Below are 64,086 nucleotides of genomic sequence, written 5' to 3' on the forward strand. Positions count from 1 at the left end.
GGGGGGTGGGGAGGGGGCATGAGGAATATGTTTTAACAGTGTTTATTTTCACCAATCACCAAATCCACACTGAGGCCAGCTAATGCTGTTCCACATAATATGTTGTGTGGCATTCTAGTTTGTGATTTACTCCTGCAGGTTTCTTCTTCCTTTGTAATGACAGAACTAAAGGGCAGCAGCAGCTGCTGGAGTTACGGTTGTCAGACATTTTAGGTAGTTTTCTCCCTTGCGTGAAACAGTTTTGTTGAAAATACCAAGCTGTGTATATGTTGAGGTTGCCACCCGCTGGTGAATATAGAGAATTTCCATTTTAATGAGTAAGAAAATGTATTGTTTTCAGAGTAGAAAATTTACACAGTTAGGTTCTTTAAAAAATATATTTTGAGCCCTACTAGAAGAATAAAAAATTTCAGTATTACAAAACAATTTAAAGCTCCAGTAGAAGGCTAAAAAACATCATTATGAAACCATTCAGAAACCTTTATTTACATCTCTTGTAAGCCTCTACAAAAGGGGGAAAAAAAAACCAACTTGGAATTAAATATGCCAAAGTGTTATCGCTAGTTGCTGCTGAATACTGAGATTAAGAGCAAGTAGAATAATTTTTGTTTCTTCTTTACACTTTTATTTGGTTCCTTTTTTTCTACAAGAAGCTTGTATTGCTCAAAAGAGAATATCAATATGAAGAGGGAAAACAAGTATATATATGTATATGTCTATAAATCAATTGAAATGTAGGCCTTCAATAACAGCAATTTATGGAGTGTTAAAAAAAAAACCTAAAAACCCTAAATCACTGACACATTTAACTAAACAAATACAAAAGGAACAAAAACCCGAAGATTGAACTGCAACTTTTATCACCCCCCTAGCACAAACTTTAAATTCAGATGTATACATAGGAATTTATTATGTGATAAAGATGCCATTTCAAATCTGTGTGTAAGAATGCTTGGTTACCTCACATTATATACCAAACGTATTCCAGATGTGACAAATTAAAACTATAAAATAAAATCAAATTTAAAATATAGAAATGAATATTTAACCTAAGCAAAAAGGCAAAGAAAAAAATGATAAAGGAGTATGTTAAAAAAAGTCTGTGTATCAAAAATCACTCAAAAAGCATACGACAAACTGGGAAAAATATTTATAACACATGGACAAAATAAATAACATGATGTTTTAAAGGACCTATGAGCATTGGAAAAAAAAAGTTTAACCTCATGACTAATCAAAGGATTGCAAAGTTTAAAAACAATGAAAATTTTAGCTATAGAATGGGCCAAAACTTTAAAAAATTTGCTATTATCAATGTTGTGAAGGTATCGGTATTATAGACTTATTCTGCTATTTGAAATTATTCCTTAAGGTATTTAATAATATGGAAAAATGCTAATACCAAATTTAGATTAAAAATAGGGTCTAAATAATAATTCAGTTTTATCTATGTCTATCCTGAAGAATATTATTCCAAAGTTTTAATAGTGTTTCTTTGCATTACTAAGGTTATAGATGATAATTTGCTTCTTTATTCATTTCTGTATCTTTTAACTTTTTGAAAACAAAAAATTTCAAATATATAAAACGCTCATTACAAATCTCTTTAAAATAGGGTAAAAAATAATACATGCAGTTGGATCACTATTTTAATTAAAGTAAAAGCATGTTTGTATACATACTTATCTATATATTTTAATTCATATACGTAGATTAAAATATATTTTAGGGTTTAAATAGTGATTATTTGTAATACTATGATTATAGGCGATTATTTTCATTTGCGCAATTATTATGCTATTGATAAGAAAAAATGTGCATGATATATATGTATATATTAAGATCATCTTTAGGAAGATATTTAATGACTTGGAAAAGTGTTCATGAAAAATTTAGCTGAAAAGAGGAAAAAGTACAACGTAACATATGCAGTTTGTTCACTATTTGATAGAAATAAAAGCGCACATCTATTTTATTCATATATGTATAAAATAGATTAAAAAACTTGCAAGTACATGTCCTAATGTTTTAATTGTGATTATCTCTAATACTATGGATATTTGTTGTTGTTGTTAGGTGTTATCGAATCAGTTCCGACTCATAGTGACCCTATTGCAACAGAATGAAACACTGCCCGGTCCTGTGCCATCCTCACAATCATTGCTATGTTTGAGCCCACTGTTGCAGCCACTGTGTCAATCCATCTCTTTGAGGGTCTCTCTCTTTTTCGCTGACCCTCTACTTTACCAAGCATGATGCCCTTTTCCAGGGATGGGTCCCTCCTGAAAACATGTCCAAAGTACATGAGATGAAGTCTTGCCATCTTAGCTTCTAAGGAGCATTCTGGCTGAACTTCTTCCAGGACAGATTTGTCCATTTTTCTGGCAATCTATAGTATATTCAATATTCTTTGCCAACACCATAACTCAAAGGCATCAATTCTTTGGTCTTCCTTTTTCATTATCCAGCTTTCGAATGAATATGAGGCGATTGAAACCATGGCTTGGGTCAGGTGCCTATACCTTAGGCATAGTTGATAATTTTCTTCTTTTATTCATTTCTACCTTTTTAACTTGATATATAGATTTTTTTTCTCTTTTATACTTCTATATTTTACAAACACGTAGAATATTTCTCAGCATCTACGACAATTTTTTAATGGAGGAAGATATAAAATTATAAAAAAATCAAAAAGATATACAAAACAAAATCAATTTATCTTGGTTATAGTGATAGTTTCATAATGTCAAAACTTATCAAATTATATATTTTAAATATGTGCAGTTTATTTTGTAGCAATTATACATCAATAAAGCATTTAAAAATATATATAGTCTAAAACTATTGCCCAATTAAAAAAATAGAAAAAACTCTCACCTTTTCTTTCTAAAAGAGAAAAATACATACTTAAAAAATAGAGTGTTCACTTTTTGCTAGCTCAATGCTCATTTCATTTAAAGTATTATAAAACATTTCTTTGTTGGCATCTGGCACAGTAATGAATCTACATTATTTGGGGTTGAACATTCTTTGCAAGAGTAGGGTAGTGGGATAGTGGGATGGAATATTTCTACTTATTAAGATATGTTATTTCCTAACAGGAAATGGATATCATGCCCAAGGAGCTAACTACCTTTTGGAAACATTCAGCTATTTTTTTTTTTTTAAATCAAAAGAAGGTGATTTCTTATGATTAACAAATTTAAGCAAGCAAGCATGCATAATGTAAATTTTCAGAAGGAAACCACTTACTCAGATATTACAGTCTCTCATTAACACATTCTGTACTTCAGCAGTAATTTTATTGATTATGTGAACTGTTAAATAGTCCATCTGCAATGCAAATGTAACTTTAAAGTAAAAAACCTGACACCAATTTATTTTCCTCAAGGAATTTCAGAACTAAATGAAATAAAACACTTGATTTGAGACAGCCAGTCTTTTCTGATAAAGCTTTCAAATATCCGGCATGTTAAAAATGCGTCACTAGGTACATGAAAGATGATACCAGACAAAGAATGACACTGTCTCAATCATTTTTTAATAAAGGAAAATATACAGCTCTCCTGTATAGCTTCACACTGCTTGACTGGCAGGCAGTACTAATATGTGCTCAGAGATATGATGATGTATCTGCTAGTCTGAGCTGCGAGGAGACCTCTTGCACAGATGCTCCCATATGACAGCTGGCTGTGTAGTCCTTTCTGCCTCACTTACAAGGCTCACACTCTAAAATCCAAGAAGCTCATTTTTAAATAATAATGCATGGCACAGGCCTAAGGGTGAATGAAAATTCTCATCCCCGAGGCAGGTGATGAGCTGATTATAATAAAAAGTGCTTAATTATTTATTGGTAGTTGCTTTAAAAATTACTCAATCTTGTTTTGCTGGGGGGTATAAACTGAGATGGGAGAGAAGAGCTAGAGAGGTGAACTAGGGGACACTGGGGTTGAGGGTTTCATATGCCACACAGATACTTTTTGACTTTATCCTGTAAGCGCTGTGGAAACACAGAAATTTTTCAACAGGAGATTGAAAGAACAATTGGCTACTGTGTGGAAGACAGATTTGAGGGGTCCGGGAAAGGAGACAGGTAGTAGGTAAGATAAAAGACTATGAAGGCCTGAGTGAGAAGTGAAAGTACAGGTAGAAAACGGAGGGAAGTCCCAAAATATTTAGAAGGTAAAGCATATAGGAAAAACATTTAGGAGAATTTGGTAACTGATGGGATATGAGGGTCAAAAGTAAAGAATTGAGTTTTCTGCTTTGTATAACTAGGTGGACAGTAATGCTCTTCATGATAGAGAAATCACAGGTGCTGATGCAGGTTAGAAGGGGAGACATAAGTGGCTGACTGACCTACCTTCCTAATGGATATACGCAGTCCCAGAAATTTTACAAGAGGACATTGTATGGACAAACGTACAATAAACAATGGCAGTAAAATTACAGGCAAAGCTCTCCAACTAAATCACAAAGGGCCAGGAAAACATGAAAACCTTTCTGTGAAGCTGATGTCAGGGACATGGACAAAGACGGAATAATTAGATTGTATGAATTCTATTTGTTATGTTGCAAGGAGAATGGTTTTACTTGCTGTAATAATGAGCTCTGCTACAATGGGCATTCTCTTCGTACTTTACCTATTCGTTCATTAGATTAGGTTTTGTTTTTTCCTTTTACAAAGTAAATACACAATAAGATCAAATAAATTTTGATGATTGCCAACAGATGGTGAGGGGCTCAACCTCAGGACCATCTGATCTTTTGCTTTTCAGTCCTTTCCGGCTGCTCTTTCTACTTAATTACCTTCCCCTCACTTCCTAATCCCTTCCAAGTAATTCTACACCAAGATTGGGTTTAGCACTCTCTATTAATTTTCCACAGCCTACACTGCTTTCTGATAAGATATTCTTTCTTTGTAGCTGTGCTGCTAATGGATCTAAACAGTCTGGTTTTAGCAGAACATTTCAATCCTACTTGAACCATGTCTTTGCTCAATTTACTAATTCAGTTTAATGCTGAGGATTTAAAACTCACTCTTACAATTTAATCTCATTTCACATCTGACACAATGGATCAACCAACAGTGATTTTATATAATCAAAGAACTGTTTTAACTGACCTATGTTTTAAATCTTCTTATATGAAGCATCTATATTTTTCAATCATTAAAACAAACTTACTAAAGTAATATACATTTCACTAAGAAATTTCCTTTATCGCATGAATGCATGTACACGTTTTTATGAATAAAGTAGAGAAAGTATTGCTGTAATAGGTATTTTAGGGAAGCACAGAAAGGGTGGGAATTAAGGCAATTTTCTATAAACTTTATATGATACACACAGCATACACACACACACACACACACGACACAACCAGATGGAACTTATTTTTCTATCTACATATGTAGATAGAAACTTTTTTTCTTTTGACAAATACTTTTTAATGTCTAGTTCAATATGAGAAGACTGTTTGCATGTCCTGTTCAATAATCCCTAACAGCTCTGCTTTACGGAGGTAGACTAACAGAATTTTGTTGATTGAAAAATTCCATGTTATAGATGTGTTCTCATGTTTCTATTGCATTTAGCGGTAGTTTGTTTAGCCAAGTGCTTGTTCTTTTGACCCAGAAATTGTACACCAATAACTTTATGTTGTTAAGCATTTGTAATACAATAAGGTTTAGTCTTAAAAATAAATATCACCTATCTTTTGTGGGTGCCATTTAGAAAGAATCACTATATGTGCATCTTCTTACAGTAACTATGTTTCTAATGGCAAAAATACATATTTTTTTCCTTACAACATGGTCTAAACTCAAGCCAACTACAATCATGCTCAATCACAGAAACATCTACCTATTCTAATGCTAACAGAAAAACTGTGTTGAAGTTATGGTATTTGGTCTCCTACCTGAGGATTTTCAAGGGAACGTTGACTATAGCAGATTATTGCATCATGTGCTGATATAAAAACCTAACTCTTGTGTGGATGCAACTCCACTGTACCCCTCTTATTTATTTTAGTATATAGTGATCATTTCCCCCTACGATTAAGTATTCTTTGAGAACATGATTTTTAATAACTGGCTTGCTATCTATCATATGGATGTGCCATATCCATTGTAACCAACCTCTTATTATTAGACATTTGGTTAATTTCTCATGTTTTGTTATAAGTAAGGCAATGAATGATAGCTGTTGGACCTGAGCTATGACGTGAGGGTCAGGTGATGTTTGTTTTGCATATATATTTACTGCTGGTGTAATTTCTCCTTCACAGCTTTTACCATTCTTATGCTGATAAGGTATAGGAGGGAGAGGAAGGTAACTTCATAATAAATATTTAGGGGTTGCCTTCAATGGAAGAGAAGGCGGGACGGCATCATTTTTAAAACAACCTTTTGGTGTTCTCGCAGACTGCTTGCTATGGCACCTCCTGTTCAGAGGGTTGGATTGGCGCTCAGTCACGTGAGACAGTTTAAAGAGTGTATTTGCTGTGGCTTTTTTCAGAGCTGCGGCGTTCTGGTTCTTTCTGGTGGCATCCTGCTGCAAATAGCTATGGAATTTTCCGAAGTTAGAAGACTTCTGTGATCCATGTGTTTGTCCTTCGGACCTGCGTAGCTCTCCCTCCAAGCTTAGGTGGCCCTGGACAGCTGCACTGGAGGACAAATATGCACTGCTGTGACTTGGGCAGTGGAAGGAAAACCAGGGCTGCACAGTTTTATGAGAAACTAAACATGGATCCTCCTTGTTCAAAAGTGTTTAGAAAAATCAAGGATTCATTTCCTAGGATATGTTTCTAGATGTGAAATAACAACTTGTCAAAAGTATAAACATTTTTAAGGCCTTTGATATACTGATAAGTTGCTCTCCAGAAACATTGCACCAATTTATACTCTTATCAACTGTATAGAAGCCCTGGTGTTGCAGTGGTTAAGTGTTCAGCTGCTAACCAAAAGGTTGGCAGTTCGAATCCACCAGCCGCTCCTTGGAAACCTATGGGGCAGTTCTACTCTGTCCTATAGGGTCGCTATGATTCAGAATCGACTCTATGGCAACGGGTTTTTTGGTTTATCAACTGTATATGAGTGATCTTTTTCCTAAATCCTCATTGACACTAGATACTATTATTTTTAAAGAAGGCTAGCCATAGATGGGGTGAAGTTTTACTTTGTACTTCTTTAGTTACTAGTGGAGTTAAATATATTTTGCACGCTTAATGGTCCTTTGTCTTTTAATTTTTATTTGTATTTTTTGCCTCTCCCCACCCTTTTTGGTGCAAGCATCTTATTTGTCTATTTTGGTGTTTAAGAACTCTTTGTACTTTATATTTTGTGGCCTTATCTATAGACAAAATGCTCAAACCATATAAAGTAAGGTATGTATTTTTCAGCAGAAAAAAATGATGGGAAGAGTGTGAGAAGGATAAATAGGCAGCAGACATACAAGGCATTTGGATGGAATTAAGTTTCCATTTTATTCAGAAAATTATGGCTTTTGGGATGTAGGTTGTCATGGCTATGCTACTTACTGCCCTTCTTGCCCGTGTCCCCTTTTAAAGTTGCCCCATCCATAGCTTCTGGTGCCTAGGAGGCCATGTTTTATACCACATGACTCTTGTGACCACAGCTGAGGGGATGCTTTCTCTAAGGTCACCAGTTAATAGGCTGCCCAGGGATTTATGAACTGCACCGGAATCTCTCTCTTAGGAACCAGAACAGCAAGAAAAGAAAAAAATATTGCCTATTAATAGCAGACCTGAAAGAACAAGCATGCAGAATGAGAATGAATCAAACTCCTACTCCTGATATCACGGTCGTCACCTTAAAGAGAGTGCCACACTCTTGCTTTAGCAAGGCTTCGCCTGTTATCCTTCACGCTGTTATTACTCTATGTATGCCCCTGTCACTCGAGGTTGCTTGAGTGTATCCCTCTTATTTGCAACTAAAAGAAACAAGGTGGTTCTAACGAAAAGTACCTCTAATATAGATTTTTAAGTATTTTAGTTAATACGACTCTATACATCTCCCAGCAGAGCCATTTTTATAGTTAGTTCTTTCACTCAACCATTTGTTCAACATAAAATCATTGAGCATACAGTTCTGGGATAGGCAGCAAAGGAGATGCAAAGATGAATCAGAATATCTATCATCTAGAAGCATATAGCTCAGTCACACTTTCTTACATAGTGTGGTCTTCATTACTGCAGATTGCCAGATCAATGGTGACCAACTAGTTGCTAGGCAACGTGAAAGACAGGCACACATAGCTGTTGCAGCTTCATTCTGATAAGAATTCTTCTTTGAAATATTTGTCAAGAACTGTGAAGGATCGCAGAATTTTCCTACTTGGAAGTTCAGATGTTAACCTGCCACAGTTTCACATATGCTGGCAGAAGACACGTTACTCCTAGGTCAATGAAAAAGGACTTCTTTACTCATGGCACAGCAGCAGCATGAGCTTCAGCTTTGGTTTATTTCCCTTTGCCCCCAAATTCCATGGGAGCAATGCAGAGTGACCCCGGTGGAGATGTCACAGCTGAGGAACACTAAAAACGGGCTGCACGCAAACCTGCCTGACGTTTGACCTGGAGGGAGACATTACCATTAATATACCAACCAAACCCGCTGCCATTGAGTTGATTCCGACTCATAGTGACCCTATAGGACAGAGCAGAGTTGCCCCATAGAGTTCCCAAGGAGCGACTGGTGGATTTGAGCTGCCACCCTTTTGGTTAGCAGCCTAACTCTAAACCACTATTAGACTGGGCAGTAGAAAAATCTGCCCTATGCTCTGAGGGAAACGCTATCTTTCTCTTCCAAGGCTGTTCACTATCACTATACAAACATCCTTGAAAAGATAGTCCAGAACAAAGCCATCGGTGCCTCTGCTCACAACATAGGCAGAAATGCCAGAAACCTAATGACGTTCTTACTGGAAGTACTTTTTTAAAAAACTGTCAAATTTTTGGCTCTTATATCTATTTACTAAGTATCACTGATTATCTGGTATCTCTCCTTTCTGTCATATCCTGCTTGCTAGGTTTATTAAGTAAAAAAACAGAAAAAAAATATAATTTGTTTTTATTTTACATAAAATAAACCAAATTATTCTAGCTTTAGCAAAAAAGAAAGTTATTGGAAGGATAATGGATTATTTCATAAATTTAAGAACAATCGACAGTCTGGTACTGCCTGGGACGTCCTCTACAGAAGTTCATGGTTGTCTCTAGAGGGCTGTCATTAGCATGTCTCAACTTCGGTGGCTGCCAATCTCTGTTTCTCTCCACTCCGAGTTTCCAGTTCTCCAAAGAAGGAGTTGAATGAATGGCCCAGCTTGGCTAAGACATTTGCTCCAAGATTTTCACTTATTTCCAGGAGGGAAGGCCCACCAAAAAACAGATCTAGAAAATCGTAACTATTCTCAAAGATGGAGGGATAATTTCTTGGGAGCCTTAGGGACCTTCCCAATTGCTTTCTACTAAACCCAGGTTTGTTGTGATTGATATTTCACTGCTCATAAGAAAAATACAGTAATTATCTTGAGCACTATTTCATTTTAGCTTTTCTTTTATCAGTTAGGTACAGTTTTGCTTTGCGTGCCATTTTCTTGGCCATTTCTACTCATTACCCAAATTTGTGGAGTCATTTTGTGAACTTATCTGAGCTAATTTGGTGATTCAACAGTTTTTGGTATATGTGGTTGTTGAAGACAGATGGATTTATTCTTTTATGCTAATTAACACATCCTCTGGTGTAGATTTCAACAATGCTCTTTGAAATGCCCAAGTAGTTACCTCTAAAGCTGTCGATTTAGCTAATTAGGGTGTTTCCAAGGTTGCTTAATCAGCCCTAAAGTGTGAACTAAAGTTAACTTACTGCTCACATGCAGATACATACATGAGACCTCTTGTGGAAGTATTTTTAGAGTAAATTACCAGAGACAATATACTAGGTCAGAATTTAGGCATTTAGTCATGCACTCATGCTAATTCCCATACTTCTTTGTAATTAACATTCCTCCTGACTAGATTAATTGGGTTTGCAATAAGTAATCACATTTATAATACTGCAACTGTTCCCGAATTAATTGCTTATATGTTCAATGAGCCATTACATGTTCTCTTTTAAAGCAGTTTAGAGAGCCCACGATTTTAAAGCAGTGGTCCTAAACGTTTTGTTTAGAGGGGCATGGAATCCTCCAAAAATATGTCAAGAATATGATAAAAGCAATCAACTAGTGGTCCCAAACCTTGAAAGTAAATGAGCATCACCTTGGGTACTAATTAAAAATACAGATTTCAATTAGCAGTTCTGGTCAACAGCTATTATGTTGGGTGTGGAAAAACTTTGAGAAGTACTGCACAGCCCCCTAGAAAAATGTGCATGCCCATATATTTCCAACTTGGCCAATGATTTTAGGGGAGGTTTTCAAAACCCTGTTGCTTTAGTCTATTACAATTTTTCTCCAGACTGGCTGTATATTAGAATCACCAGGGGGAGTTTTTAAACAATATTTTAGATCAATTAAATCATAATGGAAGTGGCATAGGGCGACCAAACTATTTGTGTGTGTTTTTTTAACCCAAAATGGAGACTAGAGAGTTTCCTCATTGTATGAATCTGTTTTACTGAATTAGACTCACTTGATAGATACCTAGGAAAAGTGATAATAAAAAGAAGTCCAGTAACCCTATAAATCCTACAAAACACACAGTTTAATTTGTGTTTTGGTGAGAAGACACATCATTTTTGGCATTGATTGCTCTTTCTTTCTTCAAAGGTTCAAAGGATTTAGTGGACTTTGTACTGTGTTTGATAGATAGCCCTTCCAAGTTTGAAAGAAGAAAAGCAAGGCTGTTTTTATAATTTATGGTGGCAAGGTGACTGTGTATTGTGATAAGAAAGTCTAAGAAAACATGTGAAGGTTAAAACTGATCATAATACATTATGTTTTAATAGCATGCCCAGCAGTAACTAAAAGTGACTATTCATTATGAATAACCCAGAGAAATGGTTAAAGGGACAATTTTCTAGATGTTATCTGATGCAATTTCTTTTGATTAGGAACAAATTTTATCATGCGGAGCAAAGTAGTAGATAGAAACTTTAATTTAGTTGCATTGATAAAGTTTTAGAAATGATTTTATATTTCTACATTACAAAGGAAAGTAGACCTATAATCAATGATAGAAAAACCATTTTGGAAATAACTATAATCAAAGCGTCTCCTATGTTTCTTTGAAGTGGATCCACTTATAATATTACTCATATAGACATTCAAAGCACTGGCAATAATAGGTGATGTAATGATGTTTAATTTAAAACCCTTGAGTAAATTCATATAGGCCAAGAAATTTCCACAAGGACATGAATTTAATAATAATGATCATTTCTTGTGCTGATAACTCTTGAGTTAGGATTTCCACTGCCACAGACAAAGTTTTAGAAAATCGAACTTTAAAAATTAAGTGTTGAGCTTTGGCTGATTCAACATGTATGAGTTACAGTTGATTTCTGAAAAAGAACTGTCTTCCAAGAAAGCAAAATGGCCATTTCAAAGCTCAGAAAGCTTTCCCTCCCAAATTGGATGCACCTAATAGCGTAAGGGAGAGACCAGCTAGATGCAAATTTGTTCATTTTGTCGGCCACTTTACTTTATTCTACGGTTAATATGGAATTGTTAGTTTTCTTTTGTAAAAAATTGAAAATATTTTCAGACTTTTGATAAAAGCTGGATACTTTTTTATTGGGTCATGGAGAAAGACTCACCCAAATTATGAAAGTTTGGAAGTTTGCTGGGATCTATCTGCCGTAGGAGAAATTGGAAGTGTAATTGAATTGTAGATGTGCTCTCATTCCAGGCCACTGATAGCAGAAAAGACAGCACTTGTAAGAAGGTGGTTAGTTTCCTCGGCAGTGGAGTAGTAAAGGAGTTGAAATGTTTTTAGGGAGGATCTAAAAAGACCTGGTGGTGCAAAGGTTAACCTTACAGCCATTCTGTTCTGTCACCTGGGGTCACTATGAGTCATAATCTACTCCACGGCACACTACAACTGGGAGGATCTAGCTTTATGGGGATAAGGATTATAATGATTTTCATTTCTTGAGTGCCTACTGTCTACCAACCTTATAAATTGCTATACATTCCTATCCCTGATCCTAACGACAGTACTGTGGGTAATGTTATTATTATCCCCGTTTTACAGATGAGGAAGTGGTGGAGACAGGATTCAAACCCAGAGAGCTCAGCCCCTGTTCTTTCTGTCACATCCTATTCTTTCTCTTCCATATATCCCTGTAAAGTGGCCACCCATTCATTGCTTAAATCCTGAAAGGTTGCTCACTGCATTCTGGAACAACATTTGTGGTGTTGGAATGCTCTAGTCATCCAAAAGGCCATTCTTCTTTTGAGCTTGTATTTGCTTCCATATGACTTCCATTTACCAACCCCATGGGACAGATATTAAGGACAGATCAGAGAGGATAAATAAAAAAGGAAGCACTAAAGACATGAAGGTAGACCTCTGTGGAAGGTAATGAGAAGTCTGCAGGTCTTAGTTAGGGAATAAGCAGAAGAAGCTGTTCTATTTTCTCCTAAATGTGAGTTTTCATTCTCTGATGGTGTGCTTGTGGCAAAGTATTAGAGGTCTGGGGTGTTCTATTATCCAGCCAGTAGGGGGAGCACTGAGCTTGAACTGCTGCCCTCTAGGGAGAAAAAGGGCATCCGCTCAGCACAGTGGTTAATGAGCAGGTGATCTTTTTCTGCCTGGCATTAATAGATTTCATATTTGTTTTATTGTTTCTGACTTTGTTCATCCTGTTTATGGTCAGTTAAGCCATGGGACACTAAAAACAGTGCTGCACTAGGGGAAAAATATCACTTTGGTGGTAAAATGCATTTGTGTTCAGAATTTCTTTATGCGGTAAATTGCAGTCCCACGAATGCCTTTCTAGATTCCAATTAGGATTGTTAATTCTGGCCAAGATTACTCTTATACTTTGGGCTCAGAATAATAGCTCTGCTTGAGAGTAGCCAGATAAAGTGACATTTGGTTCTGTGAAGTAATTGGAGGGTCCTTGAAAGACATGCTCCAAAGACGTGTCCTTACAACCGTTATGATGCCAGGACTTGCAGTCCTTTTAGGTTAAAGCTTCTCTTTAAAATAACTAAAATATGTATATTTTACCTAACAGGAATAACTCATTAATGCCAACCAATCACTGCTGAGTCGATTCTGACTCATGGAGACCCCATGTTTGTCAGAGTAGAACTGTGCTCCATAAGGCTTTTGATGGCTAATTTTTTGAAAGTAGATTGCCAGGTCTTTCAAGGTGCCTCTGAGTGAACTCGAACCACCAACCTTTTGGTTAGCAGCCGAGCGTGTTAGCCATTTGCACCACCCACAGACTCCAACTCATTAACTGACTTCCATTATTGAGGTCTATTAACCTGAAAAATTTCTGTGGACAGATGCATTTGGATGGTGCAAAATTCAGGGCTGGCTCATAAGGTGATTTGTTAAGCTTTGCTAAAGCACAGGGCAGAGGGTCCAAAACTGGGAAGTGGAAGAATCAAAAACATATCTTTGTCCATCTCTTTCTGTGATTTGAGTTGGTGCTGGTTAGTTCCTTTAAGTCTTAGGATAGGAGAAGCAGCATGTTCTGAGGCCCAAGATCAGCTACGTAAGTCATAGTTCAGAAAATTCCCAGCATTAATGGAGTGAATAATATTTCTTTTGTGCAGTGGTTCATACATCTTTTTTGGTCGTGGATCCCTTGGAATATCTGAAGAAAGTTGTGGATCCTGTTCTAAGAAATATACACACAAAATCAACACACACAAAATTTAACACGCTATTTCAGGAGTTCATTGATTTCCCACCTCCCTGAAGCACATCATGAAAACTTGCTTAGAGCAGTAATCTCTAAAATGGAGGTGCACCCACCTCAAGGGTGTAAAAAATGATCCACTGGCATATGAGAGCCTCTATTTATGCTTGTTTTCTTTTTTAAATTTTTATTTCTATGCATGTTTCATATTACACAAAATCTATTAGTAGTATAGTACAGGCATAACATTTACATATAAGGAAACAAAATGAGTTGTAAGAGCTCAAATTTTTACTGGTAGGGAGGCACAACTGAAAAATTAATAGACTACCAATTTAGAGAGTGGTGCTCATTACATTTAACTTCTAGGCTCACCTCTTCCTAAACTGCAGAGACAGTCATAGGAAATTAAATCAAGAGGTGACTGCCAGTGATTGGAAATTTTGGGCTTAATAATGATGACGAGTAACATTTGTCCACACTTTGCTAAGTACTTCCACACATGCTTCATTTGATCCTCCCAGCAGTTCCGTGAGATACGTAGAGCAGGTATGTGAATGGAAATTGGTAGGGACAGTAGGTATGGGAATGGAAATTTCTGAAAGAAGATACGTTAACCAAATTCTCAGATAACTTACGAGACTTTCCCAGGGGCCCTTAGCTAGCCAGTGGTAGAGCTGATGTTCATAACCTTGGCTGCTGACCACAAATTATGTGCTCATTTCACTGAACTGCAGGGATAAGTCAATCATTATGGGCTGTCTATGGTCCCATTGCTGCAGTTACTGGTGCTCCCCCAGGATTCTGAGCTGTCGAATCCCTGGCTGATCCAAGCACAGGGATAGAAAACATATGTTAGCTTCTTGATCAGAGGGCTAGGAAGCTGAGCTAACAATTCAGCATTAGCTGTCTCCTGTTGGTACTGTGATACCAACATATTTCAAAACAGATAGAGGGCTCTGGAAGGGTTTAGATACATCCATGTACAAAAAAGATTTACAATAGGTTATTAAATGGGAGTTCTGAGGCTGGCTTCTCGGGAAGTGCCAACCACTCTTTCTCCCAAATTTCCCCTGGTGCCACTGTCAAAGGCAAAGTACTCAGCTAGATAGATTTTTGTTCTGACCCAAAATGACATTTCCAACTTTTCTTATATATAATCCAATTTCTAGACTTCCTTTTCAGTGATATTAAGTGCAATAGCATAAAAAATTCTTTTGGCATTAAAGATAATAAATGTGTTCAGCATTGCTCAGGTGTCTTTGCTCTTTGCCAGTGCATTAGCTTTATTGATTGTAGAATTTTAAATGACCCTTTTTACCAGACTTGATTAATATCTCCTCCCCAGATCTTGGCTACCTGCTCCTTCTCTCTCCCAGTGCAATCTTCTTCCCTTTCACACTTGCACAAGTTAGAGGCGGCTGACCTTCACACAACCAAGGGTCAAGAAATGTTGCCAGGAGTGCCCCTTGGGCCTGGTAATTAGCCTGTAAAGAGGGAGCCGGTCCTGGAAGAGTCAAGCCTAGGTACATGCTCTATGTCCATTTTTCTGGCCCAGGTCTTGGGAACACTCACAGTGGAACCTCCTGGTTGGGTAAGTACCAGACCGTTCTTATATGTGACTTCTGGAAGAGAAGCTTTTAGCTAAGTAGAGGGTTTGTAGGAGAAGTGAGATTTCCAGCAAGAGATGGTCAGCTCAACCCAAATACCACTGTTGCTGCATGAGACTAAGGTTAATTTTTTTGAGATTCGCTCTAATTAATTAATGTTGTCCTTGCTATCCTCAGAGAACCCTTCGTTTAAAATTCTGTTCACACATTATTTTATTCTGTCTCTGCAAATGAAATGTGAGATCCCTGAGGATTATGCTGCCTAGTACAGCTTTGTACGCCCCTCCCCAGTGTCCAACAGAGTGGCTGGCACATGCGGGTGATGACCCTTTACCTGGGCTTGTCCTTCTCTCTCAAGAAATGGGTGAGTGGGAGGTTGACCGTCCTTTCCCTGCAGATGACCACTCCTCAACCAGGATTATTTCCACTTGTTGACTGCTTATTTCTTTTCCTATTTTAAAAGTAAATTTGTTGCAAATTATAAAATAGAGCTATATCACTACAAATTTGGGAAATTTAAGCATAAAAATCATTCCTACATTACTATACTAATTACTACAGTATACTATACCATTACTATACTAATATACGAATGTAACTATTCTTGGCATTTTTAATACAAATAATTTCCCTAGTGTTTTTTATATGCATGTTTAATACAGTTCTAATGATAGTGTGATTGGATAGTTTATTTTAAATACACTGTAATATTCCATTCTAAGCATTTTTTCCTTTTGTTTAATTATCCTCATAAACGTTATTGGAATTTCAAAATTCATTTCACTAGTTTTCTGTTGTTATCTATTAGCAGTACCATAATTTGTTTCCTCATTTTTGTCTATCAGATGTGCTGTAACTTATTTCCTCATTGTTATCTATTTGATATACCATTATTTATTTAACTATGTCGCTGTTATCACACAGCATTGATTAAGTGACTATTAAGTGACTATTAGCTTAGGAAATCTGTCAACTTGCATTCAGTTTGACAAAGGGCATTATTATTATCTGGCATGGTGCTTGGCCCGTAGTTGGTACTCAGTAAATGGTGGTTTTCTTCCTTCTTCTTCTGTTTTTCCCTTCTTTATACCAACTGACTGTCGAGTCTTGTACTGCGAGCCTGAGAGCATAGTTTATATTTAACCCAGAGATTTCAAACTGCTTATCATGAAATTAACCCTGGCCATCTCAGTTACTAATTATTGGGAGCACAGTATTAGTGGTACGGTCCCTGAAGTTTAGTTTCTTTATACTGTTTGGTCAGGGATATTGTTTTTTTCTTGTCAGACACAGAATGTTAGAGCTACAAAGGCCTTTGGAACTTGCCCTATCCAGTGGTCTCCCAATTGGTGCACATTAGAATATTCCAGGGTGCTTAAAAAAAAAAATACTGATTCTTACTAACTCCAAGTCCTTTGGATGAGAACTGGGAATCTTTAAGAACCCCAGTGTTCTCATTCAGGTGGTAAAAGGACCATAATTTGTGGCTGCTACTTGGTTAGTAGACCTTGGTAATTTTTTAGGGTTAATGTTAGATTTTCATCAAGTTCATTTTTTTGCTTTTAAAACTAATTGAATCTTGCGATGACTTATAATGGGAGATAAACATTACAATCACAATTATGTTCTACAACAGGAAATAAATGCTAAATGAATCTTAACATTTAACTTGACACATTGCTATGTTTAAGTGTATTAAAGATGTCATTGAAAGTTGCAGGGGAGGAAAATGAACTTGATTTGGCAGGTGGGTGTTCATGGTACTATTATCCACAACTGTCTACTCTGATTGACAGCACGCACATTACCTCTTAACAGGCAGTATACTCAGCTGCATCAGATTCAACTGTATGGCATTTTCACTGAATATTTGAAACTGTTTTAGTTAATAGTATTAATTGTGCATAGACCAACTTTCATCAACTGTTTCAAAGTGCTTAATGGATAACAAACCAAAATGTTGCATTAAGTATTATACATATTTCAGTAGGACAAATATTTAACAGTATAGAGAAGGAATTGTCCCTATCTTATAGATATGGAAACTGAGGTTCAGAAAGGGGAAGTGGTCAAGGTCACTCAGCTGAAAGGAGCTGGGTCAGAATTGGAGCTCAGATCTCCTGGGTCCTTGTTCTCACTGCTCTTTCTACTCTACCAAACTACCCTTTTTACATGGCTACTATCTAAGAAGAAGCACTGGGACTAAAGGCTGGTAGAGCTGCTATAATGCACATCTATATGCATAGAGCATTTAAACAAGGAATTTTACTCAATATTTTCTTTTGGAAAACCAGACATGCTTTATTTCACTTTTTTCCACAATTTATTTAAACATCTCACATATACAAAATAGGTACAATTTTTTTTTTTCTGCTTGTTTAAGAAACAAGGCTTCTTTGGAACCACGAAAGAGGTTGGAAATGAGACTGGCAAAGAACAAATGCTGAATTTAAAGAAGAAGACAATGTTGGGCAAATCATCCACATACTTTTACTTGGGGATAAGATGGAAAATACTGATGCTAAATCAAACGGGGGAAAAAACACAACTGCAATACAACTCAATACAGAGAAGTATTTCTTCTCAATTTCTTCTAGCACCATCAACATTCTTCAAGTATCTGAAATACTATTAATTAGCACCTTTGTATTATAAACAAAACAAAACAAGTACCTCAGTTTATCTCTGTCTAGGTCAGCACCTAATGATGTGGATCACACTCACAGGAAAATGTTTTGAGGTAGTTTAAACCTTTGGAAGTTTGGGTTTTAAACTTCCCTCTGTGGAAGATATTCAACAGCCACAAGTGGTGCAAATGTTCATGGTTTTTATTTGATTTTGTAAATTTTCATTTTGGTTTTCTTACAAAGGTTGACATTTTCCACAACAGGTGCAAGAGTGTTGAAAAATTTTCAAATCTTTTGGGGACAGGGAGAAGGGGAGGGAGTTTATTAAATTGTATTGCACAATGCTCTTATCAATCCTTCTTCTCTTTTTGCCCACAATGTAAGCAAGTAGATGTGCAGGAGAAATGGAAGGATCAGCTTTTTCAGTTAAAAAAAAAAAGAAGAAATGGCAAAGAGAGAAAGTTTTTTCAGATTTCTTTTTTTGTTAATTTAGTTTGAGTTCATTTATTTGAAACAGACTGGGCCAATGTCCAAACCGAATTCTTGGTCAGCGCCACCAATGTCCAAAGGTGCAATATCAAGGATGGGCAGGCGAGATGGCTTATTTGTTTTGTATTCGATGATTGTCTTTCCCCATTCGTTTGTCTTTCTCTGTTTAAAAGAGAAGAAAAGCAATACATAAAGCAACACCATTTCTAAAGCTAGTAACAGCTGAGGCTTAAATTTTAAAAGCACCACTTTTTGGCCTGTCAGTGTCATTCTGAAAATGTGTGTTCCAGATGTGTGTTCATCTTTGAAACAGCTGCATCAAGGGTATCTTTAGAGGGAGGGCTTTCCAACCAGTCTAATAGTGTTTTAAATGTTTCAACACACATGCCAAGTGGTTTATATCTAGAATATCCTTTTCAGGATTTGTGTGTGCATGTGTGCGCATGAGAGAGAGTTGGGTGGATATGTAGTATTGCTATTAGTAAATTTTAATTTTTTTTCAATTTAAGTCATATTATGGAGAAGCATAAAGAAACAATTAAATGTAAGCTATAATGACAAGTGAAGGAAAACACATATTACTATAAATTTTAGCTTGGACCCTTTTAGCCTCAAGTAATTTTAAGTTACGAGTATGTATTATTATTTACGAGCTCATGTTAAAGAAAAAAAAAAACTAATGCACAGACATGATCTATATATAAAAGTATTTTAGAAGGCAAGGTCTGACAAGAATACTTTGGATTTACTGCCAAAATTTGAATAAATACATTTATGAAAAAAAGTTTGAATAAGTTAGGTCTCCCATTCATTTGTTCACTTAACAGTCAAGCTGGAACTACTACCCCCTAGCCACTTTCCAAAATAAATGCTTTTCCCATATTTTACTAATACTTACGGAGCAGCCATCTACAAGAACAGTGTAAGTGAACCTGCTGTTGCCCTCAGCAACAAGTTCAACATCATTGGAGCCTTGCAGAATGATGGCTTTTTTAAGGTTGCCAGTCTCCTCATCCATGTATGCAATGCTGTTCTTGCAGTGGTAGGTGATATTTTGAGAGGCATGGTTGGCCAGCAAGCGCATGAAGGCAAGTTGGGTAGCCATGTCTTTGGAGGTCACTCCTTCTTCATTATATTCAATCTACAGAGAACAAGATGGGAATTCCAGCTGAGAGAAGGACTGGGCATTAATCAGATACTAAGAGTCAAATTAAAAATAATAAAAAGCACCTCAGTGCTACACTTATAGTCTGATATAGGAAAGAATAATAGACTAAGATCTGAATGTTAGGAAAATGATCTCTTTTAAGGAAACACAATTCACTTGTCTTTGAAGCATCAGTTGCCTAGAATGGACATGAAATTACCAGGCTGAGTCAAGGCCATCTAGAAAAGGAACCTGCTTCAGTTAAGTCTTTATGTTTCTTCTTTAGAATAAAAGAGCAAGGAGATAGATTCTGACATCTTTGTTTTTCTATAATTCAATAAAGCTGGTGAAAAAGATTGATTAAAAATTTAGAAAAGCTGCTTATGTTCAGAAAATGCATATGCATGTGTGTGGGGCCATTGGCTGGCCAGTGCTCCTTCATGCCAAACGACGTTAGTCAGTTTCTCCAATGATGATCAATTAAGTCAAATTTGAATAAAAATTTTGAATTACATGGATGTATCCAATCAATCCATCTTTTCATGTGCAATCCAGGGCAGAATTGGAACCCGAGAAAGGAGAAGAATTTTATTTAACGAGCCCATATTGGTAAACAATTAAAATGTAGCTAATTAAAAGGTAAACAATCCTAACAAAATATTTAGTAGAAGAAGAAATGTTCGTAGGACTTCTCACCTGGGTACCACCATTAATAGTTTCTCCTAACCAGATGTGCTTCTTGGCCTTGGAGCTCCTGTACCAGTTCTTGGCTGGGAAGTTCTCAGGTTGGGCCCGGATGCAGGTTTCACCGGTAGAGAAATCACAGTACACTTTGATAGCATCCATAGTGCATCCTTGGTTGGGGTCAATCCAGTAGTAGCCTTTTAAGAAAACAAGACCCATATAATAAAAACTCTCACTGAGCAGAGGATATGTGCTACTAATTATTACCCAAAGACTGACTCCAATAAGTTAACATTTTTAATTGTATTGTTACACTGTCTACTCCACATTTAATAGGAAAAGGGTTGCTATTTTCAAGATTCAACAGTTTCCTCCTCTCCTCTCTTCCCAGAAAAGTCAAATCAGGGTGCAGATTACTATAGAAAGGCCAAAACTATATATTAAGAGAAGCTTGAGAATGGGGGCTGGTTGGGAGAAGACAATGGTGCTTCATTAATTATGTATGACTTCGCAAAATGAAATTTCTACCCAAATACATTTTAATTCTAAAATTAAAATGCTGATAAGGCTCTGTCAGTGGGAACTGATTTTGAAAAGCTCAGCTTGTGAGGAGAGTCAGTCTGGTTTGTACATCCCGACCTACCGCTGCTCCACTCTGGGTGGCTGAGTCTCAAGTCACGGCAAGTGCGAGCTGGGTTCTTCTTAGAGCCTTCAGGAGTAAGAAGGGTCTCAATCTGGTTGTTGAGGGATTTCAGAGTGGCATCAACTTCATAATCCTTGGGTCTGAGAGAAGGCGGTGAGCGAGGCTGGTCAGCCCTGTAGAAGTCTCCTTCATAACCAAAGTCATAACCACCACCGCTTGCGCCAGGAGGTCCAGGAGGACCAGGGGGACCAGGAGGACCCTGCAGTGATAAAAGTGAGAAAGGGGAGGCTTTTTATTTCTTACAGTGAGAGACATCATTGACAGCAGACTTTCAACTGAGCTTCATACAAAAGCATGCTCTAATAAGTAAAAAAGAATCAAGTTCATGTAAATGAGTAACTACACTTGCAGGTGTAGGCTTAAAAGGCCCACTGCATATAGACAATTTTTAAATATTTTAGAAAACATACTGAAGTTATACTGTTTAATGCACTTTCACAATTGTCCAGCTTTAGTCTGAAGAAACTATTTCTCAGGTGAGTGATGCCCTTTATTATTTCCCAGAATCGTACTTACAGCAGGACCTTGGCTACCCTGAGAGCCACGGACGCCAGCAGGTCCAACCGGACCAGAATGCCCAGGGCGACCGTCTTTGCCAACAGGGCCAGAGGGACCAGCAGGGCCCTAAAAAAGAATGACACCAAGTCTGTGTGAGCCAGCAAAAACATCTGCAAGGGAGCAGAGGCCTGGGGCTCACCGCCCGCCTTAACCTCTATTTCAGAAATAAACCATCTCTTAGGCTGACATACCCTAGGACCAGCAGGACCCACAGTGCCAGGAGAACCTTGATCACCATGTTGACCCTTTAAACAGAGAACAGGAAAATCACATTTTCAGAACACATGTCAATACAAAGATTTTTTTTTTTTTTCAAATTTAATGGCAAAACTTTAGTTTCAATGGACTCTGTATTGAGAAAATTGAAAATGTAAAGTAGGGCTCTTTTCTCTCATTATATCTATTATATTCAATTATTTTTTTTCTACAAGCTATTTCAGCAGTGCAATATTACTCATTCTCCTAATTATATTTATTTAAAATGGGGTTGAAGGACATTGTTGCCAGGAGATTTTAATATATGTATAGTTCCATTTCCCTTAACCCTCACCTTTTTGTGATGGGATGAAATAGTTTTATTTCCGAGAGATGAAATTAGCCAGGGAATGGAAAATGGATATGATGTAGGATGTTTTAGAACAACAGCAATGGAAGTTTGGGGAAGATAATTCTGAGTTGGCAGCCGTTAAGACTGGTATACATGCTGGATGGTCACATTTTACTTACAGCAAGACCAGGAAGACCCTGCAATCCATTGTGTCCCTTAAGGCCAGGAAGACCTCTGGGCCCCTTTTCACCAGGCTCTCCCTTATCACCTCGAAGACCTTGGGGGCCCTATAAAGAAAGAGAAGGACCAATAAGACATTTGTTTTTTTTTTGTTTTTAAAGACACTCACTTCTTCATAGATGCTATTTAATCAGTTTACAAATGTAACTCAAGACATGCAAAGAAATAAAAGCCAAAGAAATAAAAGCTACTCCCATCTTGAAGACTCTTCCCTTAATCTGCTTTAGTTGAGCTGTCTGTAAAGTGGCTAGGTGTTTGTGATTATTTAATACAAATAAACAGAAAAGACAAAATATATCAAGCTTTTTGTAGCAATTCTCAACATGGACTCAAATTTAAAAGGATAAATTCTAGCCTATATATTATTTATTTTATTAGGAGACAGTCTGAATTACTCCTCTAAAGATTATTTTGTAAACAAATCTTCACCATGTACATACATTAGGACCTCTTGGACCAACAGCACCAACGGGACCAACAGAACCAGCAGGACCCTGTGAATAGGAAAAGAAAAGCACAAATCATTAGTCAAGCCCAAGATACGCCCCTGTGCCCCTACAAGTCCCCAAGTGTGGGGAGGTGCAGTAAGTGACGCCCATGAAGATAACAACACTAAGGGGCTGGGATTTACAAACTTACAGGTTCACCACGGCTTCCTTGTTTGCCAGCGGGACCCACGGAGCCGTGAGGGCCAGGTGCACCCGCAGTGCCAACAGGGCCAGCATTGCCAGGGTAACCACGATCTCCCTACCAAAGACAGAATGAAGCTTAGCCTTGACCTAGCCTGTATTTTAATCACTTTTAAGTTAGAGAGACAAAGAGGTGTACTGACCTTGTGTCCAGGGATGCCATCACGGCCTGGGGGACCATCACTCCCCGGGTTGCCCTGTGAAGACACCATGCACATTAAGGTACTTAGAGAGGTCCTGCTGTCCACCAGCCCCTATGTTTTGGCTACTTTCCCTTCATCACTTCCAGCGCTCAATAGTGAACCTCCTTTCAGACTTAAAAAGTAGGAACAAAAAACTGCTAATCTAGGTTTTTTGAAGAGGTGTTTTTAATATTTTGGCCCAATTTTGAAGCATGCTAGTCAAAGGCTCACTCCCCAGCCCAAGTAATTTTTCATATTTTCAATACTAGGAGTGGTCAGTACATGCAGATATTATGGAGAAAACGGGTCACTGGAATCAGAGAACCTCAGGACATAAAGTTACAAATATATGAAATACTGCTCTATTTGGTTTTACAGACCAAGTGTTGGACTTACATCACGACCAGCTTCACCAGGAGCCCCATTAACACCAGGGCTACCCACAGCACCAGGGGGACCACGGGCACCGGCAGGGCCTGCGATGCCGAGAGGACCAGGTTCACCCTAAAGAGGCAGAGAAGATAAAACATTTCTCTTATTGGATTGAGTGCTAACCTCATCCTCCAAAAACAATCCCAGCCAGGAGATTCCAATTTGAAGTGAGAAGGTAAATTGAAGGTAAGTGGGCCACAAAATCAAAAGAAGTATCATTAATGATCCTGCTCCCCTGCCATACTCTTAGATGGTCAGCTTTATGTAGTTATGGAATATTGCTCTGTACAAGCTGAGCCTAGTTTTGCTCAGTATCTCAAGTGAAATGAATTCATAAAGTTGATAGAGTTTATGGAGATGAGATAGTTCCTAGTTGCTGTCATGTATGAAATTTAATGGAATGATTCAGAACTTCCAGAGTTTCATTCTTCCTACAGGATAAATGATGCTAGCATTTCATATTGCAGAGGAGTAAATGCAATTAGAGCTTAGATCGTTCTTAAGCATGTAAAAAGAACAAAATCATTCTGCATAATGTTAAGCTGTGTCTTTACAGAGTGTGTCTAAGTAAGGTAGTATTAAAGCTTCTTAGATAAGTGACATGTGATCTGTATAAAGAAAATTGTGATGAATAAAAAATCTTAAGTGGAGTTATTCAGTGATCAATCTGTCACATTTGAAGTGGCAGCTTTTAAAATCTTTTATTATGTTAATGAGACTCAGAATGGTGTTAGACACTCACCACAGCTCCAGCAACACCTGGTAGACCACGTTCACCTCTAGTGCCTGGGAGACCCAGAATACCAGGAGGACCAAGAAGACCTTGAGGACCTGGGGTACCAGGAGGTCCCTGAAAAAGAGGAAAAATATTGAATATTATTTGGTAAGACTCTAGGTGACAACACAAGACTGACTTTAGGATTGTGAGACTGAGCTGTCCTCAGTATAGGAAATGGCTAGTGGCCTCATATTAGAAGGACATATCCTTGGATATCTTTTCTCTAGTGATGACAACGAGCTTACGTATTGGCATGTATTTTTTTTTTTTACCTGGTTCTGCCTTAAGATGAATGGTACATCATTTAAAAAATATGTGGTTGAGGTTAAGGAAGTCATCTGGGGTGGTGGAGTAGAGTTTTTATACTATCTATTTTGACTTTGACCTTTAACCGAACCAGGTCTAATAAAGTTAAGTTTCAGAGTAGCAGCAATAGTGCGTCATGCATGTTAGAGGAATTGCCAACTTACTCATACTAATGGATTACAGTAGAATGGCCACAACAGTGAGATTCTGATGGCAATGGGATTCTAATTTTAGTACAAGTAAGGTGCTGTCAACAGCTTAAAGGTACATTTTGATAAAAAGTGAATCCCCTCATTTATTGTCATCCTTGTCTAATGCCTTCTGATCATCTGCTGAAGCTATGACACCTCAGTATCTGCTGTATTTAGATTTCCTGGCTCAGCTGAGCTCTACTTGAGAGCTCAACAAATATATGCTACCTGAAGATTTGGGTGAAGGCTTTACTGTACTTCAATATAAAGTATTAATAAAGAGGAGTTTGAAATCACTTACAGCAGCACCAGGCTCTCCAGGAGGACCTTTCTCACCAGTAAAGCCAAGGGGGCCAGATGCACCTGTTTCTCCAGTTCGGCCAACTGGACCTTGGTCACCACGAGGACCACGAAGACCTTCTTTACCAGCAGGACCAGGGGGACCAGGAGGGCCAGTAATACCCTGTGAGCAAATGTATAAGATCATTTACCTTCTGTTAATCATCATGGTGCTGGAAGAGAGCAGCAGAGGCTCTAGGTATTAACATGCAAATAGTGTGATGTAACAAAATAATGTTCTGGCCATGTGGGGGAAGTGTTTAGACTTTTTAACATTCTTTCCTGTAGACCTATCTCCCTTCTCCTGAAGCTGTAAGAAGCAAATGATTGAAGCAGAGGCTATGCCAAATTTCTGTGAGGAAAAGCAGTGTCCTGTCATTGGCACTCTGGTATCCTGCAATCAGAACTACAGAGTTATAAGAGTTAGTTGTAAATGAATGTAGCTTTGGGTTTCAGAGGACTCTGCCCCAATTCCTTTTTGAAGAAAGTCAGTACTGGCATTTTGTTCATAAGTGAGGACTCACATATGCTCTCAACTAAGTTTAATTAAATGCCTACAGGGAATGAAGATTTTTCTAGTATGAACTTGTAAAAGGATTCCAAGAAATCAAGATCTTTGCTATTTTCTTTCCCTGAAACCTTAACTGGAAGACTTAATCCTTGGTAATTAATTAAATTCTCTCGAGTCTTGACAGGAGAGTCTGAATCAGAATTAAATTAGAGGCCAAACCACTTTTAAGTTCAGGAACAATTACACCTTAACAATAGAAGCAGAATGTTGGCCATAAAGGGTAATTAGATATAGAAATATCTGATACATGACTAAAACTATTCCAGATTTTTTACTTTTAACAAAGAGACCTTATTATATATTATAAATATAATTTATATAAATATATAAATAAATATAAATTATATTATAAAACAAAATTTGTGATGGTTTTGTCTTAATGATTCAGAAAAACTGATATCAGGCCAGGAAAGCAATAGCAAATATTGGTAAAACGTTTTCATAGACAGTTTCTTACCAGTTTTATACCAGATGCCAGGTCTTTTGGCTAGAGTAAATGGAGACATAGGTTTGAAGTGATTTACTTACAGAAGGTCCAGGAGGACCGGTCCGTCCAGCAGCACCAGGGAAACCAGTAGCACCCTGAGAACCAAGCACATTACAATTGCACAGTCAACACCAACTCCAGGGTTTAAGTAAGATGGGAATTTCTCCTTTGGGAAATCCTCCATACATGTGACCAGGGATGGACTAAAGAGTATATAATGTTGGCAGCTTCCTATAAGGTGTTATTTAACTAGGACCTGAAGACTCTTTTTACATCTTCCCTACTAGCAAGCCACTGTTGCAATGCCCATATTTTGCCTTATGGTTTTGATGGTCCTTTTTGAAAGCTAATACATTATCTGATGGTTGTAAGGGCAAGAAGATGACGTACTACCATTATCACACATTAATGAATATACATTAATAACTATCTTAACTACTTGGCTCAGTGCTAAGGGAATGGATACTGAATAGGTTATATTGTTTACAGAGGAAGGCATACAAAAGACCTAGAGCATGAAGCGCTGTCTAGTGAGAGAGGAACTCAGAGATGAATCCAGGGGAGCTCTGGGCCTCTAGGGAGTCAGTGTGAGAGCACTGGAAACCAAAGGGAAGGACTTGGTCAGACAGAAGAAGGGGGGCACCAACAAAAGCAAAAAGAGCCCCAAAGAGGTATTTTATTTATTTCACAATTTGACAACGTGGGGCAATCTTGGTTATTACCTCAAATGAGGTAGTAGCAACATAACACTGCATTCAATCCCAGCTGGGATTAAATTAACATGTACCTGACCTTATCTTCAATACTGGAATTGCTCTGGAGACAATGAACTTGAATATCAAGAGTCTCCTTATCATAGTCCAGATTTACCAAAAATTTTAAAACTTTCAAGTTCTCCCTGGTGGATTTTGGAGAAAGGAAAGTGCTCAGGGTCCATTCTAAATACTCACAGGGGGGCCACCATCACCACGACTTCCAGCAGGACCAGGGGGACCATTTGGACCCTAAATGGAAACAAAATGACAGGGTCAAATCACAAAACAACAAATTCTTATAAATGCTACATTGTTCTTCAAAGGGATCGTTCCCCTATCTCTTAGAAGTAAATAAGCACATCCAGAAGTTAAAAATGATTGTATGTGCCATATAAAATAAATGTCAATTTCCTTACGGGGCTACTGAAGAATTAAAACAAGACAGTATTTATGAAAGTTATATGAATTGCAAGATTTAATTGTTATTTTTTGTCATCTTTTATCTAGTATATTCTCTGGCATACAGTAGACACTTGACTGACATATGTTGAATTTTAAGATTTTATGAGTAACTAACTGTAGGCTGTGTTGACCACCAGTGAATTCAACTTACAGCTGGACCAACAGCTCCAACAGGGCCAGTGGGGCCAACAGGACCATTTTCGCCCTTAGGACCCTTGGTTCCTCTCTCTCCTTTAGCACCAGGTTGCCCAGCAGCACCCTGTTGGAAAGAAAGTTATAGCTCTTGTATTCTGATTCACCCTACTCCCCAAATGAAGATGTTTTCAGATTAACTTTCATTACATGATACTCACAGCAGGACCAGCAAATCCGTTGGGACCAGCGGGACCAACCTCACCACGTTCACCCTAGGTAGGGAGGCAATTTAAAAATGTCTCAGTAATGCTTATCCATGTCTAAAAGTAGTGAAGCATGAGCATCAAAAATTACCCAAGTTTCTACTTACAGGGATACCACGAGGGCCAGCAGGACCAGCAGGACCAGCAGAACCACTTTCACCCTATAAAGGGACCAAAGAAGAGTTTGTTAATGTGTTCGGAGAGGTAGGAGTGAGAGAGAATGGTGGAAGACGGTGAGCCACTGTCAGAGTTTGCAGTTGCCTCAGAAAAGAAGACTAATGTACATCTCACAGAGTAAAATGAAGTGGATTGTTACTCTCCTTAATCTTGTATTCATTTTGGGGGTTGAAGTGGTATTGCTCATACACTTGCAAAAACACTATAAATCAGTGCCCACGATACCAGGAGGAAGACATTTTAATTTTTAGATGGACACAGGGCTGATCTATTTGCCGCAATCTTTTCAATACAATAAATAAGGTCTATTTTAAGTGGACTGTTCGATGTGAAATGGGCACACTATGTATTTTATTGATTTTTTACAATTGAAGGCTTTGAGAAAGCTCAGTGCATTAGGATATTGTTAATGGTCAACAGGAGAAGACTTTAAAACAAATGATAGGGATTAAAGTATAGATCAGATAACTGGCATATCTATAGGAAGGGAAAGAGAACTTTAAACATGCAGCATTTGTTTCCTGTGGCCCCATCACAACAGCTAGGTTTTTAAATAAGTGGGCTTTATACTAAGCCATAAAAATGAATTGCTGGGGCTCTTTGGAACTAGGGAAGGCAGGAAATTTTAGATATGGCTGTTGGCTCAGAGAGTTGCAACTTGGTGAAAATGAATGCTTACCCGGTCACCAGTGGCTCCTGCAGGACCCGGAGCACCTACAGCACCAGGAGGACCCTAGAACCAAAAAGGAAACATGTCTTACTAATTACACCCCCCAATACTACCATCAAAAAGTAAACCTGCTCCTTCCTCTCCCTGAGCTTATACAGTGGCTGAACAATTTTTCTGCACACCCTGGTTAGATATCAAGAAAGCCTAGAAAGATTTTAGCTCTAATTATCAAGACTATTAGAAGCCATCCTCAGGAGGAGGGTACCCCAATAAAAAGCTTATGGAAATGTGTAAGTCAAGGGCAGATTAGGAATTTGGGTGATCTGAACTCTTTGCTCTTGTAAGATTCCTTGGAGAGCAGCAAAGAGTAGCCGTGTTTGGGACTGTTAGGATTGTGAGATTCAGAGGAAGGACTATTAGGAATATGCCACAGTGAGTTATCAGGAGTTGTCTGGATTGGGGCAGCTCTGGGGAGAGGTGGGAAGAAAGAACCAAGGAAGCCTATGGCTTGGAAGAGCCCTGACACCAACACTGTAAGTGGGATTATTATAGTTATGGGATTACTTTTGGCATCTACCATGGTGTTAAGAGCTAATATGTGGGGCTTCTCTTTGCAGCTAATCTTTGGGGCTGCTCTTTGAGTGATAAATTCTCAGGGCATACATTTGAATAAGTAGGACCCTTATTAGAGGTTATGGCTTCTTAAAATGTATAAGAGGTATATATTTTTTAAACACTATTTGAACTTAGAAACACTGTTTAAAGCGTTACTAAACCTAGAGCTTTTGGCCTGCAGTTTGTAACTGGTATAGTTAATGCTAGGGAATAAAGAAAACTTAGGTACTGATTTTCAAAGGAATCACTTCTGTTGAGTTTTTGTTTTGAAACATTTAAAATATTATGAGTCATAGACCCAGAAAGGAATGGGGTATTCTTTTACTGTGCCTGAACCTTTCTTTTGTCAGTTCTATTTAGAAGAACTTCTCAAATCAAATTAAGTGAAATGTAGAAAAGATAATCTAAGTACCAACAAACAAAAAAACAAACAAAATTGTACTCACACGAGCACCATCTCTACCAGTGTTACCAGCTTCACCTCTGACACCAGTTTCTCCCTGAAAGAATAAAGCAAGAACAACTTTTTGTTTTCCAACCAAATTTCTGAGTAAGAATCTAAAGTGTTTTTATAGAAGATGCTATAATACCTTCAGTCATTTAAGATCTTTAGTAACGTCGCCATTCCCTACCATTTTATAGGATGTTGAACAAGGAAAAAAATAATTCAAGGCCATTTCCAGATTATTACTAAACATTTCTTTAAAATTTCCATTCACTCTTCTGAAGCATAATCAAGTAAGGTACAAATTCATGTGGACAGAATTATAAGGCAACATCACAATGGGCTGCAGTGCCTGATCACTCTTATGGCATAACTAATGCAGCAGCACGGTTGACAGCTGTTCAATATAGTTTCTTCCCATTAATTAGGGCAGGAAGAGGCATTATTGTTAGTGGCATTAAAATGAGCCTCATGTATTACTCAACACCATCTGTTTGCGTGAAATTCCATGATAGCAAGGAATTTTGCCAGATTAGTGAGTTTAGAAATGCATAGGTGCTAGGTGGCAGAGGGAAATATATAGAGATAAATATCAAAATGCTGCCATGCCACCTGCCAAGAATTGTAAAAAACCGGGCATCCTTGTGCAGCCTTCTTTGCAGGGTTCATCAACACTATGTATTAGAGTCCAACACTGACAGGGTACCTTTTCTCCCTTGCCTCCAGGTATGCCAGAAGCACCCCTCTCTCCTGGGAGTCCACTAGGACCAGATGGACCAGCAGTGCCTGGAGCACCGACTACACCAGGTTCACCCTTGAATCAAACACACGTGAAATCAATTATTTCAGTGGCGAAAGAAGAAAATTAAGAATCAAACACTCCAAAGAATTCCAATTTAAACATTTAATAGGCCGTATTCTTGCCTGCCTAGAGACACAAAGGAGCACTCTGAATTGAGGGAGAAGATAACAGAGGGAGATGCTATTAATGACACAGTGAGTCAAGAGAAGAGGTAGTGGAGTGAGCGGCTATGATTCCCCTATAACTTGCTCCCAATCTTCTTAAGTAAGACAAGCATGGAAGAGGAGAGGATAGGACAATGGGAGGCAGACGATGAAAAATGTTTGCCCATAAACTTTTTTCAAGGATAAGTCTCTTAGCTCAGACAGGAAACATGGAAAGAGGCCCCATCAGTTCGGGACATGTGTGCAGTTTAATCTCTTAAGCGACTATAGCTTCCATTTTTATATGAAACCATATAATTTCAAGTACTCAAAACCTGTTGACTAGCTTCTGAGCTAAATTCCTTTGAAAGTACTTCGGCTGCCTCACAGAATCATATTTCCCTTCTTATTGCCTCTCTCCCTCTTTTAATTTTTTTTCCCAGTAATATCCCTCTACATATGAAAATAGCTTTTTGCAGCTAATTTTTACATTCCCCCACCCCCTGGAGGTAAGAATCAGAAGTAATATGAGTTTGTTTGTTGTGGTAATCTCTTTGTCAGAAATGTAAAATTCCATTTTTTAAAAATATGAGCCACAGATTCTATTTTGGAACACATGTTTTCAGGCTTATGTTTCCGGGGTGAATGTGCTGTACAGTTAGTTTTTATCATCATAAATTCTCTTATTGTTAAAGTTATATAAAATTGTAAACTTAACATTTAAATTTATAAGACTCCTTTATGAAACTTTATGGTGTGGGATGTTGGGAAGGTAAATTTTGTGTTCTAAAATAATGTCCAAATGTATATGATTTTTTAGATTATAACAAAAGTAAAAAGTGTGATAAGAAAGATGGAAAAAAAATACTAATTCATTTATGTTTGTAGAACATAAATAACCCTCTCTCCTCCCTCCCCCCAGTTTTCCTTTGGAATAGTTCAAGTCCGCTGGAATCAGCTTGTCATTTACTGAAATGGAAATTATCATAGAATTGGAAATAAATACAAATCTGAAAAACAATTCTTCTACTGTAAAGAATATACTTATTCTAGGGTTGAATGGGCCAAACCAGCAATATATCACAAAGTTTTACCTTGTTTCCATCAGGTCCTGGGGGTCCAGAAGGACCACGGCTTCCAGTAGGACCAGCAGGACCAGTAGCACCACTCGGACCTGGGGGACCACGCTCCCCCTGAAATAAAAGGATTGGAAGGAATGTTACAACATTCACCACTTTCAGGGATACTGTCTTACACACCAGAGTTCACACTTAATAAGCTTTTGAGTCTAGTTCTGCTACCCGTTACCAAATTACAATTTTTTTTCCGATTTCACCACTTATAAAATGAAAGGCTAGGATGAGATAATCTCTGAAGTCTCATTCAGCTCTAATCTTCTGTGACTACAACTCCAAAATTTTTGTGTTTATAGTATTCAAACTTTGGATTCATTTCCTTTTTTTGTCTTTTACTGTGATAGATCTATGGATAAAAATAGATGTCAGTTATGCATAGTATTCAAAGAGAAAGACTGTTATTTTAGCTGAATAGCAATGTCAGTTATAGATAAGATTAGTATTCTTATATCTATATCCCCTTTTCACAATCACATGCAATAATGATGTAACAGACATAATATTCAAGAGTATATGTGGGTGTGTATATACATATATATATAAATATGTGTATGTGTGTATACATATACAGGATCTCTCACTATATATGTTTGCATCTAAATACCACTATGACAGTATTCTACAGCACAGAATACTTATCACATTGGTCTATACTGCAACTGTTTCAAAGGACCTAGTTCTATAATAATGACACTAAATTTATTTGGGCTTCCTAGATATATGGAAACTAGTCACATGAAGGACTACTTTAGGGGCAAACTAATCATTCCAGGTATTCTAATGACAATAGACAAAGTAAATATATTTAATGTATTTTTCTTTATAAGATCAGACTCATGATTTCAGCTTTAGACCTTGAACATCAACACACATTGCAAAAATTGACTCTAGATCTTAGTAGATATTACTTTTCCTTGGCTCAGGCTGAGCCACTGTCATAAATATGTCATAAAAAAACAACCAAACCCATTGCTGTCAAGTCATTTCCGACTCATAGTGACCCTATAGGACAGTGCGGAACTGCCCCATAGGAGTTCCAAGGCTGTAAATCTTTAAGGAAGCAGACTGCCTCATCTTTCTCCTTCAGAGCCCGCTGATCTTACAGTTAGCAGCCAAGCGCTTTAAGCACTGCACAACCAGGGCTCCTTAAATATATCATCCATGTCTATATAAATCACTGAATATAATACACACATAAGTTCATTTCTATTTCTTACAACCATGCAGTTTTTTAATAGGAAATATGAGCAACTAAACAAAAAAGTCTTTTATCAATTTAAAAATCTAACACTCTCTACAGATTACGTTTTGACTACAGAGGAGTACCAGCAACTTACTGCAAGATCATTAGTGGCTTTAAGAACAAAGAGCTACTTCTCTTAAAAACACATAGCTAGAAGTTTATGGAAAGTTAGATAACACTTACTCTTGAACCAGCAGGACCAGGGAGACCAAAGTCACCATGGAGACCCTAGGCAAAACATGAGAATAAATGAAGTGTGAACTCTCTAAGATTATGATATTAAAAAAGGTTCTGAAAGAGTGAAATAGAGCTGGATAGTTTTTATCTACATGATTTATGTAAGTATACTGGCTCTCAAGAACAACAGAACTTTCAGTTGTATATGAAAAGATACAAAAAATGAGAATTCTTCTGATACTAGAGATATACCTATTCTGGACCTGGTATCAGCAAATGTAAGTTACCCATTCTTTAGTTTAGTGATTTTAAAAAAGTGACAAAATGGACTATGTCCTTTGATAATATGATAAATAATAATGAACAGTATCAGGCATTGCATACTTTGTAGCTATATAACAGACTGCCTTCTTAATAGAAATTATCATATTCTGCACATTACCTAGCTAATTGTATACCCAAGTGTATCTCCTTTATTATTACTGACCAGCTGTCCTCTTAATGTGCCCCATTGTTGACAAAGGAGACCAGGCCACAGAATGTAACTGAATCGAGGCGCATTCATCACAATTACAGAGAAAATGACTCAGAGCTCAGGCTCTGATTGTGGGATAGCGGTGTCATGTCTGAATGCCAAGAAAAACATTAAAAGCAATTTTTCAGACTCTAGTTTGATGGAAAATTAGTGCATTTTTTTCTCTGTGGGGAAGGAAATAATTTATATTTTAATATTACCAAAAACAATACAAAAGTAAGGCCATTAAATGAAATATTCACTGCTAGGTTTTACTTTCATAATGTGATATGTTCCATTCAACACAGTCGTTTAACATGAAATAAGTAGCTTGGCTCACTCCTTCCGTTAGCTCTAACATATGCAGAACACTATCATTAACATAAGAAATACGAAATTTCCTTTTGCATGTTATAATTGCACTCCAATAGGGTATTATTTTTAAAGTAAACAAGGGGAAGTTACTAAGTTTAGGTGAACTTACTATCACTTGTTTTACTCACCCTTTCTCCTGGTTTCCCAGCTTCACCAGCTGTACCAGCGGGGCCAGGCAGACCCTAGATGAAAGAAGTACAAATCTCAACTTTATGGTTATATTCATAGGATTTGCTAATAATTTGAGCTTTGGGGAGAACTCTCTAATATCAACATGATGACTGTTTTGTGTATTTAAAGCATTACACAAAAGTCTGCACTTGTTTTAGTTCTGAGATCATGTTCTGCATGGCAAGGGGAGAGTGCAATTGTGATTTGCGGCTGAAGAGTCTGACCAAAGGTAACATTTGACTTACCTGGAAGCCTGGAGGACCAGCAGGACCCTGTTCACCCTTTCCACCTTGGACACCCTGAAAGTGACAGGGAAGCATAAATAGTGATGTATATACCACTATTGCCATCTACTTATATAACTTGTGGACTAGAAAAAGGAGATGGTCACTTTGAGGAACTTGGTACATTTTAGTGCAGAAAAGAACAAGAGTGGGAGATATACTCACTTGTGGTCCAGGAGGTCCCTGAGCACCGTTGTTTCCATCAGGACCTGGAGCACCCTAAAAATGTGTAACAGAAAGGCTCATGGTTACCTGGGAGCCAGGCAGTTTAAGATGCCTCAAAGCCTCATGTGTTACTTCCTTGAAACAAGCTTGTCATTTCAGCATGAATTTAACTCATTGTGGGTTCCCTGCCAAGGCCCAAATATTGTCTACTAACTTTTGACATGGCTCAAGGGAAGTTAATGGATGGAGGGCAATTTCTAAAACCCAGAGAACGCAACTAGCATATTCATACTCTTTTAATCACAGGATGAATAAAATAAAAACCAAATACTTCTGAAAATATTTTTGACTTAACATATATTCTGACTTGTTATAGCTCACTGCCTTATAAATGTGGTTAAAAAAAAGAAAAGGCATTTCATGATGGTAAAGACACTTGGGGATGCGATCTTGGAAAGAAAGTGATGGAACGATATCAGATGGCCACAAATTATGTGTGTTTCTTGGATGAATACTATGTGAATAGATGTGCACAAAAGTTAGCACCTACCCGAGGGCCAGCAAGACCAGCATGACCTTTTTCACCATTTTTGCCAGGATCACCCTATAATAAAGAAGCAAAAAATAATAATAACCTTACACACTTAATGTCAGATTAACCATGACAAGTTTGAACCACTAATTTCTTGCTTGCTTTTTGTTTTCTTGCGATTCTTAGTCCTTGAGTTCTGTTATCTAAGGCACGACCCGTTATCGAGCAGCCCCAAATGCAATGAGGTGGATATAGCAATTACACCTGTGTCTGCAGAAGCATAGTATTCAGGACATGGATTTTCAGCAGGTATAAAATGGTATGGTGTGTTGTGGTGTGCCATTGAGTCGATTCCTACTCATAGCGACCCTACAGAATAGAGTAGAACTGCCCCATAGGGTTTCCAAGGAGCAGCTGGTGGATTCGAATTGCCGACCTTTTGGTTGGCAGTCAAGTTCTTAACCACTGTGCCACCAGGGCTCCTATAACATAGTATATTAGAGGTAAACTTTTAATGTGGTATGTGGCCTGCAGTTTTCCTGTGTTGAAAGAAACCCACCTCGAGGTATACTGGACTGAGGCAGGGATTAGAATGTTGGTGAAATGAGGTAACAAAGTGCTGAAGGAGAGGAAGTTGTGGTGATTCTTACAGTGGGGCCTTTGGGTCCGGGGAATCCGATGTTACCAGGCTCTCCTCTTGCTCCCGTGGGGCCAGCTGGGCCAAGCCTACCGTCAATACCAGGGAGACCCTGAAACCAGAGTTTAAAGATACTCAACATCAACACAGCCTCACAACCTCAGGCTCATGGTGCTGCCATGTGATGAAACAGAACAGTTTTCTGAATGCATACGGCTTCTTGTATAAAGCATTAATAAATGGGGATCCATTTGGTTTTTCTAAATAGGATGTCAGCACACACACAGCCAATTCAATCTCCTAAGTACGCAATTTCCCTCTTTCCATGCCCCTGTCACCAGCTTCAATTTTCTCTGCCATGCTTTTCTTTTTCCTTCTCTCCTTTCAGCCCTGCATTCATTTGGACTACATAATTACAATCTATTACTTTGCATTCCCAGATGATGTATGTGGCTGATATTTATTTTCAATGTATTCATGTATAAATAAGCCACAAAATAGACTTGATAAGGGTGCAATAAGTGTCCTTGAAAATATAATGGAAAATGAGAAATACTTACTGCAGGACCTTCTTTACCAGCTGGGCCAACATTTCCAGGGGAACCAGGAAGACCCTGTAAGACAAATGAGGATGCTTTCATATTGGCATTTTAATTCATATACTCGACTCTGAGATTAATTGAAATCTCAGAAAAGCACCTTTTCCCTTTTTGTTTGTTGTCTAGGATAAATCAGTAGGGATATTAGCCACTAGCTGGGAGGTGTGAAAAGAGCTCTAACATATTTCTTATTTCTATTTTTTTTGTTCCTTTTATTGAATGCTAGTGCAAGATCTGTTTACAGATATCTCAAAAAACCGTTAAGCGACATACTCTACGGGCCAAATGTATCATGTTATTTACCTCACAATAGAAAAACTAATACTTCTAGTAAATAATTTTCCAAGTCAATTTTTTATTGCTATATTTTGGTGTCTACATTACTTGTTTATGGTGCAATTACAGTTCATATTCATCCATAACAAATAATAGAGACAAAAAAATTACTCTATTGCTATGGATTAGAGTGTCTACGGATCTAAAGGTCATTTCTCCATAGCTAGTGTGGTGCTGAATACATTATAGCACTTTCTGATTGCTGGAAAAATGATTTCACTTATGAGTCTAATAAACTAATACTGTATATCCTAATACATTTCATGAACACTTTATATAAAGCTCACAAATTAAGATAACAGATTCATGCTGATAGGAGAGCCCACCTAATTTGGATATATTAAAATAGATCTATTCTTCTGAAAATCTCATAGCCAGTGAATCATTAGTAATAAACAGAAAATTTGTGAACTAGCCAAACACATAAATATATCTGCTGAGCTTTGATAAAGTTAAATTAAAAAGGTAGCCATCAGCAAGTCTACTAACAAATTTACTTTTGATGTTTTCTATTATCTTCAAATATTAACCAACCCTTTAAAAAAAATAAAAGGAAACAGTGCCAAGTGTGACTTGTTCAGAATCAATCTGAAACTTACTCGGGGTCCCATGACACCAGGCTCCCCGGGGCGACCAGCATCTCCGCTGGGACCTCGGACACCAGCAGGGCCAGTTGCACCACGACTACCAGGAAGGCCCTATTAAAAAAAGGAGGAGTGAGGATGGTAAAGCGAATGACACACCCACCACCAGAAGTATCAAGTTCCTTTTTGGGAAAATGATTGATGGACAATTTACCATGACACCAGATCTGCCATCAGCTCCAGGAAGACCACGAGAACCAGGACTACCCTGTAAGAAAGGACATGAAACAGATGAGAATCAGAGAAAACCCTTGAATCAGATAAGGTAGAGTTTATTAAAATATGGCATGCATGTAAGAAATCTTGGTCCCCCTAAGAAATAAGCCAAAATACTTCACCCAAATACCAAAGGAATGCGTCGATGAGCATTCCGTAAAAGTAGGTCAACACTGTTTCCAGACTAATTTTATAACATACCAAACTGACAGTTACTGATTTAATAAGGCAGATGGGAAACAGATGCTTCCTTAGTCTAGAAAAGGCACTCAGTAATTTTGACCAATTCTAAATGAAGGGGTTCCATCATCTGCTTTTGCTGTATCTGGGTGTTCAGAGCATTTGGAACCTACTCTCAGCCCAGGAGGTCCTGCAGGGCCAGTAGATCCAGCTTCACCATTGGGGCCTCTCTTTCCTTCTTCACCACTGGGACCAGGAGGACCTTGGGGGCCAGCAGAGCCCTGTTTAATGAAAAAAACCACAGATGGGAAGTAAATAGTAAATAAAGTAAATAATTTTAATTTTAATATCATATCCAGCTAAAGAAACTGGATTGAAAAATAATAACTCCATAAAATTGTGGTTATGGAATTACTTACAGGTTCACCCTTGCTACCACTGTCTCCTTTGGAACCAGGTGGACCAGGCTCACCCTAGGATCCAATACAAAACAGTGGTCAAATGACAAACACTTGTCAAAACTCTCTAGCAGACAAATCTTTTGGAGATATTGATAGATCAAATAAGGAGAAACTCAAGTTCTCTAAGAAATGTGCCTAGGTTATACTTAAATGACTTACTAGGGGATAGTCTTGGTTGAAAGGACAAGACTGATAATGTAGAACTTTGCATCATTTGCCTTTGGATACTATTTTACGATAGCAGGAGGGATACGCCCATGTGTGTGTGAGGGGATGGAGCGCACCTACATATACAAACAGTTATATAAGAAATACAAAATGAAAACGCTAAGGAAGGAAAAAATAATAAAACTACAAGAGGATGTCTAGATGGTGATGAGATGATGGCAGAGCTGGTATTTCAGGATGGTGAAAGCCACAGCCATGACACTTACAACGAGTCCTCTAGCACCAGTAGCACCGGCAGAACCAGGAGGGCCAGGAATCCCACGGGGACCAGGGAGACCAGGAGCCCCGGCAACACCAGGAAGGCCCTGTGGAGAAAAACATAGCATCCATCATGAGGCAACTGGCTGTCAAGGCAGCTTTCATTTAAATGCCTTTAAAGCCACAGCAGCACATTTCAGCCACCCCATATACTCACAGCAGCACCCTTAGCACCAGCAAGGCCATTGGCTCCAGGGTTACCCTATGAGGAAAAGAAAAGGAGGAAGGATATTAGTTGATAGAAATATTTCTGTTCTCTGATCCCATCTTCATTCTTTTCTTAACAGCTACTTACAGGAGGTCCAACAGGGCCAGAAACACCTGAAAGACCAACTTCACCACGAGGGCCTGCAGGACCAGCAGGACCAGGGTTACCAACAGGTCCAAGTTCACCCTAAAAGAAGAAACGACGCTGAAGAATTACCCGGTAAATAATGAAGCAGCTTATCTCTGTTTTTAGAATGCTAGATCTTACAAAATTTCCTCAAGATTGCAATCATCTCCCTTATCTGGTTTCGTGCCATGTGATGCAGGTTTGATTTCCTATTTTCCTAGTCTGGTTCTGCCATCTTGGGTCTCAGTGCTATGTTTCACCCTACCTCTCTTTCTGCAGTACGTATGAGATAGGAAGAGACTCTGAGTCTCAGTCAGCCAGTCACAACTAGTTTGGTAGTACATTCCAGAGGGAGCCCATGGAATCAATTCCCATGTTACCATCTACAATGAGCTCACAGTGCTCAAGTGCAGAGAGATGGCCTGCATCAAGCTGGGGGTGTGAAAACTATCTCCACTTTGAAGAGAAAAAAACTAGTTAGGGTAACCGTTATGTAATTACTTCTTTATACACCAACACAGTTACAATATTTCACATCATAATCAAACGTCTACTAAAGGTAGTGACAATGATCACCAGTGTCTTTACCTTGGGACCAGGAGCACCAGGGAAGCCTGGAGGGCCAGCAGCACCAATGGGACCCTGAAATCAAAGCAGAAGGTGGTAAGAAATTTCTTCCCCATAAATTAACAACAACATAACAACAACAGCAGGGGATTGAAGTGACTTAGAGTGGCTTAGTCTTATTAATACTGGCAAAGAGAAACTGACAGATAGTCTTTTGACTAGGATCTTATCAAAAGCAAGACACTTAGGGTACCCAAGGTAGGGTAGATTTTCCTTTATACACCAATCTGAAGCCCTGGGGATAGGACTTATAAACGGAATCCTTCAAAAGACCTCATAGAACATTTAGTAAGTGTCTGAAATGATGTATTTTGTAGGAAATTAATAAAGAGGATAGTTCCCACTCCACGCCCTCTCAAGCCCTCCCAAATTCCTCGGTGTCAAAACTTACAGCAGGACCCACGGGACCCACACTTCCATCACTTCCACGGGCACCCTATGTAAAAAATAAACAGGAAGAGTTAAATGAAGAGTTGAATGGCAGTTACCAGAACATTTTTAAAAGGGATAAAAATGAATAAAAATGGAAGCACTTACAGCTGGACCAGGGCCACCGACACGTCCTCTCTCACCAGGAAGCCCACGGGCTCCCTAGAAGCAGAAAAATTTTTAATAAAATCCAGAATGCTAATTTTGAAAAAGTTACAGGCATCATTTAGTTTGTCCAATTTCCAATCTGTGCTAGAATCCACTAGAAATAAACAGGTCTCATTCTAATTCCAACTAAAAGGTAATGGATTTCAATTCAGTATGCAAAGGCTATTAGAAAAATATTAAAGAATATAATGCCAAGGGAAATGATAATTAGCAAAAACATTTAAAAAGTTCCAGCTAGCAAAGAGTGTACATATTCCATTTTTCAATAAAATAATCAATACTTACTGCTTGACCTGGAGTTCCATTTTCACCAGGAGCACCAGGTTCACCCTACATGGAAAAGGATTGAGGTTTTTGTTCATTATATATATTGATTTTTTTCCTCATTGTGTCATTTTTTACCCTATTATTAAAATTTGAAGTATTCATATATTTTGTAACATCTCTTACACATATAAACTGTTTCTCAACTATGCCGAATGCATAAGTAAAAAACAAATCAGCTAAAATATGGATTTTTATTTAGACAATACCAAATATCTAGGCACTAGGGGGATGTGGTTATTTCATTGTTACTACTCCCTCCCCAACCTTCCCCTCAGATGTTGCATATCATTTAGACGAGCCTTATGTATTGGAAATGATATAAAATCAGATGGCAAAGGATAAATTGCATTCAATATAACCATATTCACCCTCTTTAAAGTGATTTTGAACATTCACATTCTTGTTTTTATAAAACATGCATAAAAATCTGAATCTTCATAATATTTTTCAGAGCTGTCATATTTACTATCTATAGCGCTTTCTTGAGGGAAAAAACTGGGGGGGGGGGCTAGTTTACACTATGGCACATGTAAAGGGACTTTCCTTCCAGGGGATCTGATTTTGATACAGAAGAAACACGGTTCGAGAGACCATTGAAGGGCCCTTCGTGTCTAGTATTCTATGGAAATGAGCACTGGAAGAGGAGTCAGGAATTCTAGACTATGCCCTTCTAACTACTAGATGTGTGGCGTCAGGTGGGTCACTAGCCTTCTCTAAGCCTCAGTCTTCCTCATCTGCAAAATGAGGGAGTCTCCAGAGCTCTTTGCAGCTCTAACATTTTATGATGCTGTGGTTAGTAGTCTGAACTGTTATATTAGGCTCCTGGGAGAATGAGTTTGACCTTATCCGTTCGCGTGGCAGCTGGAAAGTTAGAACAGATATTCCATATTCATGTTCATTTTTGGTCCCGCTAGTATTCGTTACTCATTAATTTGTAATTACGTTGGTATTCACTTTAATATCACATTATCTCTTTAATAGGAAAGAGAACATTTTATAGTTGAAAACGCTGTCATAGAAGAGCCTAGCCAAGAGATAACACACTTCTGAGACTTTAATTACCTAATTAAAAATTTTTTGAGTGTGCACAGATAAATCACAGGAAAGAGGTTGAAAAGAGTATTGTGACATGAATGTAGCTACCTAATTAATGCATGGCAAAGGGGAATTTACAGTTTAAAATAACACATCATGTTCTAGTATCTGACTATGTGTTTATTTACTTTTATTTTGGCTGCAGAGATCAAATAAAATTACAGAAGGAGGCAAGGAAACGGAGGAAGAAACTATTGGTATTATTTTTAATGTCAATTGTTTCACAAATATTGAATTAAACAAATATTATTAGTAATTGGCCTTTTGCCACAGAATCTCACAGTCCTCACTACTAAGAGATTTGCAGTGTAAAAGAGAAAATAAGATACTTTTAGAATATGGGTAGTCCTCAGCAAACATATACTTTTTGGTGGTGGGGTGTGGGGCATTTCAATTAATTGTTTCAAAAACAATGCTTCTAATTTACCTTCACCCCTGGAGCACCAGGCTGTCCCTTCAATCCATCCAGACCATTGTGTCCCTGAAAGGCAAATCCTTATTATTAACATGCTGTTAATCCACTATATTGTTGGGTCAAATCAAACACTTTACGGCTTTGCAATTAATCTCTTCTGTGGTGGATCTCGTGACTGCTTCGGTGTAATGGAGTCCCAGTGTTCCAGCTCCAGGTGAACTAGCTCGGTTGCCCTAGATAAGTTCTTAACCTTCCTGCCCTTGGGAAGGTAAGGATATAAGACAAGATGGTCTTTCACATCCACTCCGTCTTAACACTTTCATGATTTTAAGGTGGTTGTAAATACCAATTAAGTCATATGCGTTCTATACAGGTTTCTGAGCAGGGATTACTTGTTTCCTGCTTGCTCTGAACAGACTAGAAAACGGCTCCCCACTTGACTTTCCAATGACCTTACTATTTCACTCTCTCTTCACTCTAACAAACTCCAGGTATTTGCAAGCAAGTATGTATTACCTATAAGTTTAACTACAGTTGAGTTTTTCCCTAAAAATAATGAGCATTTTCTCTCATCTGGGTAAAGAAAGTGCTCACCCGAATGCCCTTGAAGCCAGGCAGTCCAGGGGTTCCAGGGAAACCACGAGCACCCTTAGAAAGAAACACAGAAGAATAACACTTTTGTTATAGATGAAAAGACAATGATTGCTTCCCTCCAAAAGTTTTTCTTCTCATTAAAGTTTAAGCTTGGAATAAAAATCTAGTATATTTTTAAGCACAGAACAGCAAGCTAATATGCTCTCATGTGAGTAACTAAACTATGGTTTTGTAGAAAACGTAATTTATTTGTTTCTAGTATGCAGGCTGTCATTAATATTGCATTATTTGTATTGATAAAAACTGTATGCATTCTTTACTAGGCTCCTTTTATTTATCAGACACATTCAATTAGTGTTCTAATATGCGTGACGTCTGTGTCGCCACGTAGACTAGTTCTTGTTTTAGCAACTCTCTTGTATCTGCAAGCCCTCTGATGTTTGGACTATATAAAGTTTCTTTGGACTTATAAAAGTCTCACCTGTGGTCCAACAACTCCTCTCTCACCAGGTCGTCCAGGTTTTCCAGGGTGACCCTAAAACATGAAAGCATCATAGGATAAACCTTTTCTTGATAAACTATCAGATAAAAGTGGGGCATCTTCGTTTTTACAGTAGAAGAAAAGGCATCGCATAAAACTGTGGATCCAAATACATATTTAATTAACAATAATATTTCCTTAAAAACAACTAAGTGAATTAATATTTCATTACAACAATATTTTCCATATGGCGAGAGTTATGTCAGGCTTATTCAGCTTTTGGTAAGATACTTAATTTGAATCTAGAAATTCTCGTTTGAGGCAGGAATATTTCGATGGTGTTTTGGAAGGGCTTAGAATAAATACTTACATCCTCACCAGCCTTGCCAGGAGGGCCAGGTGGACCACGAGAACCCGCAGGACCCTAAGAAAATGGGAGACCTATCATTTAGTTAAGACTGTATTAATAAACTTCTTTAAAAATATTTATCACAAATGGAAAACAATGTACTCACAGTTTGACCAGGTTCACCAGGCTCACCAGCAGGTCCATGGAAACCTGGAGGGCCCTAAGAGAGGGAAAAAAAGAAAAAAAAAAAAATATAATGTCATACTCCAAGGCTTTACTTAATTCTCTTTTTATATAGGAGAGACACAAGCTTTTGGTACTCACAGGGGGTCCAGTTGCACCTGGAGGGCCTCTAGGTCCCATTAAACCCTGTTAAAAGGATAGACATAGTTAACACTGATACGTTGTCATGGTTTTTGTTAGGGTCAGCATGACTAGCTTAGCAGTGCCATAGACAGTTTGTGATGGACAGATAAACAGACCCGTCCTGGTTTTATTTCACAGTTTTTGTCCCTCCCAAGGAAGCAGTCAACGACCCTCCTTTCCTCCACTCTTTCTCTCCTTTTGCTTCTCCTTCTCTGCTAACCCAATCTGCAGAGTTCAGTGAGAACTGGATGCGAGCAGCTATAGGTTCCCTAAAGTTGGGCCCAATTGAGCATATTGAGATTGTTCTAACGCAATGAAGTGAATCTGTCTTTGCACAAGCACAGAATATACAACTGCCTTCCATGCAGCTGATGAAGCATTTCCATTTGGATTCCCCTGAGCCTATGTCGTCTCCCCATGCCATACTTAGCTAAGAAATTGATACTTTTATTGCCACAGGAGCATAAATTGAAAAAGGATCAAAAGTCCTTCTTAGTGCTCAGCTCTTTTAAGGGCTGTTGGTGACTGATGAAAATGTCAAACAAAAGTGGTGAAGGGAAAAGAAAATATCATTGACATGGCACCCTAGAAGAGTCTATTACATGATATTTTTGAAAATCTGGCCTAAATGGCAGCAGATTGTTTTCCCTTTTGTTCTTCATTCTGTAGCACACAAGCAAAATAAATCAGAACGTTACTAGTTTGTGAGCTAAATACACATTCTTGATTCCCCTTTGCAGTAACCAATGTCTGCATCAACTCATCTGTGGCAGCCTGTCCTCACAATGCTAAAAATGGTTCATGTGCAAGTCTGGAGTCACTTGTTCATGACACATTAACCACAGGGACTCTGTATCAGGCTTGTCCCACTGCATTTAATGTCTACATTAACATTATATGGATTTTATTTAAAAAGCACATCATCTTAATTATAAATTTTTTAAATTTGGTTTTAGAAATTGTCTCAGCATTAAAAGAAACTGTCACTTTTCAATCAAAATAAATTTTTAGGTATACATTAACAATAATTTTCTTTGACACCATGAATTTTAAACTGTATTCATTTTTCCATGTATTTGCAACAATTTCATTTACATAAAAGGTAGTTTGTTTTGTGGAGGCTGCGAGACACAAGATGATTACTTATTAATTCAGAGAAGAACCCTGTGGGGTTTTATATTACTGATTTTCCAACATGGAAAATTATTTTAATACTTTACTGCAGCCTATCTTTCCTGTTTGCGAAACACGTATCCATTGATTATATGTCTATGCATGTGTGTGGATGTGCAAAGTTAAATTATATTTCACTGATATTTAATAGTAAAATACTCTGCTTTATGCTCCCTAGAGAGCTGTAGCAAAGTCAGGGGAATAAAAGATCCATATTAATTTTCTGAGCTTATGTAAGCTTTTTCTTAACAAAACATTTACCAGTGATTTATTTCCCCTTAGCTTCTTCTTAAGATATAGGTACTGCTTTAAAGCTGACTAATGCCCAGCTTTAGCTGAAATGGCTAATTTTAAATGTCCAATGTAAACAAAGCCAAAAACAAAAACAAAAACAAAAAACTGTACTACTTTACTTCAGATATAAATGTTTTAAATTACCGGGAAAAATCAGGAAATTGAAAATCATCATTAAAGGTACATTATGTCTCAAGTGGTAGTTTTAATTTACATAAAATATTCTCTCATCCTTATAGTATATTAGTTTACTGTGGACCATGAGCTCCAGCAGAATATCTTCTTTTGAAGATAGAGCACTGAATGCAATGTCCAGGTAAAATTTATATTTTAAATACCATCTTAACTTTGGGTAGATAAATACCTTTGCTTAGGGAAAAAATTGTTGAAACCACTGTGTGTGTGTGTGTGTGTGTGCGCGCGCACACGTATGTGTGTATCTGTAGTGTTTAATCAACCTAATGTTTTTATCTCCAGCAATTTTCTCCCTCTATTTCGTATACATCAGTATACATTTTGCATGCTCACATCAGTTTTTTTCCTAACATATCTACTAATGCTTACTATAAGATTTACGTCTGAAGATTGGCCATCATAGTCATAATCCTGTTGGGAGTTTTCTAAGTGTTATTCAGATTATAGGATGTATTGTTAAATATTTATGCTGAATGACATAAATGCTAAATTTTACTCCTGTTCTATATTTACTTATAATTAATAGACTTAAAAAAAAAAGAATTTTTATCAAAATAGATTAAAAAAAATTTCCTATCTTGTTGAAGGTGGGTCAGAATCTGTCATATTCATTGCTATATCCCAAATGCATAATACAGTTTAGAGCCCATCAAAGGCACTGATACATATGTGTTGAAAAAAATGAATGTTTTACTCAAGGACTAGATATATGAGCCGTGAGGTCTAACATTCAGACATCTTGCCTGGTGGTTAGGGTTAGTTCTGTCATTAACCACCTACACGCTCTTAGGAAAAGGGGCTAATCTCTGGTTATAAAATGAACAGGCTGAAGTAGAACTTGTTGATCCTTTCCAACAAGTTAACAGAATTTAATAGTTATGTGTCTCTAAGAGTTGTTTAAAATTCTAAGCAATGTTAAAGGATGCAAAAAAAAAAAAAAAAATTAGAGTGGTCACTCTTTTGACTTAAATTGACTTGCCTAAGTTATGGTTACTGTAGGCTATATACCAAAGGCTATTTCTTGGACACAAATATATGATTTAGACATAATATCTGACTTGAATATAAACATCTAATGAGGAAAGTTTGTTAAAAAAATTGAATCCCCTAACTGTTAAACTTTTTGAATCAAAAAAAATTTGTTGCTTTTATCTGATCTCAGTATTGAGGGTTGACCTGTGCAGTTAATAAATACCAATATAAAATTTAACATAACGAATTCTCTATTTAATATATTCTTTGACTAAGGTAAGAAGAGATAAGCATACCATCGGTCCAGGGCCAACACCTTTGGCATCATACTGAGCAGCAAAGTTCTAGGAGGAGAAAAAAACAAAACAAAACAATTTATATAGTTACTGGCCATGTAGTTCATTTTCTCATTGTATTTGTAAAGATATTTTCTTATTGTTTAAAAGGGAACAATGATTTTGATATAAGGGTTTATAATTATTATTTTGGAATTATATATTGAGCTAAATTCCTACAAAGTTAAGAGAATTATAAATTCAAATTTTACTCCACAGCCAGTTTGAGGTGGGGAGCTTCCCTATCTTATTTTTCAAAGCCTTCTTCTCTTCTGCTGTGCCTCTGCACCTCACCCTCTACCTCCACAGTGAGGAAGGGGAGCTTTCTAAATTTTCAAAGTCAATGAAGGCCCCCTATAAATTAAGCTGCAATCAAGACGATGACCTTACATTTCCACCTGTTGCCCCTGTCTTCCAGATCAACACAAAATGACTAGGCGAACTTTTTTTCCTGGAGTTTCCAAAAGAATATAAAGAGTTTTCAAATTTAGAGGAAAATTAAATTAAAATGCCCCTTGGAAGATTAAACTTTTAAAAAATAGTTCACAGTAATAACTTTACTGTTAAAGATCTCTCTTATAGTGGTAGATCTATTAAAGAAGGTGCTTTTTAACGCACTCAGTAGATAAGCAATCATAATAAGATCTTTGAGGGAGAAAGGTCTTATTTTACGAGCATATAGCTGAGTATTAGAAGCAGGCTTCTGATTCATAGTGCTAACCAATTAAGCAAATATGTTTTCCTTCCTGCAGTGAGACCATTTGGCACTCATACTATTGTTAGAGACATAAAGCTAAAAGAAGACATTAATGAAAAAAGGAAATGTACTTTTCTCAAATTAGTTTCAAGAAAATTAAACCTAAAACTGCTTTGAATGTTGTTTCAGCAGACTTCAAGCCAAGGAGAGTAAAAACGGTAGGGTGTTTGCAAAATTGCTTAAGATCAGGGATTTCACTAATTCAATCTAATCAAACTCTTTAATAATGCAACACCTCTTGTTTGTGCCCTACTGATAAAAGATATTAAACCCCCCAATTAAATAATGATTGTCAAGGCTGCTGCTACCTTCGATGAACACAAATACCAGTCTTATAATTGACAAGGGTTCACAGAGAAAACGGGCAAACCAGACCCTTGAATGGAGAAGCTAAAGAAATGAAATAAAAGATAGTAATTTCCAAATAGCAGATTTCTTCCTTAACTGTTAAAAATAAATTCCACAATGAGCCTTCTTCCAATAAAAGTATAAGAAACTAAAGTTAGCTAAACGTTAACAACACTTAAGACACCTTACCCCGCCGAGACCAGGCGGGCCAGGGGGGCCAGGAGGACCAGGAGGACCAGGAGGGCCTGGGATACCATCTTCACCATCTCTGCCTGATGGGCCCGCTGCTCCCTGTTACAGGAAAAATGAGTATCTATGTCAGGGCTAGACCAGCCCCATAGAAACATGTACAAGGAAAAGGAGACGTAATAATGTAAACGGTAATATCAGTTGTTGAGACCTTTCAATGAGGCAAGTGGGGTGAAACTTGATTAAGATAAATTATGGCACAGGTCTATTTTAGCAGGATTAGTAACTGATATGGGAAGAAGACACAGGACAGGACAGTCCTCCTTGAGGAGTTTCTCAGTCATTGAATATTAATTCATAATGGAGCCCCAGTATTCAAATGAAAATCAAAATTATAGTTAACATTTATGATTCTATGAACTTCACATGTTTAACTGTGCAGTGTGATGTACTAGGTATATTGATTGGCAGTTTCTGACTGTGACGAGCTTATTCAACTGGTGTGTTATGCATGAATAACAGACTAATTGATATGATAATTAATAAAATAATTTTATCACAAGGATAAAAAATCCTGCAGATTTCCTACTGTTAACATTATTTACGTTGTTAAAGGAATTCACCAACATAATCTTACCTCTAATAACTTCTTTCAATGGAATATATGTAAGGAATACATGCACTACATGTCTGTATTTCTCAATAGATATGTTGTTGTCGTGTGCTGTCGTGACACTATAGGACAGAGTAGAACTACCCCTTAGGGTTTCCAAGGCTGTAATCTTTATGGAAGCAGATTGCTTCATCTCTCTCTCGGAGCAGCTGGTAGGTTTGAACCACTGACCTTTCAGTTTGCAGCCGAGAGCTTAACCATGGCACCACCAGGGCTCCTCCCAATCAATACAGATGTAGGTGTTATATAATGCAAAACTGTGTACTTATAAATGTCAAGTAATCATAGCAAGGAGATAAAAGCATCCCATAAACAAAACATAAGCCTGATTTGTACATTTTTGAATTTAGGCAGATAAGCATGTTATTGAGTACTATTTTACTATTATTCCCAAGCTATATAAGAGATCTTAGTTCAAATGCAAAGAAAACATGTTAAAAAGATAAGGACTATGTAGTGACAAGTAGATACATTTCCATTATGTATGTGTGTATGTGTTGGGCAGGGAAAGCGAAAACAAAGATAGACCATGCAAAGAATGTGGCTGTTCTGTAACAGTTTTTCTTTTTTAAAGAATAAACTTGTCCTAAGAAGAATATTGATGATGTATAACAATGCTCATTCATATCTTCTGCATGGCATTATCTGCTTAAAAGGTGGTGCAATTATCTGGATACAAAATATTCTTATAAAATTGTGAGTCTCCTACAGTTTCTAGTATGTAGTTATTCAAATTTGGGCCAAAGCCCTTTGATACATACCCTGTCTCCACGTGGTCCTCTATCTCCGGTTGGGCCCTACAGGAAAGACACAGCACAATAAGAAACGTCTAAGCAATTTCCAGTGAATAAACCAACCATTCTTGATAATAATCTGTTGGTAAGAGTGATCTAGCTACAACATTATCAGACAGTACCTATAAAAATGGCACACTACGCTAAATAAAAGTATATTGTTTTTATTCTAATTATATGTATTTTTTAAAAGGGGGCAGTCTGGAGGCTGCTATAGCCTCTAGCCATTAGGCCTATACTATAAATAGCATTTTTAGTAAGGTGATTACTGTAGATAAAATGACAATTTTGTTACATCTATGACAACATATTTTATAGTCAAAACCCTTTAAAATAAACTGTCTTTTACTACATTTAATTAACATAATACTCAGTCCATTTCCAGAGTAAAAACAAATCTTTTTTTCCCCTTTAGTATTTAAATCACTAGTTTACACAATATAGATGTAATTAGAGATAATTCTGGAAGATAATAAAACTTTGCTATCTTAAATATCAAAATTATTTTTCATTATGGTTTAGCTATTGCTATATTAGTTTGGGCATAATATTGACAAATATTTTCCTTTTATAATTGCTTATAAATTTAGTTAAATTAAAAGTCATTTCTGATAACTTCATATTACTCAGATATTTATGAAGAAGTATTGGACTCTTACCTTTCTCGTAGTTGCCTAGAAGAGAGTAAGTAAAATGTTATTATGAGGAAAATTATATATATATAAATGTCCCCCATTTCTGTGTAGTGTATGGTGTATTTATTATCATCGTAATTTAATATTCCAAAGTAAAATTTTAAACTTAAGCAATAAATTAAATAAAATATGTTATATACAGAACCAAATGTATATACTTAACTGTTTATTATGCCTCAAATTTAATTCATGAGCTAAGAATTTGATCATGATACTCTTGCAAATGATTCTAAAGAAGTTACAAGATTCTCTAGCTTTGTGAAGTCTTCTGCCTTGTAGTAGCTGAGGCTAAAACTCAAACTTTCACTGGAATTATTTACTCTCTATTTCTGTGTATTCTTATGAAGGTAGTGTTATTCAGTAGCCCCACCCATTTTGGAAATTGGGGTGGGTACTTTCTAAGGCTGCCGGAAAGGTTTTGATTTTCATAACTCTTCATGATTTTCTTGTGAATCCAGGTTGGTCAATACCAACGCATCTCTCATTCTGCTCAGAGAAGACATTATAGTGTCCAAAGAAATAAAAATATTTTAAAAAATTTTTCAGAAAATAATTTTACTCACCGCTTGTAAAGCTGTAAAGAAAAGTGGAAAGTAGAAAATAATCATTAAAGATGGCAATAATATTTCATTGATCAATAGCAGTAATTGGCAAATAGATACACTAGTTCATACAATCGACTTACCTAATTAAAGGGCCAATTATATTTTTTTATTAAGACTATTCCAATGATTTGAAAATTATGCAGGTCAAAAGTACAGCAGGGAACAGTGGGGTGATTTGTTTGCAATATTAATATGTAAATACATTTTGAATTAAATTGTTAATTATTTACTATTTTATAAATGCTTTGAAATATTAATGTGTCTGAAGGATATTGCTAATGCTTAGTAATTAAGCTGGTAAATTGCACAGATGAATTGCTGAAAGTAAGGCAAGACTAATAGATTGACGAGGATATAATTTTTAATTTATGGTTTAGATCATTTTTAGTACTTAAAAATCTAAAAAGGAGAACATTTAGGAAAGTATGGTACCTAAATAGGATACTGAAGTTACTTAGTACTTCACTGAGTTTGTACTATGCTTACTGTCCTTTTTTAAAAGGTCTAATTTGCAAATTTATTAAGTATGAAAATGGATTAATTCAGATACCTGAATTTTTGCTTTAAACTGGTACATTTAAATCAGGTAAGGTCATTTTATCAATATGTATCACTTTTGTTCCTGAGAAAGGATTTGCTCTGTATAAACAGAAAAACTGTGTATTAAAGAGTTTGAAAAATAATGGTAAAAAGAAACTAAATATATCTCCCCTTTGCCATAATTGCTATAAGTCCATAAAGATTGAATACCTCTCCTATCGTATAAAAATTACAGGTTACCATGGGATTCAAGTGTGGCCGATCTTGCAGTAGGATGAATCACCCCTAAAAATTGCTTTAATTAGGTGGCCAAGAAGTATGTCATTTGGAGTGAAAATATCTGTTGCAACAGTCACAATTCAGGAAAGTGGACCATATCCAGCACTGACATTTAAGAGCAATTAATGAGAATTACTCTTAAATTAGAAAAATTATATGTTTACTTCATTGTGTATATCAGTAGGAAGGATAATTATGCTTGAACTTGATTAACAGAAGTCCTTATAATTTTGGAAATTTGCCTTTTAATTACTCAGAAATGAGCCATTTTGAAGAATGCGTGTTTGGTAACATTTATTCCAGACCATGGCTGGCTGTTGAACCAAAAATGGGATTGCCCTTTGTACCTCCAAACTTCTTAAGTCTGTTTTCTTTTTTTCTCTCTGAGTCAACACTTTTCCCCTACACTCAGATCCTATAAAAAGTGAACACTGTAATGTGAATCTGTTAGATGCAATTACCCTGTACAATGGTGTGGATACTAAAAGTGCTTGGTGAGGGGGAGAGAAAAACACAAAAAAACGCATCAGTAATGATGTAATGGTAGATACTGCGGCATTGGGTGGAGCAAATTGTTTGGAGTGTTGGGTGTGGCCAGACACCCTTCATATTCCATCAAATCAGTATCTCTGCCTAGTAATTAGGCAGCCATTTTCAAGACAAAAACAGACTTTCTTTGTTCTTCCTTGAGGACAGAAGTGTGGTCCTAACACTTAGAGCTGAAAAGTAGACACAGTCTAATCCTCTTTTGGAAAAGGCCCAGTTGGGTTTGCCCAAGATCACATGTAAATTAGTGGCAGTCTTGGGAAAACCCCAGGTCTCTTGAGACTCAGACCAATGTTGACATTCCCCAACTTGCTCCTTGCTGTGTTCAGAGTGTCTGATTATCACCGGGAAGGTTTTGAGGGGATAACTCTCAGACTCAACAAAGGCAGAGTAGATTTTAGTTAAATAAATAATGTTACCATTTCCATGACCAGATAATGAGTTGAGAGGCTAATTTTACTTTTCAGATTATATCAATTCCAAGTAGCACCTATCTTCCTTCCTAGGATACACTGACTAGCCATTGGGAATGACTCCAATCAGAAATGCAGAAAATCTCTCGATAAACCTGTAGAGTTTTAAATGGAGACTCCATTAGCCAAAGGCCTGGTCCCTTGTGCTTTCATTTTCCTCCCTGCAGAGGGCGCCTTATAATCATCATCATCATCCAGACAAGCCTCCAACGCCCAGACGATAAAAACTCTTAGGAGCTGGGTTTTATATTCATAAATTAAAGGATTTTCTAAAGCAGGCTTCAAGTTTTACAAAGTGGGCATTAGTGAGACTATGGGGCCTGTTAGGCGGAGGCCCTGGACCTCCCTCATCCCATCTTATTTTTAGGGGAAAGACCTTTGGCTCCCTTTCAACTTCACTAACCCGAGGACGAGGGTCAGATCAAGTTACTCTCTCCCTCTCAAGAGAAAAAGTTCTCTAACTTTTGGCGAGAGTTGAGCCTTTTCTGTTCCCATTTTAAAAGTAATATCCGTGTTTCTCATCAATTCCTGCGTTTTCCACATGCCAGAGCCTTCACTCCAAGCTGTATCTACAACTTGGGTTTAGGTTTCCTGGCTCAGACCAGGGTGCCCACCCATCTAACCTCTCTCTCCCGTCTCCCCCAGATAAGCGGAAGGCACTTACATTGGCATGTTGCTAAGCACGAAGTTACTGCAAGCAGCAACAAAGTCCGCGTATCCACAAAGCTGAGCATGTCTACCACTTAGACATGCAGACTCCTTGTGTCGCAGAGCCCCTGGGTCACCGGCGGAGGTATCACCTGGCGGGCGCAGGCATGCAGTCGTGGCTAGTACCTCCAACTTAGCAGAAACCTCCTGCCGCCTTGGTGCTAAAATAATAAAGCCCGGATCTGCCCTATTTATACGGCAAAAGTTTCCCTGGCCCGAGGGTGCCTCCAAAAGCGCCTCCACCAATGAGAGGGCTGGGGCCGGGGGTCTGGGCAGCCACAACTGGGAGGAGACTGCGGGGGCGCAGAGGAGGGAGCGAAGCGGGGAGGGACGTGGCCACGGAGCTGGCTTCTTAAATTGGTTCCATTCTTTTTGAGGACGTGGACACTTTTGAGGCTTTCAAGGGGAAACTCTGACTCGCTGTCTGCATACCTCCGCCCTCCCCATCCACCCGCCCTCCCCTGCCGTTTCCAAGTTTGGAAACCCTTTCGGACACGTCGAAGCGCTCTGCGTACACCAGTGTGCCGACCTCAGGGCCGCCGGGCAGTGTAGAAGGGCTGGAGCCCGGCGATCAAAGCAGGAGCTGTCCAGCCCCGCCTCACCTGGTGCCCTGGGTGGCTATGGGCAGAGTGGAGGGGCCTGGCGGACGCCGAGGGGCAGTGGAGTAGGGAGGGCAGCCCCGACAGCGTGGCGCGGGCAGATACCGCCCTCCCCGCCCCCTCCACCCCGCCCCCGCCCCAGCCCAGCTTTTCTCCAGCTTTGGGGCTTGGTGCGCCCACTTTTTCAGCAGTAACGTTCTCTCTGTCTTCTGGCTCTGGGAGAGGGTGAGAGGGGATCCGGTCTGTGGAGAGTTGGTTTGGAGGCCGAGGACGCCTACTGTGGGGGTGGGGAGAGGGGAGCAGGCTAGCAGTGGCGTGGCACCTGGCAGGAGGGGAGGATGTGCTTTGTTCACATTAGCCTAACCTAAACTGTCAGGGAAGTCTTTTGGCCTCTTCGCTGGCCTCTGCTGAGGCTGATTCTAAACGGAGGCTTTGGAGATTGGCTGGCTCTGCGAAATAATTGCAACTGACGTGGAAACCGAAGACCTGTCTTCCGTGGTCTCTCCTTTCTGAGAGTGCGGTGGAGAGTCCGCTGCTCTCCCTTCATTTCCTCAGTACCTCCATCGTCTTCTCCACAGACTCCTTGTCTGGATTTACCAGCTACATCCGGAGCCTGGGCCCAGATAATCCTCCGGGAACCCCGTAATTCCTCTGGACCTCACTGCCCCCTGACACCACTATTACAACCAACGCCCAAGGACCACCTGGCTTTGGTCTCAGCGCCTCTCCCCACCGGGGAAAAAACACCTAGCTCATCTAGAGGGGCTTCTAATTCTAGGTTGGGGGTTCCTGCAGCCTTTTCTGGTAACATCCCAAGCAGCACCCTCCCCCACGTGGACGGTAGCCCTCTGTCAACACCCAACCTCCCTCTCTCCTTGCGGCCACCACCCTGCCTCTCCACCAGGGAGAGGAGGATCCGGGACCTTGACCAGGAAATATTGGAGGTGAGAGGCGAGGGGTCCTGAGAATCGTGAAATACTGAGTGCAGTCAACTTCAGTGAATGGCCCATTCCCAAAACTTCCTTCTGGGGAAATGGCCAACCATCCCTAGGCTGTGCCTTTGCTTCCCAAGTAAGCCATGAGGCAGTGATGGACTAGTTGAGCACCATCCTATCCCCAAAGTCAATGCAAAAGGAGCATCTTTAGGTCAAACCTCTCTCCATGAAGCAGGAACTACAAGAAACTACAGTGGGCTGTAATTTCTTTCTTATTCTTCTTTTCTCCTCTCTCCTCCACCCTCCTTTTTTTGCTTTAAGGAAGAAAAATTTCTGCCTAAATTAACTCCATCGGCAGCTGCTATACACCAAAGGGACTGACTATTCTTAAACTGTTTCTTCTAAAGTTAAAAAAAAAAAGGTTAATGGAAGCAAAAGACAATAACCAAAACTATAATAAACTTTTTTTTATTCTAATTAAGGACACTGCCTTGGGAGATAACTTTGGAAGACATTGAAATATCTGGGAGTGAAAGAATTTGAAAGGGTGTGTGGTCAGTTCTAGGAGAGTGTTTACCAGGAGGAATCCACAGTTAAGTTTGTTTCTGACTAGGCAACAACATTTGAATTTTTATAGGTTCTAGCAACATCAGCAAAAGATCTGAGGTTTAACTGTATAGCCCAAAAACATTTCTTCCCTTTTTCCAAAGCATAACTGTTAAAGAATGATCCAAAAACTTTAAAAATGAAAATCACTTTTATCAGGAAAGAAGAACTTTAATATTACATAACCAAATGCTTTTTCTGCATTAACCAGAAGACTGAACAATATATGCATTTTTTAAAATCATTTTTACCACTCTGCTGAATTGCCTTCACAGAACATCATTTGTGCATTTTTCCTATTTTTCTGAAAGAGATTAATTCTCAACAAAATGACTCAGATATGTAAGGAAACAGATTTATGAAAGAGCCCCTCCAAATAGTTCAGTGAGGTTATCTGATAATGCCTTCTGGTCAAATCCTCCAAATAGTGGGACTTGCAACAGCCCCAGATCTTGAAGGTTTGATTATGGGTTTTGCTGTTGTTGTCAAAATAATTTAAAATGTAGAACTTTTTGTGAAATGTGATTCTAATTTTCCTTTTAGCATAAAAAACCTCAACTAGTTTTTGAGAATTAGAGAAATATAATCAAGCACACATTTATGAACTTAAAGGAAAAACATCTCTGCTAAAGGCAGCAGAGTGAACTGATAACTTAAAAGCATTCCTAGAAACTGATACAAACACCAAACGCTGCTGGGCCCCCTCCCTGCTGATGTGGCATGTCTGGAAGCAGGCAGTCATCAGCCTTTGGTGGGAGGCTCTGGACCTGGACTGAACAATGAAAATGGAGAAAACTGAAGGGGAGTTTTTATTTTTATTTTTAAAGGGAGGAGGCAGATTCCAATTCCAGAAGTTTTTACAGATAATTTTGACCTTCTCTTTCTCTTACTGATCACTCATTGGGGAAAATAACGATTAGGTGTTTATTTTAAAGGAGGGATTTTTTTTTTTAAAGGAAGAATTCTTTAATGCTGTCATTTAGATCTCTGTTAAATATTTTGTGCTTCGCAACAATGAGAAGCTTTTTGTGTGGATGTGAGTGGGGCTGGGAAGAGAACTGACCCACATACAGAACTGAGTGTCTTGGTGAAGGCTGTGATGGTATGTGTGTATGTGGAGGAGGGGTGGGGAGTAGTGGCTAAATAGGAGAGGAAAAGGGTAAGGGAGTGGGGTGAGGCAGAGGTTAAGAGTAGAGGGATGGAAGATGGGAAGCAGAGGAGATCAAAGACTGCTACACTTAGCTGCTAGACAATTAACACCTGGGGTCCTGTTCCCAAATCACTCCCTGATGGGGAAAAAAAAAAAAAAGACTCTCTTTAGCTCTCTACAACCAATAGATTACTGAATGTGGCTACACCTTAAAGGGAATGGTTGACTGTCTGAAAAAGGAATGCAGCACAGCCTTATAATGCCATGTTGTCTTATACTCTTATTTCTTTCTGTTCTTTCATCAAAGTAAGCTTCTGGCTAACATTTCTTTCAAACATTTATTGAAGGTCCACTCTGTGGAAAGCACCAATACTACACCATCTCATTCTAGTTTTAGTTCTGAGTTCGTTGTCAAATAATTGCTAAGAAGGTATTCACTGATAATGAGTTGGTAGCTGAAAAGGTTTGAGGGCTGACTTCTCTTTGGGATATTTGGAAGACAAGGAGATTGCTGTGCTTCATCGTACCAACTGAGTTATTTAGTTCCCACTGGTTATTTAACTAAGGCCAGATGTATATTCACTCAAGTAATATTTAGTGTTGTACCAGGCACTGTACTAGTTGATGGACATATAAATGTGCAAGAGAATGAAACGGTCATTGGCCTCAGGGGGCTTATAGTCTGTAGGAGGACAGAAGAGAGTGTGGCAAGTGCTGTGATGTGGGGGGTGAGGGGGGGGTACACGGTGCTTATGTGTTTATGGAAGATTTAGGATAAATACCTAATTTATGGAGGACTTCTTGGAGAACGGAACATCCTTGTTCAAGCCTTAAGGAGGAAGAAGAGGTGAGGAGTAGTCTAGGCATAGTGGCATCAGAAAATTTGGCAGTCTGGGGAATGGAGAGCAATTCAACATGGTAGGAGTAGGGAGGGCTAGGAAAGGGGGAGGAGAGAGAAAGAGGCTAGAGATGAGACTGGTGGATTTAACAGGGACCAGACCAAAAAGGACCTTTTCAACTGTTTTATGGTGTTTGTGTTTTATTAACCATGCTATGGAGAGTGTTTGAATGATTTTAAGCAGAGAAATTATTTAATCAGAGAATGCTTCTGAAAGGATGTCGTTGGCTGCAGTGTGGAGAGATGATTAGAAGGGGAACAAGGCAGAGACAAACTAGTTAGGAGGTTGTAGCAGTAATTCTGAGGGAAATTGGTGGTTACCTGAACTAGGATGGTGATGGTAAAGTTCAAGAAAAGTTGGTGGGCTTTAGGAATATTTTGAAGGTAACAGAAAAAGATTCTAATGTTTGGTTGTGGGGAGTGAGGAAGAAGGAGAACTTGAGGATGGCCACCAGGTTTCTGGCTTAGGCAACTAGCTGGATAGAGGTCTTATCCACTGAATTGGGGAAGATTTGAGGAGGAGAAGGCTTGGGTGGGAGAAGGGAAGATAAAGAGGTCAGTTCTGGGCATGTTCAGTTTTGGGTAATTGTGGACCATCCAAGTTGATAGGTCTTGTAGATAATTAGAAATTTAGAGTCACAAAGAGTTCAAAATGTATATTTGGCCTAAATTTAGGGATAAAGGAGTCATCAGATTACTGATGTCATGGGAGTGGTTGAAACCTCCCAGGTTGTATGTGTGTATGGAAGTAGACAATTATAAAACATGGGAAAGAGCTCTGAAGAGCCCCAGCATTTAAGGAATGGACAGAGGAAGAGGAAACCATCAAGGTGAAGGAGAAAGAGCAGCTACATTGAATGGAGGAGAAACCATACTGTGTTCATCATGAAGCCAAGGGACTAGATTGTTTGGAAGAGAAGGGCATAGGTTTTTGGGTACTGTAAAGTTTAGTATGTTTACTGAGAGGTCAAGTAAAGGCTTGAAAGACTACTTAAATTAGCAACTTGGAGACCACTGGTGACCTTGGTGAAAGTGGTTTGAGTGGAATAGAATCCAACTGACAGAGAGTTAAAGATTGGGAGGTAAGGTAATAAACACATCTAGAGGAGAATTTTAATTTGAACAGTAGTGAGGAGAGAGCTAGGGTATAGTTTAAGAATGATGTTAGGATTAATATGGAGAGAATTATGCATGTTTAGAGTAAGACAATCTGAAGCAGACATTTAATTTTAACATCAAGCCGCATTTAATTAAAAATAAAGTCTTCTATTGAAATGTTTCTGTCCTTTAGATTTCCTGCATTGTGTCCTTCTTCATTTTATTTTTGTTACTGAAACAAGGGGCATTTAAGGGAATGCAGATTTTTTTTAAACTTGGTAGTAAGTGATCAATTTTTTCTTTTCAGGAGTGCCCTTTAAAAGGTATAGATGCAGTCAATTTACCTCATATTTTATGAATCCCAATTTAATCTTCAGTGCCCCATTTTTCAAGTTTAGAAACATAAACAGACAGCTACTTCTTTACTTATGCATGATTCTGAATATTCTTGTGTACAAATTGTATGGACATAGTTGTTTTGTGGTATCTTGTTATTGACTATTCCAGGCCCCATAATTCAGAGGATGTATTAGGGCACACAAATTTCAGCTTTCAGTTAAGTCCACCTGTTTCTTTGAGAAGAGGCTGACTACATTTCTTCAGGCAGCTCCAAATCCATCCTTAAAATGAAGAGCACCAAACTGTTGATGCATTCCAAAAGCCCACTCTGGCTTATTAGAACTTTGACTGGCTTGCTTTCTAGACTCATATTTTTCAATTCTTTTCAAGTGACTGGAAAAAGTAAGCAGGCTTTTATTTCAGCTGCAAGGAAGATTCTAAATGTTGGTAATTAATTGATTCATCTATTAAGTAGAATTGATATACATACTCTTGGCTCATACATTACATATAGAAAAAGAATTATAAAGACAATTCTGTGATAACATTTTTAGAATTAATATTAATTTCTATTTCATTTCATTTAAAAAATAGCTAGTAAATTAAGTTAATGGTATTACTGATGAGCTCTTTAATACATTTAAAATTTTATTTTGACCTTTGGGACTCTCAATTTCTAAGGATAATATTCCACTTGGTTAATGTGACATCATAACTACCTATTATATAGGATCGCTATGAGTCGTAATGGACTCAATGGCAATGGGTTTTATACTGCGCTAAATACAGTGTTAGGAATTTTACATAAATTACCTTAAACCTCCAACAATCCTAATCTAAACCCTGGTGAGGTATGTTTTATTTTTCCCAATTTTACAAGTAAGAAAACTGAGGCTCAGAGAGGTGAAATGAGGTACATAAGGCTTCCCAGACGTCCTAGAAAGGGTCAGGACCCCCTGTTGCACCTTTTCAAAATGTCTTGTGCTTCAAATATCTCATATCTACCACAATGATGATCGATTAATTAATTAAGGGAGTTTATTGTTTATTGACTGGCTTCATTTGAATGTGAAGTTTTCTGTAACATAGCCAAAGCCTTTTTTATTCACTCCTCTTCCCTTAGAGCCTGGCACAGTGTCTGCTGAATAATAGGTACTTAACAAATATTTAGTGAATAAATGATGGCTGATTTGGCATGACATGATTGGTGAATATGGAGCTTAAATGTAAATAATGGTTATTTTCTTCAATGATGGTTTAATATTTAACCTATTCATTATTTATTTTTTTTATTGACAGTGAAGAATGGCGATCAATACTTGAATAATGGGTGAATGTATTTTAGCCAATTCACCCAAGTGTCTCTTAATCATTACCCAGTATCTCATAGACATTTTATTTTATTAGGTCAAGCTTATGAAGAAAAAATTGAAGAATAGAAAAAAATCTAATTTTATTAATTATAAAGTCATGAAATTTTGGAGTTGGAAAGCAATTTAGATATCATCCAAATCATAACCATAAATGAGTGGCATCAGGATTTGTTTTTCTATCATATTCCTAATGACTGGCAAGTTCCTGATATACAATGGGTGTTCAATAAGTATTAGCTGCATGAATTAATGTATTTTATGAATTAATATATTTTATAAATGAGAAAACATGTACAGAGAGGTTATGTGACTAGCCAGCTTATAGTAGACATATTACCAGGAGGCTGCTCTCCTGATTCTCTTTCGTTTAAGTTAAAATAATACCTAACATGTGTCTGGAACATTTTGCAATATATAACCTTTACAGCAATCCAAAGAGTAGTTATTATTTTACAGAGGAGAAAACTGAGGCTCAATAGAGTTAGAGGTTTTCTTTAGATCACTGGTTCTCAAAGTGGGGTCTCTGAATCAGTAATATCAGCGTAACTTAAGAATTCGTTGTTGTCGTTAGCTGCCGTGGAGTTGATTCTGGCTCATAGTGGCCCTATGTACAACAGAACAAAACACTGCCCGGTCCTGCACCATCCTCACAATCGTTGCTATGTTTAAGCCCATTGTTGTAGCCACTGTGTCATTCCACCTTGTTGAAAGTCTTCCTCTTTTTTGCTGATGCTCTACTTTACCAAGCATGGTGTCCTTCTCCAGGGACTGGTCCTTCCTGATAACATGTCCAAAGTATGTGAGACGAAGTCTTGCCATCTTTGCTTCTAATGAGCATTCTGGCTGTATTTCCAAGACAGATTTGTTTGTTCTTCTGGCAGTCTATGGTATGTTCAGTATTCTTTGCCAACATCATAATTCAAAGGCATCAATTCTTCTTTGTTCTTCCTTACTCATTGTTCAGCTTTCACATGCCTATGAGCTGATTGAAAACACCATGGCTTGGGTCAGGCCCACCTTAGTCCTTAGAGTGACATTTTTGATTTTTTAACACTTTAAAGAGATCTTTTGCAGCAGATTTGCCCAATGCAATGTGTCATTTGGTTTCTTCACTGTTGCTTCCGTGGACGTTGATTATGGATCCAAGTAAAACGAAATCCTTGACAACGTCAATCTTTTTCTCCATTTATCGTGATGTTGCTTATTGGTCCAGTTGTGAGGATTTTTGTTTTCCATTTGTTGAGGTGTAATCCATATGTAAGGCTGTGGTCTTTGATCTTCACCAATAAGTGCTTCAAGTCCTCTTCACTTTCAGCAAGCAGATTGTATCATCTTCATATCACAGGTGGTTAATGAGTGTTCCTCCAATCCTGATGCTGTGTTCTTCTTCATTTAGTCCAGTTTCTCAGATTATTTTCTTAGCATACAGATTGAATAAATGTGGTGAAGGGATACAACCCTGACACCCACCTTTCCTGACTTTAAACCACACAGTATCCCCTTGTTAGGTTCGAAAGACTGCCTCTTGGTCTAAGAACAGGTTCTTCATGAGCACAGTTAAGTGTTCTGGAGTTCCCATTGTTCAGAATGTTATCTATAATTTCTTATGATCTACACAGTTGAATGCCTTTGCATAATCAATAAAACACAGGTAAACATCTTTCTGGTATTCTCTGCTTTCAGCCAGGATCCATCTGACATTAGCAATGATATTCCTGGTTCCACGTCCTCTTCTGAATTGGGCTTGCATTTCTGTCAGTTCCATGTCGATGTACTGCTATAACTAACCACTTTTGAATCATCTTCAGCAAAATTTTACTTGTGTGTGATATGAATGATATTGTTTGATAATTTATGCATTCTGTTGGATCTTCTTTCTTTGAAATGGGTACAAATATGGATCTCTTCCAGTTGGATGGCCAGATAGCTGGCTTCCAAATTTCTTGGGATAGACAAATGAGCACCTCCAGCACTGCATCTGTTTGTTGAAACATCTCAGTGGGTGTTCTGTCAATTCCTGGAGCCTTGTTTTTTGCCATGCCTTCAGTGCAGCTTGGACTTCTTCCTTCAGTACCATCGGTTCTTGATCATATGCTACGTTCTGAAATGGTTGAACGTTGACCAGTTCTTTTTGGTACAGTGACTCTGGGTATTCCTTCCATCTTCTTTAGAAGCCTCCTGCATCATTTAATATTTAGCCAGTAGACTCCTTTGAAATTGCAACTCAAGGCTTGAATTTTTTCTTCAGTTAGTTCAGTTTGAGAAATGCTGAACCTGTTCTTTCCTTTTGGTTTTTTATCTCCAGGTCTTTGCACATTTCATTATAATACTTCGTCTTCTCAAGGCGCCCTTTGAAATATTCTGTTCAGCTCTTTAGCTTCATCATTTCTTACTTTTGCTTTAGCTACTCAGTGTTCAAGAGTAACTTTCGGAGTCTCTTCTGACATCCGTTTTGGTCTTTTCTTTCTTTCCTGTGTTTTTAATGACCTCTTGCTTTCTTCATGTATGACGTCCTTGATGTCATTTCACAACTCATCTGGTCTTCAATCATTAGTGTTTAATGACTCAAATCTATTCTTGAGATGGCCTCTAAATCCAGGTGGGATATACTCAAGGTCGTACTTTGGCTTTCATGGACTTGATCTAATTTTCTTCAACTTCAACTTGAACTTGCATATGAGCAATTGATGGTCTATTCCATAGTCTGCCCCTGGCCTTGTTCTGACTGATAATATTGAGCTTTTCCATCAACTCTTTCCACAGATGTAGTCGATTTGATTCCTGTGTATTCCATCTGGTGAGGTTCACTAGTCACCATTTGTGTTGTTGAAAAAAGGTATTTGCAATGAAGAAATCGTTGGTCTTGCAAAGTTCTGTCATGTGGTCTCCGGCATTGTTTCTATCACGAAGGCCGTATTTTCCAGCTATGAACAATTCTTCATTTCCAACTTTCTCATTCCAATCACCAGTAATTATCAATACATCCTGATTACATGTTTGATCAAATCAGACTGCAGAAGTTGGTAAAAATCTTCAGTTTCTTAATTTTTTATTATTATTGTTTATTGTTGTAGATTAACTGAAAGTTTACATTTCAAGTTAGTTTCTCATACAAAAATTTATACGTACATTTTTATGAGGCCCTAATTGCTCTCCCTATACTATGACAGCACACTCCTCATTTCCACCCCTGATTTCCTATGTCCATTCAACCAGCTCCTACCACTCTCAGCCTTCTCATCTCACCTCCGGACAGAAGCTGCCCATTTAGTCTCATGTATCTG

General features: G+C 38.0%; 1 protein-coding gene across 2 annotated transcripts; it reads right to left on the reverse strand.

Annotated features, from left to right (window-relative positions):
* Positions 1-18,581: 18,581 nt before the first annotated feature.
* COL1A2 (collagen type I alpha 2 chain) lies at positions 18,582-53,830 on the reverse strand. 2 transcript variants are annotated; one of them, XM_004386146.1, is made up of 52 exons: positions 53,761-53,830; positions 51,217-51,227; positions 50,618-50,632; positions 49,926-49,961; positions 48,492-48,593; positions 47,159-47,206; positions 44,187-44,231; positions 44,029-44,082; positions 43,884-43,937; positions 43,514-43,567; positions 43,033-43,086; positions 42,451-42,504; positions 40,887-40,931; positions 40,542-40,595; positions 40,396-40,440; positions 39,966-40,019; positions 39,339-39,437; positions 39,201-39,245; positions 38,992-39,090; positions 38,516-38,569; positions 38,270-38,377; positions 37,855-37,908; positions 37,656-37,754; positions 36,682-36,735; positions 36,135-36,233; positions 35,503-35,556; positions 34,953-35,006; positions 34,749-34,802; positions 34,461-34,514; positions 33,450-33,494; positions 31,982-32,080; positions 30,649-30,756; positions 29,944-29,997; positions 28,892-28,945; positions 28,143-28,196; positions 27,991-28,044; positions 27,789-27,896; positions 27,371-27,424; positions 26,462-26,515; positions 25,325-25,486; positions 24,491-24,598; positions 23,713-23,820; positions 23,278-23,331; positions 23,085-23,192; positions 22,886-22,939; positions 22,385-22,492; positions 21,850-21,903; positions 21,617-21,724; positions 21,041-21,299; positions 20,410-20,594; positions 19,465-19,707; positions 18,582-18,728 (listed from the first exon to the last, which is right to left on the reverse strand). In XM_004386146.1, the coding sequence occupies exons 1-52, from the start codon at positions 53,828-53,830 to the stop codon at positions 18,582-18,584; spliced, it is 4,104 nt and encodes a 1,367-aa protein (XP_004386203.1). The 2 variants fall into 2 exon arrangements, with proteins under 2 accessions (XP_004386203.1, XP_012413757.1); XM_012558303.1 differs by lacking the exons at positions 50,618-50,632; positions 51,217-51,227 and adding an exon at positions 52,416-52,441.
* Positions 53,831-64,086: the final 10,256 nt, after the last annotated feature.

This window comes from Trichechus manatus, unplaced genomic scaffold (genome assembly GCF_000243295.1).
Source record: "Trichechus manatus latirostris isolate Lorelei unplaced genomic scaffold, TriManLat1.0 scaffold00156, whole genome shotgun sequence".
In the NCBI taxonomy this organism is placed as follows: Eukaryota; Metazoa; Chordata; class Mammalia; order Sirenia; family Trichechidae; genus Trichechus; species Trichechus manatus.

What these genes read in the sequence shown, in the direction of transcription:
- COL1A2 (XM_004386146.1), bottom strand. Translation starts at nt 53,830, where the DNA reads ATGCTCAGCTTTGTGGATACGCGGACTTTGTTGCTGCTTGCAGTAACT. An exon ending in CTGGTGCTAGAGGACTCGTT is followed by an intron (nt 38,570 to 38,991) that starts GTAAGTGTCATG and finishes ATTGGATCCTAG; the next exon opens with GGTGAGCCTGGTCCACCTGG. An exon ending in CTGGTAGAGATGGTGCTCGT is followed by an intron (nt 28,946 to 29,943) that starts GTGAGTACAATT and finishes TTTTGGTTCTAG; the next exon opens with GGTCCTCCTGGTGCTGTAGG.